Genomic DNA, 72,089 nt, shown 5'->3' with positions numbered 1-72,089 from the left:
GTAACCAAAAATGCAAGGCAAGTAAGTAAAACTAACAAAAATTATAGGAAACAAATTTTCGAGTCCTCACAACTACTCCATTGTCTCCTTTTCAATGACAGTCCATACTTTTGGCCACTAGCCATTGTTGGAATCAGCTTCAATTACTGTCAACAGCTGACCCAAATAATCATTTTTCTGTGGCATCTATCCAATGCTATAATGGGCTGCAACCATTAGTGAAGCCCTTTTTCAAAGGACTCGGATAGCAATAAAATCTTTGAATGATGGGTCTACCCTCAGGACCACTTTTTGGCATGTATTGAATGTTAATAATTGTATTTGGACGGGTCTTCTGTAATTCAACAATATATTCCTAAATAGTAGCATATTGTTCTGTAACACTACCCTTAACATTCTTCCTAGCCAGGTTCCTAGCCTTGTATGTCTTATTCCTTGAAATCTCACACATATATTGCTCATATACAACTTACCTTGTCAGTTTTACTGGCATGTTCATATTGGACTTGATAGTGTCTTCGTACCTTTCGACTAATCAAGATATGGTCATATGCTTGTTCTTCTAAGCATGATTGTACAAGGAATGCACATTATACAATCTATTCACAACAAAATTAGCATTATTCAAGGTTGGGATCTTTGAAGCATAGATACCATAGGCAAGGACTCTCAAATTTAGCTCTCTATCTAGATTTGTCTTTTATATACATAAAAAAAAGGTCTCCAAGTTTGTCAGGATCAAGTGCTGACCATTGCACCAAAAGCTATAACTGTTAGCGAAAGCGCAGCTTTGTTTCCTTAACCACAATGGCAACTCAAAGCACCGTACCACGCTTGACCAGCATGAGAGGCTACACCCCTAGGTTCCACGGGTTGGACGGTTAGTCCCTTCGAGTCGGGATCTGAGGGAAGTTGCTGATTAGGCCAACAATCCCCCTCCCAGCAACAGTCAGGGAGACTCGAACCTGCGACCTCGCTCTGATACCAAATGTAAGGATCGAAAACAACCTAAAAGGGGGGTGAATTAGGTTGATTAAGAAATTAATCAAGTTATGGGCACTTTATGCTCAATATGAAATTTATCCTCTTTTCTAGATGATCACACAATGAATCAGTCAATGAATGCACAATATCATTAGAGAAAAGTAGAAGAGATAAGCAATTTAAGCATCACAACATAACAATAAGTAAATGAGAAGAAAGAAATTGCAAACCAATTGACTACCAAGCTCATCTTGAACTTGTAGGTCAATTCAAACAAGTTTCTTCAAATTGATGAAATACAACCAATCTTGTGTACAAAGGAAGGCTCACTTCCTCCTTGCCCCAAGTCTTACTCGATCAAGTTAGGAAGTTTTACTATCCCTCAGGACAACTCTCTCAGAGTTACACTATTGAAGTATTCATTCATAAATGAAAATCTTACAATGAACTTCACACCACCAAGACTACAAATCTTTTTTGGTGAGTGTTTTCTCACTAAAACTACTCTAAATCTTTTGTATCTTCAGTGTGCAAAAGTTATTTGCATCTAGATCTTTTGTTTCTCAAAATAACAATAAGTAAATGAGAAGAAAAGAATTGCAAACCAATTGACTACCAAGCTCCTCTTAAGCTTGTAGGTCAATTCAAACATGCTTCTTCAAATTGATGAAATACAACCAATCTTGTGTACAAAGGAAGGCTCACTTCCTCCTTACCCCAAGTCTCACTCGGTCAAGTTAGGAAGTTTTACTATCCCTCAGGACAATCCTCTTAGAGCTACACTATTGAAGTATTTACTCACAAATGAAAAGCTTACAACGAATTTCACACCACCAAGACTACAAATCTTCTTTGGTGAGTGTTTTCTTACTAAAACTACTCTAGATCTTTTGTATCTTCAATGTACAAAAGTTATTTGAAGTTTTTGACCATGCTCTATTTATAGGAGATCAAGAAAGTGCTTCATTAATGCTTCCAACGGATAGAAAGTAGCTGAAAAGTTAACTATTCGTTGAGAGTATCGGACGTCCGGTACATCCAAAGCATGCATCTGATAGCAGGCAGTGAGTTTGAAAAATCTTCTTCAATTCTATCGGACGTCCGGTATTATCTTTGTGAGCGTCCGACAGCTTTCGTCGAGTTTGAAGGATCCTATCGGACGTCCGATACTGCTGTCCGATAGCAAACAAAGAGTTTGAAGGATTCAATTGGACGTCCGATGCTTGCGTCCGATCGAGGTCAGTGAGTTAGGAGGAATGTCTTATTTCCTTCGGACGTCCGGTGATGGAGTTCTTCATGCGTCCGAAGTTGCGCAATAATTATCGGACGTCCGATCCTGTCTTCACAAGCGTCCGACAGCTTTCAACAACTTTTGTTTCTTTCAATTGTACTTGATTTTTGAATCTGATTTGCTTCATAACTGAAAGTATATCTTGAAAAGATATTAGTATCATCCATTTGTTTTGTAAACATCAAAACCTAGGGACTAAGATCAATATTCTCCCCTTTTTTGATGATGACAAAATAATGGATGGAAGAAAGAAAAAAGATTGAGCATAAACTCCCCCTTACTCATTGCATCCAAAATTTTTAAGCGCCAAATTTATAATCTCAGAATAACTCCCCCTTACACATAGTATTCATTTCTCCCCCTTTTTGTCATCATAAGATAAGAGTAAAAAACAGCAACTATAATCCAGCAACAATAACAGAAAATTCAATATTCCAAACAAAAACGAAAAAATGATACCAGAATTCATCAATTATCAACATACGAACATTCAGCAATCATCAGCTAAAAAATAGAAAATTGATACCAAACAGAGAAATAACAATCAAAATAATTATCAAAATAAATTATCATTAGATCAGCATCATTAGATCAGTATTATTCTTTTCTTCCCCTTTTTGTCATCGTAAAAATTCAGTAATGTCCAAAAAATCAAGGAAAACTCAGTTCAAAATATCAGAAACATCAAAAGAAAATTACAAAAGAACATTATGAACAAGAATCTCACCAATCTTACCAATATTTCCTATTCCAATTGTTTTAGTTTTTATGTCATTTCCAAATGTCACTTGCCACAAGACTTTGGTTTGAGTTTTGATGAATTATGATGGATCACTGGTCATGTGTATTGAACATTCACTGTCTATGAACCACTTTCATTCCTTAATAATGTTCACTAAATTCACCTACTCAAGAGTTCAAGAACTAATATATGGTACCCAAAAATTTTTGGGTGCTTGAGAGTTAGCATCATGTCTAACTATCCACATGCATTTATGTCTCTTCTCATGTTCTTGCTCACATAGCAATTATTTTTCATGTGATCTTTTTGACAATAAAAATTACACATAATCAACGAGTTATTTGCATAAACAGATTTAATAAATCTCACTTATCTTCTCTTATAAACAGCAAAATCATTTGAAGCAGAATTTAACTTCTTCTCATGAGTGCCAAGATGAGTCTTTGAATCATTCCTTTGAAAACAATCATGTTTTTTATGTTGGAGTAATTCATTTAAGTTATCAATTCTTCTTTTCAAATCACTTTATTCCTTTTTGAATATTTCACAAAATCTTATTTTTCTATCAAGCTTATTTTGTAAATCAATCTTATTTTTTTTAAGAAATAATTTTCAGTTCTTAACTTCTTGTTTTCTTGAATAAGGCGTGTATTATAATGAAGAAGAAAACTAATTTTGTATTTTAATTCCTTGTTTTTAGCATAAGATTCTTTTAAACTATTATGCAACTTTTTAATGAAAGATTCAAGATCATCATCACTTTCATCATCACTTTCAAATTGAGGGTTAGAAATCGTTACCTCATTATCTTCAATGGCCATAACAATCAATTGAGCAGATTCTTCTTCCTCTTTAATTTCATCATTGAAGTTGCATTCATTCCATGTGAATTGGAAGTTGTTGAATCTTGATTTTCTTCCTTCTTTCTTCTTCATCATTGGACACTCACTCATATAGTGTTCAAGTTGGCCGCATTCAAAACATTTGTCAGTTTGCTTTTTATTGGTCTATTACTTTCCTTTGAATCTTGCATTGTTGAACTGATTGGAATTTGAATTGCTAGATCCTCCTTTTCTGAATTTCCTTTTGTTGAGGATTCTCTTGAAACTTTTTGTGATGAGAGTTAGATCATCATCATCCATATCTTCACCATCCAATGAAATTGAGTCATCTTCATCTTGAGATGCTTTTAGAGTGATGTTTCTTTTCACTTTTGCATCTTTTTCTTCTTGTCACTTGGTCTTTAGTTTCAACTCATAAGATGTTAGAGAGTTTATAAGAGATTCAATAGGCATTGAATTCAAATCTTTTGCCTCTTCAATAGCAGTCACCTTACTTTCCCCATCTTTAGACAAAACATTCAAGATTTTTCTATTTTTCTCTCCTAAGGTATATTTTTTTTCCAAAACCTCTAAATTCTTTATAAAATCATTGAATCTACAATACATTTGATCAATATTTTCATGAGGTTCCATTTTAAACGACTCATATTTAGTAACTAAGATAGATTTCTTTTGGTCTCTAACATTCTCACTATTTTCATGAATTTCTTTCAGTTTGTCCCAAATTTCTTTAGCTGACTTGCAACCCTTGACTCTAATAGATTCATTTGAGTCTAAAGCACTATATAACACATTCATAGTTTTTGCATTTAAAGTGAGATGAGCTCTATCCTCATCAGTCAGTTCATTTCTTATTTTTTGTCTAGATCTATGAGTATTTTCATCTATAACAGAGGCATCATATGGACCTTCACTAACAATAAATCACAATTCAATATCAATCGATTGCAAGAAAATAATCATTCTTTCTTTACAACTCACATAATTTGACCCATTAAACATTGAAGGTCTAATTACAGATTGTTTTTCAAAAAATATGACATTGTTGGTTGTCATCTTTAATCCTAAACAACTTGAGCTTAATCTCTAGGAGACCAAGTTCTGATACCAATTGTCAGGATCAAGTGCTTACCATTGTACCAAAAGCTATAGCTGTTAGCAAAGGCACAACTTTATTTCCTTAATCACAATGGCAGCGCAAAGCACCGTACCACGCTCGGCCAGCATGAGGTGCTGCACCCCTGGGTGCCACGGATTGGGCGGCTAGTCCTTTCTAGTCGGGATCTGAGGGATGTTGCTGATTAGGCCAACAAAGTTAAAATAGAATGGTTTTTAATAAAATTTATAAATAAAGCCTTGCTTCCAAACTTGTGAATGATTTCAAATTCTAATTTTTTCATAGACTTCTCTATACCAAAATTATGATACCTTGGGGCTGCTTTCTTATTCTTCTCATCGGATAAACTAGCACTACTATTTAGTTTTGTACCCAAATGATCAACCAATAGTGGATTCTCATTCTCTTCCTGGATGCTCCTCTTTGCTATATAATCTTATTGATAGTGGGTTTGTTTGGATAGGGTATTATTTAAAATATTATTTAGAATAATTACTGTAACATTTTTTGTGATAGGATGTATGTGAGATAAAAAGGTGGTTGGAAATATAAAAAAATGGGTTGGAAAATATATTTATGATGCAAGCGAAATATTATTTGGGATAAGTTCACTATCCAAACAAACCCAGTGTCCTCATTGGTGCATGATCTTCTCAATCTATTACTCCTCCTTTGCTGTTTAGAAGAGTTGGCCGAATTTCTTGATGCTTGAGTCAATGATTTTGAGTTTGATCACCTTGTAGCTGTTGGTTGGCTACTTCTCTATCTTTAACCTCACCCACCAAAATCTATTGCGTTTGTGTGACAGCCCCACCTCCCCCTAAGGCGAACCAAAGGGTTCGGCGGACCGCCTGCCCAGCTTTCGCCGGGACTACGGGGTTAAATCACTCCCAACTCTATAGCACGCGTGATAGAAACCAAAGAAAACGAACGATTGGGAAACCTCCAAGTTAAATGTAACTTACCAACCCATAGTATTATCGAAATTCCTGCCAGACTCTTTTTTTTTCTTTTCACACTTGGATACTATACTCGTCCGAAATCTCAGAAATTCATTAAACTCCATGTAGCCATAAAGAATGAACACGTTCGAGCGGGGTAACCCATGTACAGGATTAAACACTCTTATATATATATAAATACATGATTGCCAATTTACAAATCAAAAGGGAGTTGTTTGATCGAAATATATTCAAGGTTTCTATCTATTGAGGAGCTATACAAAAGAATATATATCTAGCTCAACTCATGCTTCCAAACATCATTGTTCCCAAAAGATTTTCCAGTAAGGAAAATAAGGATAACAAAACGGGGTGAGCTATAAGCTCAATGATGTACCAAAAATAATAATAACAATCAAGGACCAAGGAACTTCATGCTCAATAATCACATTGGTGTACCAAATAAGGAGATATGTAAACAACTTTAGATAGAAAGGATACAGATGGCCCTCAGGAGCCAATTTCCCGTTGCAGTACTTGATCCGACTACGTTGACCCTCCGTCAACTTCCAACTAAAGAAAACCAGTCCAGTAGAACACCGCTTTAACGCCGAATCCCGTTCACCATTCATACCCCTTACCGGGCCCGAACGCCAAATAGAAACAGGAATGGTAATACTCGAGTATACCGGAATCAAGAGTCTCAATACTCAAAAATTCCATAAAAACAGGCATCCACGGATTGTCAATTTTCTCGACCAAGTCCTTGCATGGCTCGATTTAATTAACTCCCCATGAGATTGAGCTCAGGGTCAACAGGACGATCAAGTTTAACAGAACGATCGTGGACACACTTCCAAACGATCGCATAACAAGTGCAAGTAACAAGTTCAAGAACATAACAAGTACAGGCAAGAGAACGAGTGTGATAAAATACACCCTCGTCTCATACAAGATAAACAGTCGGGAAAGATATTCAAGTAGCAAGTTGCAAGTACAGAAAACCAGTTTAACAATAACTCAGGGAAGTACACTCACCGGATCAAACAAGGATAATTTCGAAAGTTTCCTTCCCAAGTGTGACTTAACTCGTCGTTACCTCCTAGAACAATCAAGGCAAACACTTAAAACTTGACTCCAAGACCGAGTATGGAATTCGCAAGTGAGACTCGGTTACGAGTCATATGCCTAGTCAGAAGAACCATTAATGCAAAGCAAAGAGTTGACCTCGGAGTGAAAAGGTAACAATTAGTCTTAAAGCATGAACAACCTCAAAGCCCTTCCTACAATGACTGACCAAATCCAAATTTGAAGTAGATAATGAAAGCAAGATCAATACTAGGAAAACAGAATTTTTCCAGTTCCGCGCGACCTTATATGAAAAATCATATCTCAAGTTTTGTAAGTCCAAAATTAATAAAAGTTATGCCGTTGAAAAATAGATTCAAAGGGCTATAACTTTCCAGAAAACACTATTGTAAGATTCAGAACGTAAGTCAGTCGAATTCAAGTCGTAAGTTGCTGCCTCGTCCAATGGAGGACAGAACAGGTACAAGATTTCAGTCATCTTTGAAAAATCACCATAAATTGGAAAAATAGAAACAGGATCTGAAATTCACACGGTTTATAGCCCTATGAATCTAGTTTAGAACGCAACAAACGGAACTCAATTCCGACATTTCTACATCAAGATATAGCAAATCTCCCGAGACTGCACCGAAGCTCCTACAAACATTTGGACAGCACTTCCCCTTGTCTTTCTTTACTTTTCCAGCCATCAAGGCTTCGTTTGTTTTCCTCAATCACTCCCAAAGGCACACACATAATAAGTTCATTCAATAGCCATTCAATAAGCCCCAAGTACAAGTACAATTCAAGCTAGGGAAAAGTCCGGAAATGAAAGTCAAGCCCTAAAATATTCAAATAAGCACAATAAGACTCAATTACAAGTCATAAACCAATGCCAAATACTACCAAAATAGGGTTCCATAAGCATACATAAGCATTAGAGGAAACCAGAAAAATCCGGAAATGGAACTAGCTTTAACCCTGAAAAAAACAGTTTTTGACGTCATTTTGCGGTAATAGCACCAAAGGTACTACGATTATCAGATGAAGGTACAAGACCCACCATTTCAAAGCTAAGAGATAGGGCTAAAATATTGCAGAAGGTCACTTAACCCAGTTTCGAGTGTAACCAGGTCAAAAATGCAAGATACTACACCAGAACCGCAAAAACAGATTCACAGAACGCATTCTAGTGCAAACATCATAAATCAGGCTACCTAAGTCCAAATCCAGAAATTCCAAAACCATCTGAAAGCTAAGAAACAGGGATACATTTCATCAGAAGACCACAACAACCAATTCGGAAGCATTCCTAGCCAAAATAACCAATTACAGAAGCAATTCCCAAATTCGGGTAAAACCAGAACAGCAAGGGTAATTTCGACTTTTCTCAAGCTACGCTACTCCGATTAACCTGAAATTTTTCAGGCACCTCAAAAATCTCATTCCCTACAATTTTAATGTTTTAAGCCAAAGCGAATTAGGCCTCTAACTAGGAGCTATAAAACCGGGCAGAATGTTATTCATAAAAACCCTAACTTGTCAATTTTTCTTCCAAACAGAAATTGGTTGTAATTACCCACTTTTTCCACCTCCTAGAGTCATTATATACCATTTCCAATCATCATAGATAGCCACACAATCATGTTCATATTAAAACAGAAAAATCACCAATAAATAGAAAACTTCACTAATTCAACCATAAATCAAGATGTAATCCATAATATTGCACCTTATACTACCACTAATCACAAATTAAGCATCATCAGAGGGAGGAGAATGGTTCTTCTCAACTCACCTTAGAAACAAGAGAGAGGGAGCAATAGGTCCTCTTAGCTTTCCAAATAACTCCACAAATCAACTCACTAACACTAATTGAAGAGGTTTTATGGAGAAATTTCAAGTTTCAATGGTTGGTTGGATGATTTTGAGCTAAATGGAAGCAAAACTTAAAGAGTTTCTTTCTTTCTTTTGGAGAGAGAGGGCCGGCCACTAGAGGAGAGAAAATGGAGAAATTTTGGTTAATTTTGTGCTTTATTTGGTCAAATAAAAAAGGTGAATAGTGGTCTTATTGTAAGAAGCAATCCCATGGTGACACTTGTCACCTTTTATTAAATGCTTACCTAACTTGTCTCTCTTATACCAATCCACTTAGCATCCTCTACTTATCTCTTAACACCCGGTAAATTAATTCCAGTATCCAAAACTTAACCTAGTTGGCCGAATTTTTCCGAACTTTTCGCACTAGTGGGTCCCACGTCCGGTATACGCTCTTAATTTCTCAAAACCTATTTGATACTAGAAAAATCATCTAAAAACGATATTTACTCAATAAAATTATCTGGGAAATTTTCTAATAAAGAAAATGTCGAAAAGGCGGGCGAACAATAAAATAACCCTAGAAACTTAGAAAATTTCGGGCTCTCACACTCTCTCCCCCTTAAAAGAATTTCGTCCTCGAAATTCCTTATCATTGCCTTCTTCGGGATACAAAAACTTTACTACTTCCTTCTCGTAGTCAAATTGAGTATCATACTTAGCTACCCAATCAGTATCCCTTCACTAGCCAAGCTCATTGAATTCTTCTTTCCCCAAATTGCAAACAGTGAGCAAACGGTGGAATACCAGAATCTTACCTTCCACGTCCTCAAATGGGTTAGAGACTTGATGTTGTTCTAAGGAGTACACTCTAGCTGACACTTTCGATCCGTTCTTTTCCCCCTTCGACTGGTCAGGGTTGGTCGTGGTTGGCTGTTGCCTCCTACTCCCTTCTCGAGCTCGGCCTGGGCAATTTGCAATTTGATGATCTACGCTCCCACAACGCAGACATTTTCTTCCTTTCTTCCAGCAGACCTCCTCCGTGTGATTTGGCTTCCCACAGTACCCGCAGGGACCACGAGAAGTGGAGACTGAGCCTTTTTGTAAGGCACCACTTGACATCCCAGGTAGTTGTACTCCTCCGTTTCCCCTTCCAATCTTAGGAGGTGTACTTTTATCTCCTTGCTCCGAACGGCTTCCAGGAAATCCCCTTTTCTTGACTTGAAAATTCTTAACTTGTAACCTCGCACTTTCAACTCGTTGAGCTTTCTCCACCGCATCACTAAAAGTATTAAGTTGGGCCACGGCCAAGTCCTTCTGAATCTCAACGTTTAATCCTTGGACGAAACGCCTTATCCTCCTTTGCTCAGTCACGATAAGCTCGGGAGCGAACTTGGACAACCTGGTGAACTGGCTCTCATATTCGACGACGGTTTGAGTTCCCTGGCGGAGCCTAATGAACTCATCTTCCTTCTTTTCCTGGATCAGAGGTGGGAAATACTTCGTGTTGAACTCTCTCATGAAATTCACCCACGTCCTTGGGGTTTGTTCTCTTTCCCATTTCATCCTTATGATGTTCCACCAAGATCGGGCTGCTCCCTCCAGTTGGAAGACGGCAAATGTCACATGTCGCTCCTCAGTGTAGTGTAGCGCGGCAAAGATATCAATCATCTTCTCTAACCATCTCTCGGCCACATCGGGGTCTGGTCCTCCCAGGAATTTCGGTGGCAAAAACTTCTGAAATCGTTCAAGAGCTTTATCCTCACCCTCGGTATGATTACCAGGATTTCCCGGCTGATGATTAGGATTTTGACCTTGATGTTCTACTACATGAGCCAACAGGTCAGTCATTCGTTGAATGGCTGCGGCCACTTGTACGTTCGGATCAACCCTAGGTTCAGGGTTTGGTTCAGACGTAGTTCCCCTAGTATCCCCTTCAGTCGTGGGTTGCCTAATTTCGCGACCACGACCACGTCCACTACGGGTGCCTTCCATATGGCTTGACCAGTCTAGGGTTGGACCACGAATACGGTATTAAAACCAAAGTATGCAGGTGCAAGTGATATAAGTAGGCAATATACATATAACACATCTAACACAAACAGATCACACATTAGCAGTCAAATGGATACAAGCAAAAGGACACATCCTTCGTGATACTAACTAAGCCACTGGTACAAGAGCAACCAACTAAAAACTGTCCCTCTCTAAGGTTTCGGGCACACTCTACGAAAATAATACAATTTATATCTTAGGCATGGTTAATCATTCGTAATGAAACCCTAACACATCACATGACGTTCCATAGAATCGAATTTCTAGTCCGCCCAAGTCATTTCTAACCTAGGCTCTCGGCTATTTAGTAGTCGGGCACAAGAATCCCAAAATAAGATAATTCATAACTCGGGCTGGCCAGTCCCAAGAGTAATCCATCTACAATCGAGATTCTTACCAGACCTACAGATCTATTGTCTCCAAGTACCATGATAAAGGTTTAAAACCTATAACATTTCATGATCCAAAGCTTATGCTCAAAAGAGCACTTAAACATTCGTACACATTCACGGAATAGGGACCATAACACCACTTGGCCCAAGCTCACTCCGCGCAGAGACCACGCGAAGCAGCTCTGATACCACCTGTGACAGCCCCACCTCCCCCTACGGCGAACCAAAGGGTTCGGCGGACCGCCTGCCCAGCTCTCGCCGGGACTACGGGGTCAAATCACTCCCAACTCTATAGCACGTGTGATAGAAACCAAAGAAAACGAACGATTGGGAAACCTCCAAGTTAAATGTAACTTACCAACCCATAGTATTGTCGAAATTCCTGCCAGACTCTTTTTTTTTTCTTTTCACACTTGGATACTATACTCGTCCGAAATCTCAGAAATTCATTAAACTCCATGTAGCCATAAAGAATGAACACGTTCGAGCGGGGTAACCCATGTACAGGATTAAACACTCTTATATATATATAAATACATGATTGCCAATTTACAAATCAAAAGGGAGTTGTTTGATCGAAATATATTCAAGGTTTCTATCTATTGAGGAGCTATACAAAAGAATATATATCTAGCTCAACTCATGCTTCCAAACATCGTTGTTTCCAAAAGATTTTCCTGTAAGGAAAACAAGGATAACAAAACGGGGTGAGCTATAAGCTCAATGAGGTACCAAAAATAATAATAACAATCAAGGACCAAGGAACTTCATGCTCAATAATCACATAGGTGTACCAAATAAGGAGATATGTAAACAACTTTAGATAGAAAGGATACAGATGGCCCTCAGGAGCCAATTTCCCGTTGCAGTACTTGATCCGACTACGTTGACCCTCCGTCAACTTCCAACTAAAGAAAACCAGTCCAGTAGAACACCGCTTTAACGCTGAATCCCGTTCACCATTCATACCCCTTACCGGGCCCGAACGCCAAATAGAAATAGGAATGGTAATACTCGAGTATACCGGAATCAAGAGTCTCAATACTCAAAAATTCCATAAAAACAGGCACCCACGGATTGTCAATTTTCTCGACCAAGTCCTTGCATGGCTCGATTTAATTAACTCCCCATGAGATTGAGCTCAGGGTCAACAGGACGATCAAGTTTAACAGAACGATCGTGGACACACTTCCAAACGATCGCATAACAAGTGCAAGTAACAAGTTCAAGAACATAACAAGTACAGGCAAGAGAACGAGTGTGATAAAGTACACCCTCGTCTCATACAAGATAAACAGTCGGGAAAGATATTCAAGTAGCAAGTTGCAAGTACAGAAAACCAGTTTAACAATAACTCAGGGAAGTACACTCACCGGATCAAACAAGGATAATTTCGAAAGTTTCCTTCCCAAGTGTGACTTAACTCGTCGTTACCTCCTAGAACAATCAAGGCAAACACTTAAAACTTGACTCCAAGACCGAGTATGGAATTCGCAAGTGAGACTCGGTTACGAGCCATATGCCTAGTCAGAAGAACCATTAATGCAAAGCAAAGAGTTGACCTCGGAGTGAAAAGGTAACAATTAGTCTTAAAGCATGAACAACCTCAAAGCCCTTCCTACAATGACTGACCAAATCCAAATTTGAAGTAGATGATGAAAGCAAGATCAATACTAGGAAAACAGAATTTTACCAGTTCCGCGCGACCTTATATGAAAAATCATATCTCAAGTTTTGTAAGTCCAAAATTAATAAAAGTTATGCCGTTGAAAAATACATTCAAAGGGCTATAACTTTCCAGAAAACACTATTGTAAGATTCAGAACGTAAGTCAGTCGAATTCAAGTCGCAAGTTGCTGCCTCGTCCAATGGAGGACAGAACAGGTACAAGATTTCAGTCATCTTTGAAAAATCACCATAAATTGGACAAATAGAAACTGGATCTGAAATTCACACGGTTTATAGCCCTATGAATCTAGTTTAGAACGCAACAAACGGAACTCAATTCCGACATTTCTACATCAAGATATAGCAAATCTCCCGAGACTGCACCGAAGCTCCTACAAACATTTGGACAGCACTTCCCCTTGTCTTTCTTTACTTTTCCAGCCATCAAGGCTTCGTTTGTTTTCCTCAATCACTCCCAAAGGCACACACATAATAAGTTCATTCAATAGCCATTCAATAAGCCCCAAGTAGTACAAGTACAATTCAAGCTAGGGAAAAGTCCGGAAATGAAAGTCAAGCCCTAAAATATTCAAATAAGCACAATAAGACTCAATTACAAGTCATAAACCAATACCAAATACTACCGAAATAGGGTTCCATAAGCATACATAAGCATTAGAGGAAACCAGAAAAATCCGGAAATGGAACTAGCTTTAACCCTGAAAAAAATAGTTTTTGACGTCATTTTGCGGTAATAGCACCAAAGGCACTACGATTATCAGATGAAAGTACAAGACCCACCGTTTTGAAGCTAAGAGATAGGGCTACAATATTACAGAAGGTCACCTAACCCAGTTTCGAGTGGAACCCGGTCAAAAATGCAAGACACTACACCAGAACCGCAAAAACAGATTCACAGAACGCATTCTAGTGCAAACATCATAAATCAGGCTACCTAAGTCCAAATCCAGAAATTCCAAAACCAGCTGAAAGCTAAGAAACAGGGATACATTTCATCAGAAGACCTCAACAACCAATTCGGAAGCATTCCTAGCCAAAATAACCAATTACAGAAGCAATTCCCAAATTCGGGTAAAACCAAAATAGTAAGGGTAATTTCGACTTTTCTCAAGTAACGCTACTCCTATTGACCTGAAATTTTGTAGGAACCTCAAAAATCTCATTCCCTACAACTTTCATGTTTTAAGCCAAGGCCAATTCGGCCTCTAACTAGGAGCTATAAAACCGGGCAGAATGTTATTCATAAAAACCCTAACTTGTCAATTTTTCTTCCAAACAGAAATTGGTTGTAATTACCCACTTTTTCCACCTCCTAGAGTCATTATATACCATTTCCAATCATCATAGATAGCCACACAATCATGTTCATATTAAAACAGAAAAATCACCAATAAATAGAAAACTTCACTAATTCAACCATAAATCAAGATGTAATCCATAATATTGCACCTTATACTACCACTAATCACAAATTAAGCATCATCAGAGGGAGGAGAATGGTTCTTCTCAACTCACCTTAGAAACAAGAGAGAGGGAGCAATAGGTCCTCTTAGCTTTCCAAATAACTCCACAAATCAACTCACTAACACTAATTGAAGAGGTTTTATGGAGAAATTTCAAGTTTCAATGGTTGGTTGGATGATTTTGAGCTAAATGGAAGCAAAACTTAAAGAGTTTCTTTCTTTCTTTTGGAGAGAGAGGGCCGGCCACTAGAGGAGAGAAAATGGAGAAATTTTGGTTAATTTTGTGCTTTATTTGGTCAAATAAAAAAGGTGAATAGTGGTCTTATTGTAAGAAGCAATCCCATGGTGACACTTGTCACCTTTTATTAAATGCTTACCTAACTTGTCTCTCTTATACCAATCCACTTAGCATCCTTTACTTATCTCTTAACACCCGGTAAATTAATTCCAGTATCCAAAACTTAACCTAGTTGGCCGAATTTTTCCGAACTTTTCGCACTAGTGGGTCCCACGTCCGGTATACGCTCTTAATTTCTCAAAACCTATTTGATACTAGAAAAATCATCTAAAAACTATATTTACTCAATAAAATTATCTGGAAAATTTTCTAATAAAGAAAATGTCGAAAAGGCGGGCGAACAATAAAATAACCCTAGAAACTTAGAAAATTTCGGGCTCTCACAGTTTGAGCCTGCTCCTTTGTGGTACACTAAGTGGCTATTTCAATTCCTTTAATTGGCTTATCTTGATGCATTTGATCAGAATCTTGTTCAAGTTGTTCCTCATATATGTCATCATCTCTACAATATTCTTTATAGGGTTCAAAGTCCCTCTCATCACCCATTGAATCATCCTTATTATTCTTAGCTTCTTCCTCGTCTATTACTTGCCCATAAGAGTCGTGATAAGTTTCATGATGTTGGCTATTATTTACGTCATCTTGGCCAAGAGTTTTGTCCATAGGAGCTTCATTTCCACCTTCGAAATTAGATTGATGAGGTGCTTCTGTATATCTATTTGCACTATATGAGACACCCCGAATATTGGGAGGTTGTTTGTAAAGAAGATACTAAAGTGTATTTCTTTGGATTTGATTTAAAACCTTATTTTGTTTTAAAAGACTAGAAACCCTAATTTTAATCACTGAAATTGTAAAACCCTCACGTTTTTCTTAAAAATTTCCTTTTATTTGGAAATTCATTATTTATTAAAGTCCTACTACCCAATCGTTTCACAATAAGTGCAAATAAACCTAGAAAGTAGGGTTTCACTTTTGGTTTCAAGATTGGAGCAAAATTAGGGTTTTCGCGATTTTTCGCCGGATGAATTTTCGGTACTGAGCAAGGATCAAATTTGGTGATTAAAAGTGACTTTTAAGTGAGAAATAATATGTGATTAGGGGCAATGATATAAGGTTAGTGAATAGGAAGTAAAAATCCTAGTACGTGTGTTTTTAAGAAAAACGGTGCGAACCGACGGGTACCGTGCACTACCGATTGAACGCACCACTTGACCATCATTTTTTTTATATACTTAATCTCTTTAATATTAGAGCCAAACATCAGCTATAAAGCTGAACAAGCTGGCCGAATTTTTTGACCAAAAACAACAAGGAAAAGGAAAAAAAATCAAGAACCAATCTTGAAGCAACAAGTGGTAGTCTTTCCTTGGTTGGTTGACTAATGAATTTACATCATATTTATCCCTAAAATCAACTCCAAAGCTCTTCATTTCTGCACCATCACAGCCGAGAGAGAGAGAGAGAAAAGGGAGAGCAAGAAAAACAAGAAAAACAACCATTTCATCTTGAGTTTGATCAACCAAGTGAGAAAGAAAGGAAACTAGACCGATTAAAGTGTTAGTTGGTGAGTGGGGAAGCTAGAGGAACTAAGAAATTTCAAAGGAAGTGGAGTATCACTCTTCCAAGCCTTGTTCTTGAGGTAAAAATCTGATCATGATCCTTGCTCCTTTAAATTTTGGTTTAAGATGTTATTTAGATCATGTTTTAGCTTGATTACAAGATAAGCAAGTTGTTGTGATGATTCTTGGATGAGATATGCAAGCTAGGGTTTGATTAATTTCTGCCTAACCTTGTTTTATATTTAGTATATGTTGTATATAAGAGTAGATAAGGGGCTTTGGTAGAATTGGAAGCAAGAAAATGGAAGGATTGACTTGAGAATTCAAAAATTCCAGATTTCTGGAATTTCAGGATTACATTCTGTCCGATTTTAATACTCATAGTTAGAGGAAAAATTAGGCTTGGCCTAAAACATTAAAGTTGTATATAATGGTATTTTATAGGTGCCTACAAAATTTCAACTCAATCGGAGCAACGTATCCCGTGAAAAGACCAAAATACCCTCACTGTTTTAAGGTTTTTCCCAGTAGTTCGTTTGGTCAGTTTATCCAGTTTATCACGTTTATTCACTAGGATCCGTACTGATTTAGCTTTTTTCCAAAACATAAAAGTTTTAGTATTCTGACTTATCTTTTAAACGCCTCCAAGAACACCTTAATCGGACCTTGGTAACCTGAGATATGACCATTCCAGTGCAGATCGGTTAAATAGCCGACTAGTTTGATTTTCGTTCTGTAAATTGAGGATTTGACTAGGTTACATTGGAAACTGGACTAAGTGATCTTCATGAACATTGTAGCCCTATGTCTTAGCTTCGAAACGATATAAGTTTTGCCTCAATCCGATAAGCGTAGCCTCGGATGTGTTATTTCCGCAACCACACGTCAAATCTGTCTTTTGCTAGGTTACATTTCCGCACTTGTTATCACTTTGATTTTGTTCTTATGATTGTTATGAGCCTATGGAACGGCTATATACTTGAATCTATGATATGTATGACTTTGGGATTGGCTGAGGAAAAATAATGAAGCCATAAATGGCTGGAAAATTAGGTAAACACAAAGGGCGTGCTGCCCAAATTTACGCTCGAGGACTATAGAAATACACTTGCGACTTGGGTAGAGTTGATATGAATATCACTTGAACCATCTAGGGTACTTGAGTCTTCTTGTTCCGAGGTATATAAGTAAGGAGTTGGCCGAATTTGTACCCTTGAGAAATGAAATAATGATTGCTCGGAGTATGTTTTCCTTGTACTTTCGACTCGCATGGCATTTTCAAGTATAAATGTTACAAAGTTTTATCGTTTAAAAAGCGAGCAAGTGTTTCACGACTGCTCTCCAAGTGAATTCCAATTTCTTGATTTTTATTGAACGAAACGTCTAAGTTTCGAATCTTAGTCATGTTTCAAAGTTCTCAAACTGAGTTTTATCGCAGATTTGGACTCCGAACCCGGAGTATAACCTGAAAGTGACCAGTAAAGGCACTATATCTTGTGGTGAGTGCTTTCAAATACCGAATTGCACTAGATACTTGAACTTGATACGTGACCAATATGAGTACATGTTATATACGTGAATTGATAGGGCAAGAGTGTACTTTATCGCACTTGCCCTTACGTGATATACTTGTTTATTGATTGCAATTGACTTGATATACTTGGTTATGATGTGCGCACTTCCTGGAATTCCAGAAACCCTGTGGCGAGTTACTCTAGTCGAGCCGGCAAGGGTTTGGTCGATTGGGTAACGAACCCTGGGTCTCTTGTTTTGTCGAGTGGAGTGATATCTCCTCGACTAATCGGTATACTCGAGTATTACCACCCGTGTTTATTGAGGATTTTGGACCCAGTAGGGGGTGTGAATGGTGGACGGAGAGTAGTGTAAGTGGTGCTCTACTGGATTGGTTCCTTTACTTGAAAGTTGACGGAGTGTCAACTATTACGTGATCAAGCTCCTGATGATGAAATGGGAAGTTGGCTCCTGAGAGCCATCCGTATCCTTATGCTTTGGAATGAATATTGTTTATTGGATTATTATTTCTTCTGAAAACTTTTACACTCGCTCATTTTGAGATTGCTACTTGAAGTGTTATTGCTCACTTTTATGAACTCTTCATGCTCGTTACTTTGCTATATCGAAAACTTGTACTTATAAATAATGGTCAATTTGCTATTTGGAACCTCACTGGGCTTTTAGCTCATACCACGCTATTTATTTTCCTTACAGGGGGTACGAGCGAGGCGTGAGAGGTGTAAAAACTAGCGTAGTCTAGTTGTTTTTGACTTTTGACTTTTGACTTGTACTCGCGCTATTCCTCGAATAGAATGTTTTATATATTGAGGCTTTGTACCTTGATTTTCATCAATGTAAATTCTAAACTTGAATTGCGATGTTATTTATGGTCCATGAATGAATGCACGTGATACGAGTGAGTGAGTCCTGGCGAGAGTTGGGCAGGAGGTCCGCCAAACCCTTTGGTACGCCTCAGGGGGAGGTTCACACTATAGTCCCTCCATTCTAAAGCAGCCACTTTTTAAGGGATATAAGAACGCTTTCTACCAGATTGACTACTCATTCATTTATTGATTTTGGGATCACAATCATCATCAATCTCTGTTATGATAAATGAAGGCTTTCTCAAATATGGTTTGACCACCAAGGTCTTCTAAATTTTGCACATCTCTTTGTTTGGCACGTGATCACAATACACTTCCATCAACTTATACTCCTCAATCCAGCTACAGAACTCCCTAATATGGTCATCAGTTTGAAGCTCCCTCAATTCTTGGCTTATATCACTTCTGGTCTCAATATAGTAGTATCAAATGACTCCACTCCTCTGGCCACATTTCTTCACTATTCGGTTAATCTTATGAATTGACATCCTTTCCCTATCACAAATGTTAAAATAATCTATCTCTCCACCCATATAGCTCTTGTACCTTTCTGTTGACCTTAGTCCCTAACTTTTGATGTTTACAAAACAAATGAATGATACTAATATCTCTTCAAGATATACTTTCAGTTATGAAGCAAATTAGATTCAAAGATCAAGTGCAATTGAAAGAAACAAAAGTTGCTGAAAGCTGTCGGATGCTTGTGAAGACAGGATCGGACGTCCGATAATCATTGTGCAACTTCGGACGCTTGAAGAACTCCATCACCGGACGTCCGAAGGAAATAAAACATTCCCTCTAACTCACTGACCTCGATCGGATGCAAGTATCGGAAGTCCAATTGAATCCTTCAAACTCTTTGTCTGCTATCGGACAGAAGTACCGGACGTCCGATAGGATCCTTCAAACTCGACGAAAGCTGTCGGACGCTCACAAAGACAATACTGAACGTCCGATAGAATTGAAGAAGATTTTTCAAACTCACTGCCTGCTGTCGGACGTATGCTTCGGATGTACCGGACGTCCGATATTCCCAACGGCTAGTTGACTCTTTAGCTACTTTCTATCCGTTGAAAGCATTAATGAAGCACTTTCTTGGTCTCCTATAAATAGAGCATGATCAGAAACTTCAAATAACTTTTGCACACTGAAAATACAAAAGATCTAGAGTAGTTTTAGTGAGAAAACACTCACCAAAGAAGATTTGTAGTCTTGGTGGTGATGAGAACATGAAGATTTGGATTCCCTTCAAATTCAAGGAAATTCAATTGATGGTTGATGGTGCAATCGGGTTCAAGAATCATTGAAGATTTGTCATGCTTATTTCCTGTTATTTATTTAAGTAAGTTTCCAGCAATACTTGTTAGTTAGTCTTGAGTTATTAAGGGAAATAAAGGCTAAGGTCATGTTGACCATAGTTAAGCCAATTGAGTCAGTTAGTTTCTTATTGTAATTGAATTATAGTTTTAGAAAAGTAGTTAATTGTTTCCAAATTTATTTAGGAAGTTGTGTCAAGTCAAATAAGGAAGTTTGTATTATTTCCAATTTAGATTAGGGTTTTGAGTTTTGTAAGGCTATAAATAGCCAACTTTATTTAACTATTCAGGGACATGATATTGAAGATGAATTAATAAAAAGAGAGTTGTCTCCTTTTATGGAGTTCCTCGATGGAACTTGAGTTTCTTCTTGAACAGTATCAAGTATTTAGCTTGGATACTTGTGGTGTTCAAGGCAAGATGATCACATCATCTTGTTCTTTCAAGCCAATAACCAATCCACTAGGTTTTTAGAAACGGGTTCTCTTTAGGTCTAGCAAGGTAGTTATTGTTCCCTAACCAATAACCAATCCACTAGGTTTTGAGAGACGGGTTCTCTTTAGGTCTAGCAAGGTAGTTATTGTTCCATAGCCTGATCAAGATAGATCCTTCCGCTGCCTGATCAACTTGGTTCTTCAAGATAAATTCTTGTTGGGTCGAGTTCGTATCACCAAGACACCATGGCTTAGGCAGCGGAAATTTGACCCAACTAATCCCTAGAAGTCACGAACAATTTTGATATTATCTCAACCCGTAACTACTCGAATTAACGAACCAAATTGGAGGTAGTAGAACGCCACAATCAAGGAGATACTCGATTGATAAGTTTGGGTGAATAACTTGAGAAGATTCTCAAGTATTCAAAGGAAACTCTCTTGCCAAAGAGAAAGTGAAAACTCACTAATTGTATTTAATAGCCAAAAACTAATCCACTAGGTTTTTAGAAACGGGTTCTCTTTAGGTCTAGCAAGGTAGTTATTGTTCCCTAACCAATAACTAATCCACTAGGTTTTGAGAGACGGGTTCTCTTTAGGTCTAGCAAGGTAGTTATTGTTCCATAGCCTGATCAAGATAGATCCTTCCGCTGCCTGATCAACTTGGTTCTTCAAGATAGATTCTTGTTGGGTCGAGTTCGTATCATCTGGTATCAGAGCTTCGGCTCTTGTTTCAGGTTAATATCCTTTTCTTTTCTTTTTTTTCTGTTTATTTTTCTACCAAAACCCTAGCCGCCTTTTGATTTAAAAGAAACAAAAAAATAAATTTTGATTCTTGTTTTCTTGATTTTATCACTTGAGTCTAACCTATCCTGTGATTGATCGAGATTGAAATTTTTTGGTGTGATTACGTTCTTGAAAACAGGTTTTTCAAGGGTTTAACTCCCATTAAATTTCTTCCAAGTGAAGTCGTAACCTTGTGCTGAGTCGTCAAAAGCAACAAAAAAAAAAAAAAAATCGGACTGTTCACGACTGTACTATTCATCGGCACTGTTCATGAATGTAGCAGTACTGTTCATCCGACGCTACTGTAGTAGTACTGTTCATCCGAATTTTTGGTTTTTTTTTTTTTTTTTTACCTTTTGTTTGTTTCTTGATACTTTGAAAACCCTAAAAATCATCCTCTTGACTCTTGAAGTGCAGCTACCTTATTTTCTTGAATTGGCAAGTTAGAAAAACAAAAAAAGGGAAGAAAGAAGGAAAAAAAAAAAAAAAAGGCAGCCTTGCCTTTGAATGGTTTCCAAATCTTGATTAATATCTTGATTGATTGCCAAATCTTGATTGATTTCCAAATATTGGTTGACTTCCAAATTCTGGCCAAGTACAATTGGGTAAAGATATTCTTGACAAATGGAGCATGTGCAATGGTTCGTGTTCATAATCAAGTTGAGTTGGCGACATGGTTCTTGGATTGCATTTATCAAGACATTCTCCTAGTTACTCCTTTGTAAGCAAGCACTCGATTTGAGGACAAATCGTCTTTCAAGATGAGGGGAATGATGAGAACATGAAGATTTGGATTCCCTTCAAATTCAAGGAAATTCAATTGATGGTTGATGGTGCAATCGGGTTCAAGAATCATTGAAGATTTGTCATGCTTATTTCCTGTTATTTATTTAAGTAAGTTTCCAGCAATACTTGTTAGTTAGTCTTGAGTTATTAAGGGAAATAAAAGCTAAGGTCATGTTGACCATAGTTAAGCCAATTGAATCAGTTAGTTTCTTATTCTAATTGAATTATAGTTTTAGAAAAGTAGTTAATTGTTTTCAAATTTATTTAGGAAGTTGTGTCAAGTCAAATAAGGAAGTTTGTATTATTTCCAATTTAGATTAGGGTTTTGAGTTTTGAAAGGCTATAAATAGCCAACTTTATTTAACTATTCAGGGACATGATATTGAAGATGAATTAATAAAAAGAGAGTTGTCTCCTTTTATGGAGTTCCTCGATGGAACTTGAGTTTCTTCTTGAACAGTATCAAGTATTTAGCTTGGATACTTGTGGTGTTCAAGGCAAGATGATCACATCATCTTGTTCTTTCAAGCCAATAACCAATCCACTAGGTTTTTAGAAACGGGTCCTCTTTAGGTCTAGCAAGGTAGTTATTGTTCCCTAACCAATAACCAATCCACTAGGTTTGGAGAGACGGGTTCTCTTTAGGTCTAGCAAGGTAGTTATTGTTCCATAGCCTGATCAAGATAGATCCTTCCGCTGCCTGATCAACTTGGTTCTTCAAGATAGATTCTTGTTGGGTCGAGTTCGTATCACCAAGACACCATGGCTTAGGCAGCGGAAATTTGACCCAACTAATCCCTAGAAGTCACGAACAATTTTGATATTATCTCAACCCGTAACTACTCGAATTAACGAACCAAATTGGAGGTAGTAGAACGCCACAATCAAGGAGATACTCGATTGATAAGTTTGGGTGAATAACTTGAGAAGATTCTCAAGTATTCAAAGGAAACTCTCTTGCCAAAGAGAAAGTGAAAACTCACTAATTGTATTTAATAGCCAAAAACTAATCCACTAGGTTTTTAGAAACGGGTTCTCTTTAGGTCTAGCAAGGTAGTTATTGTTCCCTAACCAATAACCAATCCACTAGGTTTTGAGAGACGGGTTCTCTTTAGGTCTAACAAGGTAGTTATTGTTCCATAGCCTGATCAAGATAGATCCTTCCGCTGCCTGATCAACTTGGTTCTTCAAGATAGATTCTTGTTGGGTCGAGTTCGTATCATCTGGTATCAGAGCTTCGGCTCTTGTTTCAGGTTAATATCCTTTTCTTTTCTTTTTTTCTGTTTATTTTTCTACCAAAACCCTAGCCGCCTTTTGATTTAAAAGAAACAAAAAAATAAATTTTGATTCTTGTTTTCTTGATTTTATCACTTGAGTCTAACCTATCCTGTGATTGATCGAGATTGAAATTTTTTGGTGTGATTACGTTCTTGAAAACAGGTTTTTCAAGGGTTTAACTCCCATTAAATTTCTTCCAAGTGAAGTCGTAACCTTGTGCTGAGTCGTCAAAAGCAACAAAAAAAAAAAAAATCGGACTGTTCACGACTGTACTATTCATCGGCACTGTTCATGACTGTAGCAGCACTGTTCATCCGACGCTACTGTAGTAGTACTGTTCATCCGAATTTTTGGTTTTTTTTTTTTTTTTTTACCTTTTGTTTGTTTCTTGATACTTTGAAAACCCTAAAAATCATCCTCTTGACTCTTGAAGTGCAGCTACCTTATTTTCTTGAATTGGCAAGTTAGAAAAACAAAAAAAGGGAAGAAAAAAGGAAAAAAAAAAAAGGCAGCCTTGCCTTTGAATGGTTTCCAAATCTTGATTAATATCTTGATTGATTGCCAAATCTTGATTGATTTCCAAATATTGGTTGACTTCCAAATTCTGGCCAAGTACAATTGGGTAAAGATATTCTTGACAAATGGAGCATGTGCAATGGTTCGTGTTCATAATCAAGTTGAGTTGGCGACATGGTTCTTGGATTGCATTTATCAAGACATTCTCCTAGTTACTCCTTTGTAAGCAAGCACTCGATTTGAGGACAAATCGTCTTTCAAGATGAGGGGAATGATGAGAACATGAAGATTTGGATTCCCTTCAAATTCAAGGAAATTCAATTGATGGTTGATGGTGCAATCGGGTTCAAGAATCATTGAAGATTTGTCATGCTTATTTCCTGTTATTTATTTAAGTAAGTTTCCAGCAATACTTGTTAGTTAGTCTTGAGTTATTAAGGGAAATAAAAGCTAAGGTCATGTTGACCATAGTTAAGCCAATTGAGTCAGTTAGTTTCTTATTCTAATTGAATTATAGTTTTAGAAAAGTAGTTAATTGTTTTCAAATTTATTTAGGAAGTTGTGTCAAGTCAAATAAGGAAGTTTGTATTATTTCCAATTTAGATTAGGGTTTTGAGTTTTGTAAGGCTATAAATAGCCAACTTTATTTAACTATTCAGGGACATGATATTGAAGATGAATTAATAAAAAGAGAGTTGTCTCCTTTTATGGAGTTCCTCGATGGAACTTGAGTTTCTTCTTGAACAGTATCAAGTATTTAGCTTGGATACTTGTGGTGTTCAAGGCAAGATGATCACATCATCTTGTTCTTTCAAGCCAATAACCAATCCACTAGGTTTTTAGAAACGGGTCCTCTTTAGGTCTAGCAAGGTAGTTATTGTTCCCTAACCAATAACCAATCCACTAGGTTTTGAGAGACGGGTTCTCTTTAGGTCTAGCAAGGTAGTTATTGTTCCATAGCCTGATCAAGATAGATCCTTCCGCTGCCTGATCAACTTGGTTCTTCAAGATAGATTCTTGTTGGGTCGAGTTCGTATCACCAAGACACCATGGCTTAGGCAGCGGAAATTTGACCCAACTAATCCCTAGAAGTCACGAACAATTTTGATATTATCTCAACCCGTAACTACTCGAATTAACGAACCAAATTGGAGGTAGTAGAACGCCACAATCAAGGAGATACTCGATTGATAAGTTTGGGTGAATAACTTGAGAAGATTCTCAAGTATTCAAAGGAAACTCTCTTGCCAAAGAGAAAGTGAAAACTCACTAATTGTATTTAATAGCCAAAAACTAATCCACTAGGTTTTTAGAAACGGGTTCTCTTTAGGTCTAGCAAGGTAGTTATTGTTCCCTAACCAATAACCAATCCACTAGGTTTTGAGAGACGGGTTCTCTTTAGGTCTAACAAGGTAGTTATTGTTCCATATCCTGATCAAGATAGATCCTTCCGCTGCCTGATCAACTTGGTTCTTCAAGATAGATTCTTGTTGGGTCGAGTTCGTATCATCTGGTATCAGAGCTTCGGCTCTTGTTTCAGGTTAATATCCTTTTCTTTTCTTTTTTTTCTGTTTATTTTTCTACCAAAACCCTAGCCGCCTTTTGATTTAAAAGAAACAAAAAAATAAATTTTGATTCTTGTTTTCTTGATTTTATCACTTGAGTCTAACCTATCCTGTGATTGATCGAGATTGAAATTTTTTGGTGTGATTACGTTCTTGAAAACAGGTTTTTCAAGGGTTTAACTCCCATTAAATTTCTTCCAAGTGAAGTCGTAACCTTGTGCTGAGTCGTCAAAAGCAACAAAAAAAAAAAAAAAAAATCGGACTGTTCACGACTGTACTATTCATCGGCACTGTTCATGAATGTAGCAGTACTGTTCATCCGACGCTACTGTAGTAGTACTGTTCATCCGAATTTTTGGTTTTTTTTTTTTTTTTTTACCTTTTGTTTGTTTCTTGATACTTTGAAAACCCTAAAAATCATCCTCTTGACTCTTGAAGTGCAGCTACCTTATTTTCTTGAATTGGCAAGTTAGAAAAACAAAAAAAGGGAAGAAAAAAGGAAAAAAAAAAAAAGGCAGCCTTGCCTTTGAATGGTTTCCAAATCTTGATTAATATCTTGATTGATTTCCAAATATTGGTTGACTTCCAAATTCTGGCCAAGTACAATTGGGTAAAGATATTCTTGACAAATGGAGCATGTGCAATGGTTCGTGTTCATAATTAAGTTGAGTTGGCGACATGGTTCTTGGATTGCATTTATCAAGACATTCTCCGAGTTACTCCTTTGTAAGCAAGCACTCGATTTGAGGACAAATCGTCTTTCAAGATGAGGGGAATGATGAGAACATGAAGATTTGGATTCCCTTCAAATTCAAGGAAATTCAATTGATGGTTGATGGTGCAATCGGGTTCAAGAATCATTGAAGATTTGTCATGCTTATTTCCTGTTATTTATTTAAGTAAGTTTCCAGCAATACTTGTTAGTTAGTCTTGAGTTATTAAGGGAAATAAAGGCTAAGGTCATGTTGACCATAGTTAAGCCAATTGAGTCAGTTAGTTTCTTATTCTAATTGAATTATAGTTTTAGAAAAGTAGTTAATTGTTTCCAAATTTATTTAGGAAGTTGTGTCAAGTCAAATAAGGAAGTTTGTATTATTTCCAATTTAGATTAGGGTTTTGAGTTTTGTAAGGCTATAAATAGCCAACTTTATTTAACTATTCAGGGACATGATATTGAAGATGAATTAATAAAAAGAGAGTTGTCTCCTTTTATGGAGTTCCTCGATGGAACTTGAGTTTCTTCTTGAACAGTATCAAGTATTTAGCTTGGATACTTGTGGTGTTCAAGGCAAGATGATCACATCATCTTGTTCTTTCAAGCCAATAACCAATCCACTAGGTTTTTAGAAACGGGTCCTCTTTAGGTCTAGCAAGGTAGTTATTGTTCCCTAACCAATAACCAATCCACTAGGTTTTGAGAGACGGGTTCTCTTTAGGTCTAGCAAGGTAGTTATTGTTCCATAGCCTGATCAAGATAGATCCTTCCGCTGCCTGATCAACTTGGTTCTTCAAGATAGATTCTTGTTGGGTCGAGTTCGTATCACCAAGACACCATGGCTTAGGCAGCGGAAATTTGACCCAACTAATCCCTAGAAGTCACGAACAATTTTGATATTATCTCAACCCGTAACTACTCGAATTAACGAACCAAATTGGAGGTAGTAGAACGCCACAATCAAGGAGATACTCGATTGATAAGTTTGGGTGAATAACTTGAGAAGATTCTCAAGTATTCAAAGGAAACTCTCTTGCCAAAGAGAAAGTGAAAACTCACTAATTGTATTTAATAGCCAAAAACTAATCCACTAGGTTTTTAGAAACGGGTTCTCTTTAGGTCTAGCAAGGTAGTTATTGTTCCCTAACCAATAACCAATCCACTAGGTTTTGAGAGACGGGTTCTCTTTAGGTCTAACAAGGTAGTTATTGTTCCATAGCCTGATCAAGATAGATCCTTCCGCTGCCTGATCAACTTGGTTCTTCAAGATAGATTCTTGTTGGGTCGAGTTCGTATCATCTGGTATCAGAGCTTCGGCTCTTGTTTCAGGTTAATATCCTTTTCTTTTCTTTTTTTTCTGTTTATTTTTCTACCAAAACCCTAGCCGCCTTTTGATTTAAAAGAAACAAAAAAATAAATTTTGATTCTTGTTTTCTTGATTTTATCACTTGAGTCTAACCTATCCTGTGATTGATCGAGATTGAAATTTTTTGGTGTGATTACGTTCTTGAAAACAGGTTTTTCAAGGGTTTAACTCCCATTAAATTTCTTCCAAGTGAAGTCGTAACCTTGTGCTGAGTCGTCAAAAGCAACAAAAAAAAAAAAAAAAATCGGACTGTTCACGACTGTACTATTCATCGGCACTGTTCATGACTGTAGCAGTACTGTTCATCCGACGCTACTGTAGTAGTACTGTTCATCCGAATTTTTGGTTTTTTTTTTTTTTTTTTACCTTTTGTTTGTTTCTTGATACTTTGAAAACCCTAAAAATCATCCTCTTGACTCTTGAAGTGCAGCTACCTTATTTTCTTGAATTGGCAAGTTAGAAAAACAAAAAAAGGGAAGAAAAAAGGAAAAAAAAAAAAGGCAGCCTTGCCTTTGAATGGTTTCCAAATCTTGATTAATATCTTGATTGATTTCCAAATATTGGTTGACTTCCAAATTCTGGCCAAGTACAATTGGGTAAAGATATTCTTGACAAATGGAGCATGTGCAATGGTTCGTGTTCATAATTAAGTTGAGTTGGCGACATGGTTCTTGGATTGCATTTATCAAGACATTCTCCGAGTTACTCCTTTGTAAGCAAGCACTCGATTTGAGGACAAATCGTCTTTCAAGATGAGGGGAATGATGAGAACATGAAGATTTGGATTCCCTTCAAATTCAAGGAAATTCAATTGATGGTTGATGGTGCAATCGGGTTCAAGAATCATTGAAGATTTGTCATGCTTATTTCCTGTTATTTATTTAAGTAAGTTTCCAGCAATACTTGTTAGTTAGTCTTGAGTTATTAAGGGAAATAAAGGCTAAGGTCATGTTGACCATAGTTAAGCCAATTGAGTCAGTTAGTTTCTTATTCTAATTGAATTATAGTTTTAGAAAAGTAGTTAATTGTTTCCAAATTTATTTAGGAAGTTGTGTCAAGTCAAATAAGGAAGTTTGTATTATTTCCAATTTAGATTAGGGTTTTGAGTTTTGTAAGGCTATAAATAGCCAACTTTATTTAACTATTCAGGGACATGATATTGAAGATGAATTAATAAAAAGAGAGTTGTCTCCTTTTATGGAGTTCCTCGATGGAACTTGAGTTTCTTCTTGAACAGTATCAAGTATTTAGCTTGGATACTTGTGGTGTTCAAGGCAAGATGATCACATCATCTTGTTCTTTCAAGCCAATAACCAATCCACTAGGTTTTTAGAAACGGGTCCTCTTTAGGTCTAGCAAGGTAGTTATTGTTCCCTAACCAATAACCAATCCACTAGGTTTTGAGAGACGGGTTCTCTTTAGGTCTAGCAAGGTAGTTATTGTTCCATAGCCTGATCAAGATAGATCCTTCCGCTGCCTGATCAACTTGGTTCTTCAAGATAGATTCTTGTTGGGTCGAGTTCGTATCACCAAGACACCATGGCTTAGGCAGCGGAAATTTGACCCAACTAATCCCTAGAAGTCACGAACAATTTTGATATTATCTCAACCCGTAACTACTCGAATTAACGAACCAAATTGGAGGTAGTAGAACGCCACAATCAAGGAGATACTCGATTGATAAGTTTGGGTGAATAACTTGAGAAGATTCTCAAGTATTCAAAGGAAACTCTCTTGCCAAAGAGAAAGTGAAAACTCACTAATTGTATTTAATAGCCAAAAACTAATCCACTAGGTTTTTAGAAACGGGTTCTCTTTAGGTCTAGCAAGGTAGTTATTGTTCCCTAACCAATAACCAATCCACTAGGTTTTGAGAGACGGGTTCTCTTTAGGTCTAGCAAGGTAGTTATTGTTCCATAACCTGATCAAGATAGATCCTTCCGCTGCCTGATCAACTTGGTTCTTCAAGATAGATTCTTGTTGGGTCGAGTTCGTATCATCTGGTATCAGAGCTTCGGCTCTTGTTTCAGGTTAATATCCTTTTCTTTTCTTTTTTTTCTGTTTATTTTTCTACCAAAACCCTAGCCGCCTTTTGATTTAAAAGAAACAAAAAAATAAATTTTGATTCTTGTTTTCTTGATTTTATCACTTGAGTCTAACCTATCCTGTGATTGATCGAGATTGAAATTTTTTGGTGTGATTACGTTCTTGAAAACAGGTTTTTCAAGGGTTTAACTCCCATTAAATTTCTTCCAAGTGAAGTCGTAACCTTGTGCTGAGTCGTCAAAAGCAACAAAAAAAAAAAAAAAAAATCGGACTGTTCACGACTGTACTATTCATCGGCACTGTTCATGACTGTAGCAGCACTGTTCATCCGACGCTACTGTAGTAGTACTGTTCATCCGAATTTTTGGTTTTTTTTTTTTTTTTTACCTTTTGTTTGTTTCTTGATACTTTGAAAACCCTAAAAATCATCCTCTTGACTCTTGAAGTGCAGCTACCTTATTTTCTTGAATTGGCAAGTTAGAAAAACAAAAAAAGGGAAGAAAAAAGGAAAAAAAAAAAAGGCAGCCTTGCCTTTGAATGGTTTCCAAATCTTGATTAATATCTTGATTGATTGCCAAATCTTGATTGATTTCCAAATATTGGTTGACTTCCAAATTCTGGCCAAGTACAATTGGGTAAAGATATTCTTGACAAATGGAGCATGTGCAATGGTTCGTGTTCATAATTAAGTTGAGTTGGCGACATGGTTCTTGGATTGCATTTATCAAGACATTCTCCGAGTTACTCCTTTGTAAGCAAGCACTCGATTTGAGGACAAATCGTCTTTCAAGATGAGGGGAATGATGAGAACATGAAGATTTGGATTCCCTTCAAATTCAAGGAAATTCAATTGATGGTTGATGGTGCAATCGGGTTCAAGAATCATTGAAGATTTGTCATGCTTATTTCCTGTTATTTATTTAAGTAAGTTTCCAGCAATACTTGTTAGTTAGTCTTGAGTTATTAAGGGAAATAAAGGCTAAGGTCATGTTGACCATAGTTAAGCCAATTGAGTCAGTTAGTTTCTTATTCTAATTGAATTATAGTTTTAGAAAAGTAGTTAATTGTTTTCAAATTTATTTAGGAAGTTGTGTCAAGTCAAATAAGGAAGTTTGTATTATTTCCAATTTAGATTAGGGTTTTGAGTTTTGTAAGGCTATAAATAGCCAACTTTATTTAACTATTCAGGGACATGATATTGAAGATGAATTAATAAAAAGAGAGTTGTCTCCTTTTATGGAGTTCCTCGATGGAACTTGAGTTTCTTCTTGAACAGTATCAAGTATTTAGCTTGGATACTTGTGGTGTTCAAGGCAAGATGATCACATCATCTTGTTCTTTCAAGCCAATAACCAATCCACTAGGTTTTTAGAAACGGGTTCTCTTTAGGTCTAGCAAGATAGTTATTGTTCCCTAACCAATAACCAATCCACTAGGTTTTGAGAGACGGGTTCTCTTTAGGTCTAGCAAGGTAGTTATTGTTCCATAGCCTGATCAAGATAGATCCTTCCGCTGCCTGATCAACTTGGTTCTTCAAGATAGATTCTTGTTGGGTCGAGTTCGTATCACCAAGACACCATGGCTTAGGCAGCGGAAATTTGACCCAACTAATCCCTAGAAGTCACGAACAATTTTGATATTATCTCAACCCGTAACTACTCGAATTAACGAACCAAATTGGAGGTAGTAGAACGCCACAATCAAGGAGATACTCGATTGATAAGTTTGGGTGAATAACTTGAGAAGATTCTCAAGTATTCAAAGGAAACTCTCTTGCCAAAGAGAAAGTGAAAACTCACTAATTGTATTTAATAGCCAAAAACTAATCCACTAGGTTTTTAGAAACGGGTTCTCTTTAGGTCTAGCAAGGTAGTTATTGTTCCCTAACCAATAACCAATCCACTAGGTTTTGAGAGACGGGTTCTCTTTAGGTCTAACAAGGTAGTTATTGTTCCATAGCCTGATCAAGATAGATCCTTCCGCTGCCTGATCAACTTGGTTCTTCAAGATAGATTCTTGTTGGGTCGAGTTCGTATCATCTGGTATCAGAGCTTCGGCTCTTGTTTCAGGTTAATATCCTTTTCTTTTCTTTTTTTTCTGTTTATTTTTCTACCAAAACCCTAGCCGCCTTTTGATTTAAAAGAAACAAAAAAATAAATTTTGATTCTTGTTTTCTTGATTTTATCACTTGAGTCTAACCTATCCTGTGATTGATCGAGATTGAAATTTTTTGGTGTGATTACGTTCTTGAAAACAGGTTTTTCAAGGGTTTAACTCCCATTAAATTTCTTCCAAGTGAAGTCGTAACCTTGTGCTGAGTCGTCAAAAGCAACAAAAAAAAAAAAAAAAATCGGACTGTTCACGACTGTACTATTCATCGGCACTGTTCATGAATGTAGCAGTACTGTTCATCCGACGCTACTGTAGTAGTACTGTTCATCCGAATTTTTGGTTTTTTTTTTTTTTTTTACCTTTTGTTTGTTTCTTGATACTTTGAAAACCCTAAAAATCATCCTCTTGACTCTTGAAGTGCAGCTACCTTATTTTCTTGAATTGGCAAGTTAGAAAAACAAAAAAAGGGAAGAAAAAAGGAAAAAAAAAAAAGGCAGCCTTGCCTTTGAATGGTTTCCAAATCTTGATTAATATCTTGATTGATTGCCAAATCTTGATTGATTTCCAAATATTGGTTGACTTCCAAATTCTGGCCAAGTACAATTGGGTAAAGATATTCTTGACAAATGGAGCATGTGCAATGGTTCGTGTTCATAATTAAGTTGAGTTGGCGACATGGTTCTTGGATTGCATTTATCAAGACATTCTCCGAGTTACTCCTTTGTAAGCAAGCACTCGATTTGAGGACAAATCGTCCTTCAAGATGAGGGGAATGATGAGAACATGAAGATTTGGATTCCCTTCAAATTCAAGGAAATTCAATTGATGGTTGATGGTGCAATCGGGTTCAAGAATCATTGAAGATTTGTCATGCTTATTTCCTGTTATTTATTTAAGTAAGTTTCCAGCAATACTTGTTAGTTAGTCTTGAGTTATTAAGGGAAATAAAGGCTAAGGTCATGTTGACCATAGTTAAGCCAATTGAGTCAGTTAGTTTCTTATTCTAATTGAATTATAGTTTTAGAAAAGTAGTTAATTGTTTTCAAATTTATTTAGGAAGTTGTGTCAAGTCAAATAAGGAAGTTTGTATTATTTCCAATTTAGATTAGGGTTTTGAGTTTTGTAAGGCTATAAATAGCCAACTTTATTTAACTATTCAGGGACATGATATTGAAGATGAATTAATAAAAAGTGAGTTGTCTCCTTTTATGGAGTTCCTCGATGGAACTTGAGTTTCTTCTTGAACAGTATCAAGTATTTAGCTTGGATACTTGTGGTGTTCAAGGCAAGATGATCACATCATCTTGTTCTTTCAAGCCAATAACCAATCCACTAGGTTTTTAGAAACGGGTTCTCTTTAGGTCTAGCAAGGTAGTTATTGTTCCCTAACCAATAACCAATCCACTAGGTTTTGAGAGACGGGTTCTCTTTAGGTCTAGCAAGGTAGTTATTGTTCCATAGCCTGATCAAGATAGATCCTTCCGCTGCCTGATCAACTTGGTTCTTCAAGATAGATTCTTGTTGGGTCGAGTTCGTATCACAATTCCTTTCTTCTCCTTTATTTATTGTTATGTTGTGATCCTTAAATTGCTTTTCTCTTCTACTTCTCTCAAGTGATATTGTTCATTCATTGATTGATTCATTGTGTGATCACCTAGAAAAGAGGGTAAATTTCATATGGAGCACAAAGTGCCCATAACTTGATTAGTTTCTTAATCAACCTAATTCACCCCCCTCTCAGGTTGTTTTCGATCCTTACATTTTCTCCTTTGATTCTACCACCATGATGCAATTTAATCGAATATAATTGGCATCCCGACTCTAAAATAAGAAATAAGAAATCAAACGTATTATATATTGTACATGTGATTGTTCTTTGATGCTAGCTCTAATAAATTGTCTAAAATGTTCAACTTTTAATAATATACCAATTATCTCCTATTAATTGTTCAATCTAAAGTGCATGTTGACATAATGAACTGACATATTTCAATATAATATTGCCATCAGTCAACACATGCAACCAAACTTCAATCACTCTACCTAATTAATTTTAGCATAGACACATGTTTGTATGGGAACCCATGTAACCTACTACATAGACAAAAAAGGAGGCCCATGTTCTCATGCCCATTTCAACCTAAAATGCAGCTTATTACCCATCACTTTCCTACCAAGGTTCACTTAATTAAGTTTTTCCTCCTTTGTTTACAGAATTTGAGAGAGAGGGTTCTATTGAACATACCATACAATGTGTATAGACCGAGATACTCCCTTCTTCACTTGACCTAGTCCATCTTTAACCACTATATTGACGATTTCAGTCGCTGCTGAAGCTGGTGAGACAAATGCGCTGAAAAATTCCTCGCCTGGTGGTTCAATTTGGTAGATCTGAATGGAGAAGGGTTTTCCCCTCTTTCGAATGAGAAGATTCAAAGAGAACTTTTTCTAACTTTTCATGTCCTTTTTTGCTGAGGGCTTCCTTATGTCCGATTACTTTGTTGGACAATTTTGCCCATAAGACAATATTTGTCCAAACAAAAGTTCTTAACAACTAGTTATTTTATTGATAGAATTTGACAAAATGACCTCGGTGGCCCCTTTTTGTCAGCTTAGTGAATAGTGACCTTTGTGTCCACAAAAAAAGTTTGATGACTGACCTATGCCATACTTAATAGCTTAGTCATCGTTTTGGTCATCCACTCTGGATATTATGGTATATTTAGTTTTATTTTAGCTCAAATGTTGTTGTGTGTGAAATAGTGGATTAATTTATAATTTTATTTATGCGAATATATGAAAATGTATTATTTAAATCTTTGTCATTCTTTTGTATAACTCATAAAATAAGTATTTACTAGTATTCTAACACCATGCTATGCACGGGTTTATATCTAAGATAATAATAATAATAAATGAATTATTTATAATAGTTACATGAAAAAAGCTAAAAACTTAAAAGAGTACTATTTTAGTATCTAATTTTATCTAATTTATATCTAATTTTATCCTTACTATCTCCCTTCCTTTCATAAAAGTCTAATAAATTTCTTGAGCGCTAATTGATTATTTGCATTAATACCTAAATTATGTTTAGATGTTTGTAAATTGATAAAATTTGAAACTCACAATGATCACCATTTTAGGTTCCTCTGTGTAATTTTTTTTAAATGTTTTTTCTCTTTATTTGGGTAAAAATTTATTTACTAACTTGACATGTTGTTATTTTTTCATTACAATGATATACTATTTTGTTGCTAAACAAAATATGGAAAAAAAAGGTAATTAAAATTTAATAACAGGCCATGAATAGGTAATTGGATAACTGAGACCTATCTAAAACTATATTCATTTATGACTCATCCATTTTGAACCATTAACTAAATAGTTGTATATAGGTTAACCGAATTATAAATTGTTCAAACCCACATGAATTATCCAATTTGATAGCTCTCCCCCAAGTTTTTTCATCTCCAACCGTACGATCCTATATTTTTTTTATCCCTTTTCATTATTTCAGATTCATTACCTCACTTTTTAAAGTATTTTCAGTCATATAAAAAGTTAGAATTATCTTTTCACTACTTTCACTATCTAGGATTCATTGCCTCATTTTGCAAGTATTTTTAGTCAAATAAATATCAAGAATTGAAGTAGTTGAGAAAAAGTAAGCTTTTGGGTGTAAGTTTGGTGAAATGTTACACTTCATCAAAGTTTTGGTAAATACCGCAAAAAAAAACCATCTAAATGTACCTTTCTTGATTTAGAATTCAAAAATAAATTTTCTTTTAGATGCACTTTTTGATGTACATGTACTATATGAAAAATCATCTAAATGCATGCACAATATTAATATTGAGTTTATTCTAAGTGCAAATAAAATGCCATAACCATTATTTACATAGTCCAAACTTAATGTTAAAATATAAGTTTTGATGTTAAAAATTTAAAACTTTAGAAAAAATAAACCTACTAAATAAAGTCCAACATAAAAAAATATAAAACTAAGAAAAAACAAACCTACTAACGTGCCCTAAGCTCACTAAATAACAAATAAAATAATATGATAAGTTTAAACCCACAAGAAAATTGATTTAGTAATTATAGGATGAATCATTAAAGAACAGAAGTAATCGGATATATCCTTAGACTTGGCAAATGATTACTGTACCAAAAGGAAAGTGACAAATATACAATTAGGTGAATAACTTAAAAACAGGACTTATCACATTATTCCTAAAAATCTTACTTGACAGATCAATCTTCTTTAACGAAGGAGTAATAACGGGTAAAGTGATAAAGGCAAAATGGGTTGAATGATTTTAAAATGAGACTAATCAATTATCTCTCAAAATTTGATTTGACAAATGTATTTTTCAGTTATGGAATTAAAAGGGTTTAAAGTTTGAATAATAAACTATAAGTGGTTTACGAAACAATCAATTGAATCATCTAACAAAGAGATATTGAGAAAGTTTTAAATTCTAAATTTGATTGGTGATACAATTAGTTATAATCCACTATTTCAAATTTTTTTAATTAGATTTTATGTATTAAAATAAATAAAAAATCCAGAAAAAAGAATGGAAAGTTTGGAAGTTATTGAGGGGTCTCCACTAAAAATTCCTTCTACAATATATAAATAAAAATATATATAAATGTTAATATAAATTTTAATATTTCATTATATACTAAAGGGATAATTTCAGAAACCTACCCTGAGGATTTTGACAATTGCAGGCAGTAACCCTCTAATTTGAGATATTATAAAGACCTCCCTTGGCTTATTGAATTACCTAAAATAACCTTGTTTTAAATGTTAATTTACATGGAAAAAAAAGAACTATTAAGAAAGAGGTTAAACAAAGGCTTATTGAATTACCTAAAATAACCTTGTTTTAAATGTTAATTTACATGGAAAAAAAAGAACTATTAAGAAAGAGGTTAAACAAAAAAAAATTTCCCAAGCAACGGAGCTTCTCTCTCTACTCTTTCCCCCGACTTCCCATTTTATGCTCTTTCCATCCCCTTTTCGGAATCTCTCTGACTTTCTGCCACTCGTTACTGTAAACTGGTCGAAGAAGGAAAGGATTTTCTCTTGAAAAATATCTACCCAACCAAAACTTAGTCCAACTCCTGGCAATGCCTGCAGCGATTTCCATCAATGGGTCTCTCTTGCCTAGACGAAGGAAGAGCATCGGTAAGGTTGCCAAACCACCCTCACTTCGGAGCCAAACACTCCTCTTGTCCTGCCACAATGGAAATCTATGCCAATTTTTCTTGTTCTTTTGTTTAGACCCAAATCGTCCGCCTTTCAAATATTCTTTTTTTTTTCTCTGTTCTACTTCATACACCCACAACCAGTGGCTCTCGTCATTTTACCCTTTCTCTAATCCCCGAAATACCTATTTTATCTGGAATTAATTGCTATAACCTGTAATGTATTGTCCATGGACATGGATATTTTGGGGATAATGGCAGCGGAGTTGTGGCTACTGGTCTTTGCATTTTACTTGTGGCCTTTATGCTATTGTTACGAAATTAATGAGAATTTTTGTGGACAGTTAACGGCCATGGTTAACACATATAACTATTGCTTAGAACAAGAATCGGAGATATAATTGTGGAGTAGGGAATAGGTGCACCATGCTTGGCCAATGAAATTTGTAGCTCACTGATTTCTCTCTTTTTATTTTTCCCCCCTTCAACAATCACGTTCACAATTTTAATGTGTCTGTTTGTGGAGTCTTTAATACACTATCATTGTATGTTTAGTTATATATATATATACACATGTACATATATGCATGTATGTATATATTGAAGTAATTTGTTGGTGATGGTTTTTGTCTTGTGTTTGTGAGAGGTTCTGGAGGCTGAGCTTTTCTGCTATAAATGGATAATGCAGGAAAAAAATGGCAAATGAATTAATGCCTCTTTATTGGGCCAAAACATCAGATGCATGAATAATGTGCTTATATTATTTGGTCACCAAGATTTGTAGGTCGATGTTGTATTTTTTGTGGTCAAGATAATTTAGATAACTAACCAAGCCTTGTGCATCAGAGCTTGGACAAATTATGACAAAGATAATTGACAAAAAAATAATGAAAACTAAGAGGTCATCTTCCCACCAAATGTTCCTTTTTTTGCACATAAAAAGAATCATATAAAAAGAATGCAAAATGTGGATGAATATCAGAAATGAGTGATCTTGTGATGCTGCTCACCCAATAATGTAGAAAATTTGCTGTTGTTCATTACGCTTCAAGTTATTCAGATGGAACCAAGAATTTTTCTTTTTTTGCTCAATGAATTAATTGAGTAGGATTAGTAGTGGAGCTCTAGTTGATTTCTTTCACATATTACATTTAGTGCTGTTAACAAGTTGTTTGTTTGGATAGATTATTGTTTGAAATAATTACAGTAACATTTTTTGTGATGTGATGTATATGAGATATAAGGGTGATTGGAAATATAAAAAGGTGGATTGGAAAATGTGTTTATGATGCAAGCGAAATATTATTTGGAATAATTTCATTACCCAAACAAATCCTTATAATCCTTGAGAAAACGCTGCATTACTTTTAAAATTTTCCCTGATAGCCTAATTGTCACATTTAAATTTCAATCTCTCATTTAAAGTCTTCCGTCCGGTGTCATGCTTTATAGGTTCCCTAAAATGTTTCTTGAATCATGACTCGCACATAATGGATTAATGTGCCTGAAAATTTTGATTCTAATGGTTCCGCCAATTCAAATTATAACAACACCTCAATATCTCTGCCTCTCTATCCAAACCTCACCCCTACCACCTCTTCCTCCTCCAGAGCAAATTACTTTCTCAAACTCCTGATTAAAAGTCTAGAAGCTGCAAAGACCCTATCCCTTCCGTGATCACCATGTTATCTTACTATGGTTCTCAATCTCCTGCTGTTGTTGGGAAAATCTGTATGTTTTCTCCGTCTCAATCTCCCTTTCTCTTATACAGCTTAACAATCACACCAATTAAATAAACTTTTGAAAGGAACAGATATCTTTTCCTCGTGCCTCCTCCTTCATGAACTTGGTACACAGTTAAGGAAAAATTCAAGTTGTTTCCTTTCAAAGATTTAGTTGGTGGAGGTTATAGTGGTAAATTTATTGCCATTGATCTGGCCTTCTCTAAATTTGGGACGCTGATTTTCTTTTGCTATTTCTTTATATGGTATTTAATAAACAGAATCAGGTCATGGTGCTTCATATTTGACACATTTGTTTGTTCAGGGGTTATAATACTACTTGTACTATTGTCTTTTGTTTTTTCTCTTTTATCTTTTACAAATTAGTTTGACTGTCGGCCACATTTTGTTCATCTGGTGATTCAGATTTTCTTTCCTGTGGGTCATTTTGCTTCTGCTATTATTCATTCTATTGCATGTCTTATTGGAATCATGCATGTTAAGATTGCTCCTATGTAAATAATAGCATGATCCATGTTATCATTATTTCTACTAGATAAAGTGCTCATAATCAGCTCTGTTTTATGCTGCTAAAATAGAAAAATACTCACGACACCTGCTGTATTTTCGCTTAATACATACGGACTGTTGATTCTCTTTCATTGGCGGATATGGGATTGTAGCAACGATGGCATCTAAGTAAGAGTGGCTTTGCTTTTGGAGAAGAGGTGCTCTGTTTTGATTTGTTTTAAATGCTCTGTAAATGAGGTGACGGCAACGCTGAATGAGGGATGAGGAATATAGGGTTTGACTATGATATTTATTTTGCAATTAAATCCCTGTATTTTGATTAATCATTATTTTCAACAAGTAACTTAATCTCTTTACAATTTTGCACTTTTTAATATAATTTCAGCCTCTTATACTTGAAAAATTTACCTTTCTAACCAAGCTTATGGTTCTCTTCAACCTAATTGCACATTTAATTAAAATTTTTTATTAAAATACACTTTATATATCATTGTGCATAAATTTTAGAATAATTTATTTCTAAAAATCTTATCCATCTATGAGTTTAAGGAGCGCACCCTTGCACCTGTGCCCAAAATTGGACACGTATCTCTGAATCCTACAATTTTCAGATATGCGAATCTAACACTTCGACACGCACCCATATCTGACCCCTGCCCCCAAGTTCATGTAACATAGGTATTTGAGGTTCAGTTTGTACTGATACTTCAGTGGTTGTTCTATCAATAAAGGTTGAGCACTCACATTGAGTAGATAGTTTTTCTGTTTAGGCTTTTCTTAGTGCTCAATGTGTGATTATTTTTCCATATGTCGTTATGTTTTGTTATATGTGCTATTTCTTCTGCTTCACTTCCATTACTTAATCTATGCATCTGTTTTCTTTCAATACTGCCCCAAATAGAGAAGAAGCACATATCTCCTAAGGAAAGAGTAGGATAAGGTTAAATAGATGATTAGGTTTTTCAGCACTTGACATCCTCTTAGTGCTTGTGTGCCTTTTGAAAGGATGTTCATTTTATAAGAAGGTATTTTGATATTTGAAGTTAGTCACTGCCACTATAAAACCCTGCAGATCCCATGGGCTAACACAACTAAAGTGGTTTCTCTTGAATAACGTATCTGGTATCTATCATTGATGTCAAACTCTTTCACACTTGGTCTGACGAGGTAGTTTCCCATATAGGTTATGCTGCTCTTCTAACTTCAATTCTTAGTTCTATGTGCTATTATAGCGATTCTAACTTATCTAGAGTTCAACCTTAGGTTTGAACAGATCATGTCACTCTAGGTTGAGACCTCTATGTTTTAAAATTTCTTTGCCAACGCAGATCATCCAAATATCTGGCTTTGCAAATTTTCAGTGCCTCCTGGGGACCCACAAGCATAGGCTTGATGCACAAGACTAGCTTGGCGTGAACTATCTGGATGTCCCTCTAGCTCGACCTATCTTTCATAATTTGACATTTGCTGGAAAGTTTTTTATTTTAATAAGAATTCTGAATTTAAGGACCCGGGTACTAGTATTATTAATGGGATTTTTTTAAGGAGTCTGGTATTTTCTTGGTTTGTTTGTTTTAATGTTCTTCTCTTGGATTCTTGTATATCACTCTGTTTATTCTTGGAAATCACTATATTTATTTCTGTTTCTACTTCTTCCAAGTGCAGGATAACCCCAAGGGGTTGTGGGTGTTTTTCTACCAATTGGAGTTCTCCCATGTTTCAAACCAAAAGAATTAGAAAAGACAAATTCAAGCCCTAATGAAAGTCATGAACTACTTGGGCGAGCACCGGAGGAAATTTCATTTAAAAAAAAGGCATTCTTGGGTGTTCATTAATGCCTTTTAAATAGTATTACTAGCAAACTTCCCGACAGCCATCAAGCACTACAACTTGCATCACCATCAAGAAAATCTCATTTTCTGGCCCACACAAACAACTCTATGTGAAGATAATGATGAGGAAATCATCTTCAATTGATCCTCGTGACCATACCTGCCTCGTGCTCAAGTACGCCATATCATCGCGGCTTTTGTTAATAACCTTGATATCTCTCTGGCGATCTTTTCTCAGCCCATACGACACCTCCGCTTTTATTAACCCTGGCTGCCTCTCATCCGCAGACGCCAACGCCATTGCTGATACGGATCCTCAACTGCTGTTTCCACATGTTGCGTCTGCATTGGAGGGCAGCATTGTTTGGGACAGTGTTTACTATGTTCGTATCGCACAATGTGGCTATGAATATGAACAGTCCTACGCCTTTTTCCCTTTGCTCCCCATGTGCATCTCTCTCTTATCTCGAACTGGTCAGTTTTTCTAATTTTAATTTTACTGAATAAGTCCTTTAAATGGGACATCCAAAGTCAAAATTGTACCAGGAATTTGAAGGGTGGGGGAGGGGAGAAAATTGTTTTTATTTTTGTATTAGTGATATTGTGCAAAATTTCTTATATTAAAGTTTTCTTATGTCTCTTTTCCCGCAGTTTTAGCACCATTGCTACCAATTATTGGACATAAAGCTGTACTGGGATTATCGGGATATGTCCTTAACAACATTGCATTTGTTTTCACTGCTTTATATATTTACAGGTTCGCAAGCATATTTTTGGCATGATGCATTTAAATAGTTATATTTCATGTTGAGATAATGTGAAAGGCTTTTTGTGATTTAATGGTATATTTTCCATTTTAAACTTGGTCGAGGAATGCGATGTCTTGTGGATATGCTCTTAATAGGATTAACATACAAATAAAGTGAATTTCAGAATAATGAAATGGAAACTCTGTTATCAGAGTAATTAAAAGATGGATATATATATATATATATATATATATATATATATATATATTGCTTACTTGATGTTTTCAGGCGTGTCAAATATGTCTGTTTTGTGCTTATTGCTTTGTCCTTAACCATGTGTATTGTCACTTTCAAACATAAAGTTTATCAGATGGAAGTTAATATAACAGGATATGATCGCGTTATTCTTCTAAATGTTGCAATAGTTCAAACATACTGCATCTATTGCTATTAAAACATATATTCATCTGTATGACAACAATTTAGCCCCTAAAGAAGAAAATCTTGTTAACAATTGATGGAAGTCTAGCTGCAATAAAATCAGATTAGATTGCTGTTTGTTTTTGTGGTTCTGTGATTTAGCAGTATTCCTTCGTAGCTTCCAACATACTGGCAAATGCATTTGTTTATATAAATAAATATGTGTGTTTGTGTGCGCGTCCTTTTTTTTAATGGTGATACAGACCTATTTGGTTTCTGACTTCTGCTTTTGTTTTTTTCTTTCAAACAGGCTTTCAATTCTTATATTGAATGACTCAGAAGTAGCATTGCGAGCATCAATTTTGTTCTGCTTTAATCCAGCCTCCGTATTCTACTCATCAATGTAATTTCATGTGCCAAACCTTTTTTAAGCATGAATAAGAAATATTTAGGCTGAACATAGCTTGATCTTCTGATCTGCAGATATTCTGAGAGTTTGTATGCTGTCTTCTCGATTGTGGGATTGTACAATTTATTGGGTCATGCAAATAATGTTGCAACACTTTGCTTTGCTCTCTCTGGGGCTGCTAGGTCAAATGGGATGCTCAATGCTGGCTATTTTTGCTTTCAAGCAATGCATCAGGCTTATGATGCCATCATTCTCAAAAAGCATGCTTCTGTAAGTGCCCTATTTCCCCTTCTAAATAATCCTTTTCTGCTGGTCCTTAGCCAGTAATAAGGTTAAATTTAGGCTACAAATATATTTTCAACTATTTATTCTTGGTTCTTTCTGTTTGGATGTGCAATATCTCTATATGCCAAATAGAGATATTAAAATTTCATAAAATCTGCAAAATCTCTACGGGTAGTCAGACTGTGCATTTCCATCCACAGCACAAAAAGCTTGATTTTTTCTTGTCACCTTTATCCTTTCTTCTTTGACATACTAGGATTGGCATTAGTAGTGACTTGAGAAACATGTTAATTTCTTTGGTAGAACTTCTGTGTGTGTTATGGTCATACTTTTTTGTGAAGCAGCATGGTACGGATCAGCGTGTTTGTACGTAGATAGCTACTGGTGGTGTAGGTAGTCCCTAATTGAGTTGAATCTTTCACCAGCTTTGAGTGTGTGCATGCAGACTGTATTTGATCGTTGGAACCCCTGATCTATTCTTATGTATGTTTGAAACTGTTCTACCATTTTTTTTCTCATGAATGTATATGATCTTTGGGATGCCTGTGATCTTTTCTTGACATTTGCTTGAACTTTATCTTCCTGAGCAATGACCTACTAACAAATGGCTTTGTGTATCAATTTGATTGACGGTCTTGTTAGTTACTCTTGTCATCTTTACCTATTGTCTGGTTTTTATGCATTGATAAGATGATTACTAGACTAACGGTCCCAAAAGCCTGTAGCTTATTGATTGGATTTGTTTACTTTTTAATCCCTTTCAAGATTAATAATTCAAGAGTGTAGATTTGCACGAACTGTGGAGAAGAAGTATCTTCACCAATAGTTTTTAACTTTTACATTTGATTTGGTTCTTAAGAGAAAATGATAACTTTAATGTTAATTTTTCATTCCCTTTGATGTGTAGAATTCCTGGTTATGGCTATTATCAAACTCAGGTTATGTCCTAATTATTCCTTTTATTAATGCCAGCTTGCTCTGCCGGTGGTTGTTTCTGGTGCTTTCCGTTGCTTCTGTATCTTTATTCCTTTTGTCTCTTTTCAAGCATACGGATATTTAAATATCTGTAGAAGACATGCAGAGGATGAAATGATCCCTTGGTGCAGGGCAAGAATACCTTTGCTGTACGATCATATTCAGAGTCATTATTGGTATGTTGATGCATTTTCTTTCCTCTCAAAGTTTATGCCTGTTATACATGCATAGTCAAATGTACTTTGGTGTCCAGTTGAAACACAAACTGGGTTGTTGGTTCATCTATTAACTTAAATAAATTGGAAGCATGCTGTGACATATCAATCATTCTCCATAATACATCTGCATTGGATTAGCATTAGTAATTTAGTATGCTTACTCCTAGACTTAATGCACTCGATACATGAGCGCTTTTCAGTGATTATCCAATTTGTAAGTTCATAGCTGATAAACATGCATATCTATGTTTCGTCCTTTTTCTTCTGCCACTATTGAGGTTAGTATCATTGTTAAGGTGAAATTTTTTTCTGTTTTCAATAAGTTCTAATGTTCAATAACGCTTGTCAACAAGCAACAACTCTCAGGCATTCTTGCAGTCAAGCTGTCATCCCTAACTATTCATTGTTGAATTCTTTCTTGTGCATGTATATATAGATAGTTGGGTATCTCACATGTCTAGGTGACTATTATGTAAGATGCTGCATCAGTCCAATGTTTGTGGTCGATCCAAGTGTTTTGGTGGTAACATTTTTTTTGTGATTCCTGCCCTTGTGCCATTCTCTATATTTTTTGGTCTTCCTGCAGAAGAACAGATAGATGTGGAGACAGGAATTTTTACTTTACGTGTTGCAATTGCTTCTGTCCTGCTGCTATACTTCCAATTTACTTTTCACCTTTACATTATTCATGTGTTTTTGGAATAATTTTTCAATTTATTTTTTAAATTCGAGCTGATTTTATTTTATTTTTTAAATTCTAGGGGAGTGGGTTTCTTGAAGTATTTCCAAGTGAAACAGTTGCCCAACTTCCTCCTTGCGACTCCGGTGTTGTCTCTTGCTATCTGTTCAATTGTATATTACGTGAAGCTGTCTCCTAAAGTTTTCTTTTCTCTTGGTTTGGGAGCTTTTCCTGTTAACAAAGAGTTGTTTGCATACATTATACCCCCGGGAACAAATGGAGAGCCCGAAACTCCTGGCTCTCTGGAAGATGAAACATCAAGCACACTGCAAGGTATTGCTTTCCAATAGTTTGTGTTAAAGACTATTCAGCACCTCTTTATCTGGTAAAGTAGTAAGCAGTAGGTTAAAGAACCAAGAAAGATAAGGTTTGTGATGCTGCAGTTTTCCGTCTACCTCAGAGTTTGCCCATCTATGTTGCTAGTTATCTACCTCAGAGTTTGCCCATCTATGCGGCGAGTTAGTTATCTACAAGTATTATTTGAGGTGCTGTTACCATGTAATTTGGGAAGGCATATGATAGGATGGGGATTGAAAGATTTGTTCCCTTGGTTAATTTTACAGGAGTATTATGTACGTGCAGTTGGCTTGACTAGCCTAAGATCTGTGTATTCCCTAATGTCTTTATCTCATAAATTTAATATTTGCCATGCAGATAAACCATTGGTTAAGGTTTAATCATGAGACCAACTTTCACTAGTATTAGATATCTGCAATTGTTTACTAGTTAATTCATGAAATGTGTGGCATGCTTTTATTGAAGATGTTGCTTACCCATAGTTCGACATAATATGTTGTTCTTTCAATGAAGTTTGCAATTCTGTTTCTTTGGCTACAACTTGCAAATTTTATTGCAATTTAAAAGTTTTGTTATTTGCAGATGCTCAATCTCTTAGACAGAGGAAAAGGTTTACCAAAGGATGGAGCCCTGTTAGGAATGTTTCATTACAATCAGGCAATGTGTCATCAGAAGGACGTGCATGTTTACCCGTTCTCGTTATTCCTTTCATTCTACATACTGGTTTCATGGCTGCCACAGCTTTTCTAGTCATGCATGTGCAGGTTGGATTTCCCTCTGTTTCTTTACCTCTCAAATGTCTTGTATTTGTTCTATTACCATATGTGAAGAAGATGTTAGATTATTATATTGCTGATGTGTGAGATGCTTTACTAGTCATGTTTAGTTGACTTGGCTGGTATTTTCTGAGTTTAATGCTACATTCTTTTCCTTTTTCTGTTTCTTTACCAATGACATATTGTGCCTGTAGTCTTTTTTGTTTGTGGCCTTGATTTTTCTTCTTCTGGTGATATGTCATGCCTGTAGTTTTGGTTTGTCTTTTTTCTTCCAGATGTTGCAAATTGAGATGACTTTGTGTGTGCCTTAAACAATTAACTAACTACTGATTTTTGGTCCCTGAAATTGTTTTTGATTTAGTAAGCCATAGTGAACCAAAATATCTTTAGATTGGATCTGATTTAGACACTTCTGCTGGTGACGGTGGATTGTTAGTTCTCATGAAATTTGGCAGTTTCTTTTCTCCCTTGTAGCCTGTTTTCCTATTTGGGTAGAGGGCAGCAAGCATGCACTTGTAGAAAAGTTTTTGGTTGATATTAGGTCATCAATCCTGCCTTCTGATAGAAGAGGTAAAAATTTAAAAGGGCGGATGACTGAAGGATCAATATGGCTTAAGACACTCTTGGAAACCAATTATGGGCTTGAACCAATTGGAAATTTTTTTTCCCCTCATGGATACACAGCTGCTTCCTAACTAGAATTTCATTTAGTGTCTTGTTTTTGTAAAGTTTTATGATGCAAAGGACGAACAAATATTTGCTCTTCGCTTCACATATTCGTGTGAGCACATGTAGTTCTTACAATTGAACTTGTGTAATTACTCATAATCATCAACTAAAACCTTGTTGTTTGATAGGGCTGTAGTTATAAAGTTTTAACATGGAGAGTAAGGAACCAAACCGGTTTTATTTTTTACCATACTAGTTATGTATGGCAATAAATGTACTGGATACAGATGACCAATTGTGCAATTAAAAAGTACACAGATGACAGCTTAGATTATGATAGAATGTCCCTTGTGATATACATGTCAAACTACGTGGATCTTGGGATTGAGTTCTACTTCCTACTCCTACAAGTTTAGTGCAAGTCATGATTGTCCGTGGACATTTTAATGTATCATTCCATTTCCAGATAATACTTTTAGGAAATTGTGAGCATCGAGTATATGCATCTGTCTCTTTCAAGTATACACTTCAAATTCATTTGTGAAAGATAAGAAGCCGTTCATTCAATTTTTTAGACTTTTGATTAGCATATATTTCGTATTTTAATAACATCAATTATAATATGACCATCACCATGTTTTAACAGGTTGCTACTCGATTCTTATCTGCCAGCCCTTTGCTTTATTGGTTTACCTCCCATGTCATGATGACACCCAGTATTGCCAAGAGATGGGGGTATTTTATTTGGGTATACTGTGCATCTTACATACTTATTGGCAGTTTGCTTTTCTCAAACTTTTATCCCTTCACTTGAGAATTGAGATGCTTGAATTCTCCGAAAAGTTATGGATAGTCAAATCTGGGTCATTATATTATGTTCTGCAGGAGATGAACATGCCGTATGTTTTGATGCAACACTTTTGGAAAATCATCTTTGCCTGGCAGGCAGGGAAATTCTGTAGAGTGTAGGGTAGCTGGATCTTGCTAATTGATCAAACATATGAACTAATTTAAAACTTGTCTCTATATGAATCTGAGTCCAGTTTTGGAATGTCAAGATAAATAGCCTGTTTGTGATTTCATAGTTGATTTAATTGCATGAATTGAGTTTCTTCTTGCAATGTGCATTTAATAGCAATATTTGAATTGTTCACGCTCCAGCTTCTTCCATGGAAGGGGAAGCTTGAGTCTTTGCTAATATCTAACTGTTATGCTTCAACCTGAGAAGCCAAAGAACATGATTCACCAACAGTCTAGTCTTGTAATTAACTATCTACATGAGGACATCAAATAGTGTCCCTTTCCAAAGGATGGGATGGTGATGTACCGAGCTTCTGATCATTTGGACATCAGGGAAATGCATGAAATGCTGTAGTAGAAGAAAAATAATCACAAGGTCAGTAAGCTGCACTTGCTGCTATATGGTAATAACACGAGAAGTTATCTTGTTCTTAAGTTTTTCCTCTTCCACCTTGTTAAAAAATAACTGTTACATTCCAGCCGTAACTATAAACTTGTGCTCTCCATTGAGAGAGAGAGAGAGAGAGAAGAGAGATTATGCACGTTTCTCCATCAAACTAAAGCCCGAGGTTGGCTGCAATCGGCCATTTCAGTTTTCTCCTAGGAGCAAATACTGCATCTGCGCATGGAACACTTTAATGATCAAAATTTGGCACCTGAATATAAACATTTGGCTACACCAAATTCCACTGGTAATAAAACAAATCTGTGCTACCGAAAGCAGTGCCATATGATCAACTATTTTAAAACTGTGTTTCCAACACATTCAAGGCTTGAGACACTGCACTTGAAGATAGCATGCTAACGCCAGATCATCCAATTGTTGTAGGTTCACTTTTTTTTTTTTAATTTTTGGTCTTTTTACACCAAAAACAGAACCAATTCGATTCATCAATTACACTAACATAGGATCAAAGCAGTTTTTATTATAATCTCGTAATTCGACCCATCAATGGTTACATATGTTGATATAATTGAATAACATGAATAATAAATGATGAGAATATGAAGATTTAGATTCCTTTCAAGTTCAAGGAAATTCGTTTGATGATTGATAGTGCAATCGGACTCAAGAATCATTGAAGATTTGTCATGCTTATTTCTTGTTATTTATTTAAGTAAGTTTTCAGCAATAATTGTTAGTTAATTAGAGTTAGTCTTGAGTTATTTTTGAGTCCTTAATAAGAGGAATAAAGGCTAAGGTCATGTTGACCGTAGTTAGGCCAATTTGAGTTAGTTTCCTATTTTAGCTGAATTAGAGTTTTAGAAAAGTAGTTAATTGCTTCTAAATTTATTTAGAAAGTTGTGTCAAGTTTAGAAGTCAAGTAAAATAAGGAAACTTGTATTGTTTCCAATTTAGATTAGATTTTTGAGTCTCGTAAGGCTATAAATAGCCAAGTTTATGATATTATCAGTAGTGAGACAATTATGAATTGAATAAAAATTAAGAGTTTTTCTCTCTCAGGTTCCTTTGGAAGCGGTCCCTTGATATAAAGTGAATTGTATCTCCTTTGTTCAAATTTTAGCTTATCAATTCAAAACCACATTGAATTGTGGCGCCATTCTACCAATACATCTTGGTTCCCTAATCCGTTAGCTTGTGAGTTGAGATAATATCAAGATTGTTCGCAATCTCAGAGATTAGAGGGATCGAGATTGTTTCATCTCTGTATTTATAACTTGATCAAGATAGATCATTCTAAAACCTCAAGCCTAGAACGTCCTCAGTCAACAGGGGAGGACGCTAATCCAAGTATCAGAGAACAGCAACTGACAATTTGAACAATAAAAAGGCGAGGAATTAAAGAATTACTGATGATATATGGTCCAAATATTTATCATCAATGAGATAAAATGCATATTTGATTATTATTGATACAAATACCTGTCAGCTAACATATCAAGCCTACAAAAATGGTATTCATCACTGCCAAGATGTACACTACCCAAAAAGAAATTCGACTTTAGGGTGGATGGTTTAGGAATCCAAGGAATGCAAATTCCTTGGAGGGAACAGGTAAAAGGCTAGGGCAACAACCAAAAAAAGGAAGGTGAAAAAGAACAAGGACTCCATGCTGCCCGTGCTATGCTGCAACTCCCTCCTCTCTAAGCAGAAACTGCTGTCTTTTCCACCTTCTTGGTAGCTCTCTTTTCAGTCTTCATAGATGGTATAGGTTCAGGCTTCGCAATTCCTTGTATATCAGTTATCCTCAACTTTGTTAGTTCCTAAGCGAGAAAAATATGCAAAGGTCAAAACCTTCCAATCACTCCCTCTCCAAAATACAGAAGAGAAGTCACATCAATAGCTTAGGGTAGACATAAACAAAACGCATGGGAAAATGACAAGGTACAGGAAATTCAGAAATTATACTTAACCTCTAATTGTTAACTTACCTGCCGATGCCCTTTGGTTCTTCTATAGTTCTTCCTCCTCTTTTTCTTGAATATGATGACTTTTGCATCTAATGCCTGACAGGAAGCATTTAAGTAAAAGAATTACAATGGGCAACTGAGAAAGAGAGCTAATGAAGAATAATTCATATAATGAATTGTTTTAACTTCAGCTAAACAACAAAATGCAGGCACAGGCATAACACCTGACTAACAGTATAATGAAAAGTGCGGCCCCATAAACGAAAAGCAAAGCCAGGGCGACGTGCAAAATTAAACTGGTGAAGTAACCAAGTTTTAGATAGCGTGAACACGTTTACTGCAGCTTATTGGTGACAACGAAAGATGTAAACTGATGTCATTTTAACAGAATGCACAAATGTCCTGAAAATCCGGAAAACAGGTGATGATCTACTAAAAGGAAACAGGTGCTGATCTACTAAAAGAGATGTAGATGATTAGCCAGCAGGAGAAAGAAAATAACTTTGCCCTTGACTACCAAAATGCATTATTTTCTAATTGGAACTTTAATTTGGAGATAAGACTTAAGAGTCTATTACAAGCTCTCTCTCTCTCTCTTCCCCCCAAGATAAGAATGCCACTATCTCAGTTTAATTGGTAAAGTTTCCAAACATGTAAATCCTTCCTCAAAGAAGAAAGTGATCCATCCTCCATTTAACCTCTCACCAAGTACTCAATAAGTCCATGCTAACCTAGCACGACTCTTCTCATGTCAGCTCAAATCTTCAAGCTTGAATTGGATGTTAATATTGTGTAAACAGAGAAAATTGTTGACATTATTGATCATCACTCCATTGCAAGAAACTCGAGTTAGCTCAGTAATACACCATTAGAAACGATGATGCATTTCAACTTTGAGGAGAAAAACTAGTTTTTCTCTCATCAATAATATACCCATAAATCATAGACAAAATTATTACAATAGAATAAAACTTTATGCCACACACACATTCATCCTATTCGCCCACAACTGTACAAGATACATGCCAACTAGCCCTTCCATCATTAATAAGCTACCCTGCAGAACTAACTACAATTAGAAAGCCACAAAATGCTACAGTGCCACAGTCTTAGTTAATCTCCAATTTTCTTTCCAACATCCAACATATATAGCACGCCATGTGGTAAAATGGAAAGTGGTAATTGTGAATTGAGTTCAATGTGCCAAGAGAAAAAGGTGTTGCCCTAGATAAAAGTTCATTGGGCTGGTTGCTGCAATTTTATAAATGCAGATGAGGGAAAAGGCAATTTTATAAACGCCCTAGAACTTCAAAATTAATGCAGATGAGGGAAAAGGCAATTGTTCTGTTCAATAGCCACACATGCAAGGTCAAAACACAGATCTGTTTTAGTTGAAATCAAAAGATCAAAGTGATAGATTCTGTATCTTACATGCTCCTCAACAACAGCATGAACAGCTGCATCAGGCAACACTGGACGACCAATAATTGTCTGGGCCGTAGACCCCAGCATGAGAACCCGGTTTAAGATTAACTGCAGGAGCATATGTTTATAAATATTCAAGCCAGAGTTGTTGTTTTGGTAATGTCAGAAAGCAGAATTATCAAAAGTTCAACGGTCACAGAAGAAAACAAAAGGAAACTAAACAAAAGATAATAAGAAAATTTTTAATTCATCACTCCGTTGCATAATAGCATCACTCCACCATTATCTATGTGCATGATAGGTATATTCAAACAAATGGCTCAAGGGAATTCGCATTTAAGTCCTAAGACTAACTAGTCAAACAAAGAACAAAGAGTTCAGTGCCAAAAGCTTGCAAAGCAGCTCTTATGATTGGAAAAAGTTTGATAACCATGGAAAATGGAGTGGAAAGCAGCTTCACCATTATGCCGCTTATATGGTAGGAAAGGATGTAGTAAAAGGAAAGCCATAGAAACTTCATTGCTTAAGACACTTTCATTACCCAGTACAAAAGAATACATGAAGAACAAATTTTTTTATCTCTACAGTCTCTCATATGGCACTTAACAAAACAAACACACAAGGAAATGAGATTTTTCCAAGAAAATGTATGCTACATGTTTTAGGCAGAAAATAAGCCTTCAAGAAAAAAACAAGACCTTCCTTCATAATTACTTCAGTTAATATGCAAAGTCTGAAAACCATTGGTAACATATGCATCGACATTCATCAATGAACAGTAGACAGTGAAGTACACAGCAGCCTGGCACAATGAGTATCAGCGGAAACATCTGTATTCCTACATAAGTGATCCAACACACAACCATGATAACTAAAAGGAAGCAAATCAGTCTTTAACCCTTGGCACACAACAATCAGCAAATTATTTTCTCACACTACTGGGAAAGCTTGAACTTTTAGCATATTAAACATCAACTAAGCCCATCATATGATAAATTCCTCCAACTTATGCCAATCAGCAGCTCGTTTTTTCATTTTGATTTGGTTTATTACCAGGAAAGAAAAGAAACAACTGTTAAACAATGAAAAGTAGGGCCGAATACTTCCAAAATCAATACTCCACACAAAGCACAGCCTTCTCTTGAAAGCTTCGCTTTTAGGATACACACTAAAACTTAATGACAAGGCATTGAAATGCATAACAAGATGCACCGTCAAGGTGTCAACCACTTTATAAAGATAACAAAAAATAATTTTTACTAGAACGTTAATAATACAAAGCAGTTTGGTGCAATCTGCATTATACAAATTTAGCACTCAGTCAGGTCATTCAGTACAGAAAACTATTGAAAAGTTAACACAGTATATTTATCCAATTTGTATAAGAAACAAAAAAACAAAAACCACTCACCTTGTCATTCACATCACAATACTTCAACTTCTCTACAAATATGCTATCTCCATTGCTCACCTTAAACTGATGTGAACCAACCTACACAGAACCACATGATCGTTATCACATATATTTCTACACTCACATTTAGCATAATAACAATACCTCGAGCAATCCACTTTTCTTTTCCCAGTGAAAATTTACCCATTTGCTACATTCAGAACATTCAAACAGTGAAAATTCCACAGCAAAAATTTGCGGAAAGTGAGCACTCTTAGGAGCCCAATGTTGAGTTATATATTCAAAAGGACAGCTGTATCATGTATGCTATAATATTGTTGTACACCAAAGTACATTTTCCCTGTGTACCAACACAATAACTTTGAAATCAGTACAAATACCCTTTATGGTATTTGAACTCAAAATTGCACTGTCTATATCAATTTATTTATTTATTTATTTTTGGGTAAGCCGTCTATATCATATTTACAATAAAGAAGGAATTTTTCACTAGTTATCCCAATAAAAAAATGCACATTTGAATTACTTCAAATGCACATTCTATGACGAAAATTCATTAGCAGAAACTATAAAACGTACAAGAATCACCTCTTCCTGGCAATCACCATCAAACCAAATACAACCCCAAAAGACGAACATTATAATTGCTCCAAATGCACATTCCACAATGAAAATTCATTAACTAAAAAAACCATTACAATGATCAAGATTTTACCTGAACAACTGCAAAAACCGGCTCATAGGGTTTAAAAACCCGGTCAGACTCCTCAAGCAGGCCAATAACTTTGTACCCAATTTCCGCGGCCTCTTCAGCTTTTTGTTCATCTGATTTCCCACTCAAATGTACTCTCTCTTCATCCTCACTTTCATCATCATCATCATCTTCTTCTTCTTCTTCTTCTTCGTCTCCATCATTATCAATGCTGCCCATACTAGTCCGATTATCGGAGCAGAGATGCCGCGAAAATGACGGAAACGCAGAACAAATTTTGCCGGGATCCGTCGGGGTTAGGGATTGCACGGTGGAATATTCAGTTTGTAGGAGAAAATGAGGGGCTATAGTTAGGGTTTTGAGAATGGGATGGGGAGATGGGTTTGGAGAATGAGATATGCAAAAACAACGGCTAATTAGGGTTTGAATACAACGTCGATTTGCCATTGCCGTTGAATTGGAGAGAAAGTGGAGAGGGGTTTTGGCAGGCCGTTTGAAGGTCAGTAGGGTTTATGGAGTGAAAAGCGTGAAAAGCTGTACGCTTTTCTCGTAAAGACCCGTTACTGATGCCACGCTTTACGTGTCTCCCCTTAATCCCCTTTTTTGGGAGAAAATTTGAGCTTATATTTACAATAGAGACAATTAAAAAAATCGAATGAAGAAAAATCAAACAGAGTACTAATTACTATTGATAAACAAGTTGATCACTCATGCAATGGGAGAAGGTGAGAGTTTATTAATATGATGGAAACTCGTAATTTTGTTTATAAACAATTGTGAGCACGTGCAATAGACGTTATAATGTGAAGTAATTTAACAAAAAGGGTTTGGTGATACTTACATTATTACACATATTGCTAGTCAAGAAAAAATGCTCAAAGTAAAATGCCAAATTAAAAAGAAAAAAGAAAATTCTTTTATACATCGATGGCTTATAATGTGATAAAATTTGTTGAATGATGCATTGTTTAAGAAAATATGAATAGGAATATAGGATTGCTTGAGATGATTATTAAACTTTTACAACGGTTATATATCTAGAACTAAAAACAATTATTGATAAAAAAAAAAGTTTGTATATGCTTTCAATTAAGCACAAAAAATGAAACAACCCCATTTCTAATGTTCTTACATTAGGATCAAACGGCTAATCAATTGAAGAACATTATTTAACTTGTAACAAGGTTGTCGAGGAAATTTTGATTTAATAGTTAAGGTTGAGATTTTAAAAATTAAAAGTATTGAATTCAAATCTCTCTTCCCCTTTTCACTTCTTAAATCCCAATATTCCCTTGTTAAAAAAAATCTACTAAGGTCAATGAATTTTCTTAAATGTATTGAAATTGACCAAAACATACTAGGGGGCGGTTTGGTAAACATTCCTCGATTACAATCACTATGAGCATCATTAGCCCATAATGAAAATGGGTTTTGGTGATTCCCCTAATGTTTTTGGTTTCATAGTGGGATACATGAGTATCACCCTTAGTTGTTTGGTTTTATGTTCAAGGATGGATTTAAAAAAAAAAAAACTTTTTTTTGGAAAAACTTTAATCTTTTCAATAAACAAGTTTTTACCTACCACATCCGTTTCATTCATTTTCTAGAATGCTCACTTTAAGAACAAATTATTGAAACATAACAATTGGAACTCAAAAGACGGTGACTAGGATTGCAAACGAATCGAGCGGCTCGAGTCCGAACTCGAGTCAAGTTCGGTCAACGTCGAACTCGAATCGAATTCGAACTGACTAAGTCGAACTCGAATTCAAAAATACTAAATTCGTTTGCTTGCGAGATAGCTCGAGCTTGATTATATATATATATATATATATATATATTATTTTAATAGTAAAATTACATATATATCCCTAATATTTTTATTATTTATTAAAAAAATTATTATTTTATTTTTTTTTAAAAATAATTATTTTTTATTGTTTAAACTCGAACTCAAGCTCGACTCGAATTTGAGTCGAACTCAATCTCGAGTTTGATATTTTGAGGTCGTTGGGTTTGAATTCGAGTTTTGTAAAATTACGTCAAGACTCGGTTCGATTAAGTCAAAATTCGACTCGACTCGATTCAACTCGTTTGAATCCCTAACGGTGACAATCATATTTGAGCGAGTGTCAAAACAACTACAACCATATTACAATATAAGAGTTTCACAAAATAACTAATTCTATAACCTTTATCAATCATAATACCTGATCCATTCATAACTGTAACAAAACCATCCAATCTCATCCATTCATGACTATCACAAAACTATCCCAATAGCAAAGGATATGACAAAGAAAAATATGGGAAGACAAGTCATCAGATTGAACAAAGAATCACCAAACAAATCACCAGACTTCAAAATCATGATAAAAACTAAAAAACAACCAGCTCGTTAAAGCTAAAAAACAACTAGCTCGTTCTAGTGACTCTAGTACTACGAGTACAGCAGCATGGCTGTCCCAATAATAAAACCATGATAAAAGCTGAAAAACAACTAGCTCATTCTAGTAACTCAAGTACTACGAGTACAGCGGCATGGCTATCCCAACAGCAAATTCCTAAAATAGTGCTTCAATAGAAAGATTGTGCTTCAATAGGAAGATTGCATCAAGGATGGCAGGCACAAGGTTATATATTGCCATCCCATATAAAACAAGTACCTCGTTGCCAATGATTTTGTAAGTAGAACTAGAATAACAACTGGAGTAGGAGCTCGTTGCCAACCATAATAGTAATGAGTATAATCATAATGAATACTAGCAGTTGGATAGGGCAAATCCATATCATACTGCCTCTTCATATGAGCTTCAAGTTTGAAGGACACAAGAATTTGATAAATTCAGCAACTAAGATATCTGCAACTCTCGAGCATTTTGCATCTGAAAAGACAAGATTTTTAAGCTTTGCCACCATAGAATTATTCATATGCACTGCCACCATAGAATTACTCCTATTAAATGCTAGTTGCTTTCTTTTGTCTTCATTGGTCGTGGATATTGCTATGCTAGAAAAAATGTGGAGTAATCCCATCAATTGAATTAACATTTTTATTTGTTACTATTTCGAATTGTAACTCCAAAGGCAACAATGGTGTAGATGTCAATGTCATCAGCTCTTGGCTTCCTTTCTTGCATGAAGAAGTTACTCAGAATTATGTTAAGTGGGAGGGTTCGAACTCGAAATCTCTCACTTGCAATTCCTCCTCCTTATCATCCAATCTATCCCTCCCCCATTCAAATATAGTATCAATGTGTATAAAGTATTTGTTAGAATTTAATTTTGTATTTTTCAAAAATTATGAAAATAACATTTTTTTGGGTCTTTTTTCCTTTCAGTTTTTCTTTTTCTTCCTTACTCTTTTGGATAAAACCACCGGCATCAACAATCACTAAATCATTGTATAGACATTCCCTGTAATTTTTTTCGTATAAGACGTGATGAAGATGCACCCACAAATGTAGTGTGCGGATTAGGTTACATGAATTCTGTTTCTTTTAATTGACCAAATTAACCACTTTTAGGGGTTTGTGGAATTTACTTCAAAAAAATATTGTTTCGGATAATAGGCACTGAAATTCACCTAGTTTCTTTTTTTTTCTTGTTAATAATTACATTGATATAGGGATTTTAAGATTGAAAGTGGAGAATGGAAGCAACACAAAGGCGGTTTTTGAGCTTTGCTTCCACAGCCACACACTTGAAATTTTTTTTGGCTTCCCCAGCCACAGGCTTGGAACTCTATTAAAGTTTCTTGATTATTTTAGTAATCTTAAAGTTAATAGTTTCTATTTATTTTTAGTAATACTTAGTAATTATTATCATATTTGCATTTAGGAAAAATCATTCAAAACGTCCCTTACATTTAGTTAAATGAAATTTTCAATCTTTCACTTTTAAAATACTAATTTTGCGTCTCTTACAAAATTTGATTCTAATCTAAAATTTCAACCATTTTTTACATTGGATCCATCTGACCCACAAATGATTATTTATTTAGAAATAAAAAGGTTAGATTCCATTTATAGTTAAATAAAGGACCCAATAGTCTTGATTTTTTTTCAACACATTTTAAGAAAAATTAGTTAATTTTGTTAGAAGAGTAAATTTAAACTACTGATTTCTTAAAATATCCTTACATTGATATTAGAAGTATGACTAATCACTATATTTTTACATTAATTACAACAATACTGTGGAAAGTTGCACCTTACACCAAGCAATTAATGAATAACGTAGGTTATACTCATTAATAATAAAGTACATTATATAAACATATATTAGAGAAATTACAAATTGATTATATTCTTTAATTAAAAAGTGGACTATAATTTGGAACAGATGAAAAAAAAAACAAGGTTATCAAAGTGACAAAGAGGAGTATTTTTTTTTTTTTTTGATGAAACGAAAGGAGCACAGAGGGAGTATTTGATTTAGCCTCTTTGTCAATTTCATGTCCTACGAAACTTACCCACCTCAAATCAGCACAAATGTCCAACATCAAATATTATATCAGCAAAAAGGGACTTTAATACTCGGTAAATATGCACGTCCAGCGAAAGAAAAGATTCAAGAACCGAACCACAAATTCTAAGAAGTCTTTCAACACTCTTTTAAGTCCGCGCTATACTGGAAGTAGTTATTAAAACCACAATCATCAAACTTTCTTTTAAACATACGCCGGACAATCTTCCTTTCATCTTCTGCAATACCTCTACATTTTGGTCAACGAATAGGTGCATTTACCATCCAGAGAGGACTGATACAAGGGCTGTAACATTTATATCTATGTTTTCAGACTCGGACCGGGCATCGACTCGGTCGAGCTCAGGGGTTAGGAGTCAATGGATTCGACCGGATTCGATAGAGATTGAACCGGATGACGTCATAAAAAAATTATTTAAAAATTAAAATATTATATGTAAAATACTTAAGAACATGTTAATATTAATAAATGTATATTCATATAAATTTGATGTTTCAAATATATTTAACAAGAAAATACAAAGAAATTAGAATGATCAAGTCGCAATTTATATTATTCAATGAACATTAACAAGTTTAGAATTAAAATTATGAATTTAATTGAAAAATAAACACCAAACTTTAGGACAGCATTTATAAAGTATGAAATATTTGAGATATATTAATAATTTTTAATAACCTAGGGGCCAAAACATAATATTAAAAATATTTTGACCTTTCAAAAAAAAATTGGGCTGCAGGACTGAGGCTGAAGTCTCCAACTCTGCTGGGCATGGCATGTCAGGTATCTGCTTCAATTAAGAAGGCCGCCATTATATCTTTCCATCGGGCTCACCAGGATTCCCACCACTGGTGACTTGAAAGTTGGAGACTTCTTTTAGTACAAATCGGAGGAAATGTAAAGCCGAAACTTGACACCTCATCAAGTTTCTTTCCGCGTTACACCGGACCTTTGATATCAAACCTGGTCAAATCCGATTTTTGACCGGATTTGACTGAGTTTTATTACATCCGGTTTTTTAGAGTAACTCGGACTAGACACTTGACCGGTTCCCCGTTCGACCGGCCGGTCCGGTCCGAGTTTAAAAACACAGATCTATATACCATAGAAGAAGCAGTTGGACTATAATTGTGGCAAAATTGGACATGTTCTACCTAGTAGAGGCTCGAGATAGGGAGATTCTTTATCCCCCTACTTATTTATTATCTGTGTTGAAGGACTTTTTGGATTATTCAAGAAAGCTGTGAATGACAAATTCTTGATAGGAATAAAAATCTGCAAAGATAGTCCTGTTATTTCACACCTCTTTTTTGCAAATGACTCTTACTGTGCTGTAAAGCAACTAAATAGGAGGTAAGGACAGTGAAAGAGATCCTCAAACAATATGAGAAAGCTTCAAAGCAAGTGGTGAATTATGAAAAGTCAGCAATGTATTTCAGCAGGAACACACTAAACCAAGATAGAAAGGAGATTAGTGAGGTGCTGGAAAACATGAAAGAAGCCACAAGTGGGAAATACCTTGGATTACCAATGGCAATTGGAAAATCCAAGAACCAAGTTTTTGGGTATGTGAAGAGCAAGATAAGCAATAAGCTGCAAGGATGGAAACAAAAACTGCTAAGCTCGGGAGGGAAGGGAGTGTTGATCAAAGTTGTTATCATGGCAATTCCAAACTATACAATGTCCTGCTTCAAACTTCCTAAAAGCCTGTGTAAGGATATTAGCTCAAGAATAGCAAAGTATTGGTGGGAAAATGGTGAAAAGGAGAACAAAGTGTATTGGCCCACTTGGAAGAAACTGATAGAGGTGAAAGGCAAAGGAGGGATTGGTATCAGAGACTTGGAAGCACTTAATACAGCTCTGCTTGCAAAACAAATTTGGAGGTTCATCACAGCTCCAAATTTGTTAGTAAGCAAAGTTATCAAGGCTAAGTACATGAGAGATCACTGGATGGATAAGAAACCCCCTAACTCAGCCTCTTGGACCTGGAAGAGTATTCATAGTGCCAGACACCAATTATGCAATGGATTATGGAAGAGGATTGGAGATGGAAGCACAGTGGATATTTGGAAAGATAAGTGGATAACAGGAATTTCAAATGGCAAACCCTCATTAACTAGACCTGAGAACTGCCAGCTTCAGAGAGTAAGTGATCTAATAATGGAAGGAAAGTGGGATCAGCTAAAAATACAACAGTTGTTCAATCAAAAAGAAGCAGAGTTAATAGCCAGCATCCTTCTGAGCCTATATAGAAGGAAAGACAAGATATTCTGGAAACACTCCAAATCAGGCTCATATACAGTAAAATCTAGCAATGCAATTGCTAAGCAGGATAAACATAGTGATGGAAGGAGGGAGGAAGTGAGAGAGGAGACAAGTTAGGAGATAAGAAAGCACACAGTCTGGAAGAACCTTTGGAAGCTGAATATGAAGGTGAAACTAAAACACTTCATGTGGAAAGTTCTACAAAACTGCCTGCCAGTAAAAAAGGTCATATATAGGAGAATGGGTAAAGGAGATCAGATGTGTGAGTGCTGTGGGGAGGCAACTGAGATAATAGAGCATTTGTTTTTCCATTGTCCAATGGTAGAAATGACATGGAAAATGGCTCTAGTCAAATGGGAAGGGGTCACAGAGCTAAGAGATAATATATGGAAGTGGTGGGAAACAATAACTGAGGTAGAGGAAAAAGCTTAGGAAAGAGATCGAATTAACCTCACAGTCAATCTTTTGTGGTAGCTAATGAAACTGAAGAGGAAAAGACCAAAACATTAACAACACAGCAGAACCAACAAGAGAGATGGGAACCACTAAAGCCAGGGGTGATTAACACAGATGCAAACATCTCAAATCAATCTGTAAGAACAGGAAAGGGAATCAAAACAAGGAACTGGACTGAAAAGCTAATAAAAGCAAGGGGTATAATGGAATGCAAGAATGGAACAGCTATTGAGGAAGAAGCTCTAGCAGTAAGAGTTGCGCTTATGATCGCCAAAGATGCAGGATGAACTAAGATAGAAGTCTAATCAGATTGCAAATCGGTGGTTGACCAAATCAATGCAAGCAATGTTCAAGACATTCGTATTGCAACAGTCCTAGAGGATATTGAGAAGATGAAAGAAGGTTTTGAACAGTGTAACTTCTCTTTTGTGTATAGAGCAGGAAATATGCGTAGCCATACACTAGCTCAACTTGCAATCAAGCTAATTCATGATATAGAATAGGACAATGAGTTCTCGGTATGGCTAATGGATATAGTAAGGAAAGATGTGAGGGCAGTTGCCTCTTTTTGTAACTAACTCTTGTACTATCAAGTGTTGATATATAAAAGTACTGTTTCCATTTGATGAAGAAAATATATATAAGAAGCAGTTGGAGTTTACTGTTCAGGCCACTTTTTGCCTTGCATTTTCATCTGCTTTGTCGGTGAAAAAAAATGGAAATGCAGAGATTTATGTTTATACACAAAGAAGCACGTTTTGTTCCTTAGCTCAAGAAAATCCATAGAGATAGAGAGGAGGTGTGTATTTACTTTTATATCCTTTTAGATGCTTTTTGTGTGGTAGTGTGGCAACTTAAGTTGGGGTTTTAATTGTCCTTTTATTTTGATTTGATGACCCATTCAAATCATTGTTTTATAGACTACAGGAATTAGGGAGCATAATGACCTCATTGCCCTTAGACATGCTCTATTAGTGGAACCAAGGTATCATAATCTTGGGCATGATTGTACTTTTGAGATTTTTAATTCCTTTTGTACCGTCACTTTTCTTTTGTACATTGCAAGTGGAGCTTCCATTTCTCGAGGTTCTTTTGAAGCAATATACACATTGTTTTTGGTTCCTTTGTTCTTCCTCTTGCATTTTCTTCTTTCCAGGTTATAGACATTGTGCATTTTCTTCTTTTTCTCTTTTTCTAGCTTCGTCTCCTGCTCCTTATCCCTACAAGTTTGCTTGCTGTAAGCACCTCGGCATGTTCGGACCCTACTAGACCTCTTACCCCATTAGACAAAAGACACCTCGTCTCGACCATCCTTAACCGAGGTGATTGGAGTTCACCTGAAATAGACGCTTCACCTCATCTATGCCTCTACCCATAACACCTCGCACTTCAGCTCCCTACATGACTTAGGACTGATGGTGATGTGACCGCCAACCACCCTACTGCTTAGACCTACGCCTGACACTGCAGCCCTAGACTATCTTATGATGGCTGATAGTGGGTAGGCTTTATCATTTTGCCCCTAACTTTCTCTACTATAAATACTCATCTACCATTTACAAATGAGATACGTTGTTCAATCTACCTACCTAACTCCCGCACTACTTCTAACTTCAATATCGAAGTGAGACCGGGGGACAAAGTTTCGACAATTCCATTTTTGGCAGGTGAACTCATGTGTTGCCAACTCGGTTCATTCAACCAGAAATCACCTCATCCTCACCAACTTTAGGTTTGGTTCTATTCTTTCTTTTAATTATCGCAACTCTTTTATTGCGTCTTAAGAGTATCCTTAGATTGTTTTTTGTATATGTTCTTTTCATTGTTCTACTATTCACTGAATATGTGATTACTTTAGAGTTACTATCTATTGCACTTTTGTTTGTTAGTTGTTTGATCCCACCAAAAAACAACGCACCGACACCTACAAAAATTGAACCTAAGAAGCTTTAGTATTTTTGAAACTCCAGACAAATACTATTTTTGAAGCTTTAAGAAGCTTTAGCTGTAATTATGTGTGAATGTTCTTATGAACTAAACATCCCATATATAGACAATGATCCAGATGACTAATCTAGAAAAACTGAATAGAACATGCCCTTTTGAAGACATCTGGAAAATTGTATATATAAAAGATGCAATGCAGTAGCCCTTTAAAAAATATTGCACAAGATAAACCTATGCATATATATACATACATATATATATAACTTAGTTGCTCAACACAACAATTCAAGTCAGTAGTACAAAATTACATTCCAAAACAAATTATAATTACAATTTTTTTTAAAAAAACTAACACTAATACTCAAAAATTTTCAAAAAATAAATCCCTTGGCGCCGGCACATTGCGTGGGAAACACCCCTAGTTTTCAAATATAAGGCACCGCTATCATCTCTATAAACATCATGGATTGGAAAAGAACTCCAATAGTTGAAAGACAACTAGGGCTTTATCATGATTTTCCATAAGGGTTCCTTTCGGCTATGTCCACGAGATTCCAATTGCTCTTACGAACATCCATCTCAACGGCTGCAGCTTACTCCCACTGGAGGGTTCCAATTCCCCACAACTACTCTTCTAACATGCATCTCTAATTGATCGTATATTTATTAGCTTGTGCTTGCTATGCTATTCGTCAATAGCCTCCATGATTACTTATCAAAAAATCAAATTGAGACAAACCCTGGAATTTAAACAAATAGTTGCAACCCTGAGTCATGCTTTTCCCAAAGATATACTATTTTACCAATCTTGTTACAGGTATTTAGCAGTTAAAATAAAAGGATATTTTCATTTCCTCTGTACTAATTTGATGCCAAAAGAAAGGTAGTATATAAATATAAAGATGAGTGAGAAGATAACAAAATAATCTAGCAGAAGAATAAGTTTTACTATTACAGGCAACGCTAAGAGATATGATATTTGATATTTAAGTCATCCAAGTGGATAAACTGCATTTATAGTAACAAAAATACCATTTAAAGAGTTGGAAACCATATTTTCACTATAGATTTTAAAATGACCAAAATAACTATATTGAAATAGCAGGGATTGTGAACCAACTATTAGAACCACAACTAAACACTGCTACAAAACCAAGTCTAGCATGGGATCACCTTAAAGACAATTAATTGGAGAAGATTGAAATCGCTCATGTGTCATATACTGCTTCTTTTCTGAAACAACAAGAGATATATGAGATATATACCACAATTCATCACCATTTAACCCCAGTGCACTTATGTTGATATGTCATAATACATGGGTGTAGAATGCATATCTGATGTCAAAATCAATGGGGTGTGTTGGCGCTCTACTAGAGGCATTGTTGCATCCATCTACACAGACATCGATGTAATAGTAAAGAAGATAACCAGTCTAATGTGATGGGAAAGATGGTTCATGAGATAGGAAGAGAACAGGTGAGAGGGAAGAGGGTCCATGAAAAGGGAGCCAAAAAATCTTCTTCTTCTCAGCAAACTGGAATTGTGATGGCAATAGTTGATTGGGAGTGGACCACTGAGGTAAGATGGAGTAGAGTAAGGCAGACGATGACTTTTATGTTACTGACTATTGAGTCCCCTATATAAAGACTTTCCTGGGAAAACATCAAAAGTTTGACGAGGCAGTTCTTATACACTAATATGTAAGACCAAGAATGATGGTGAGCTTTGTAAACCACATTTTTTTTCTTCTATCCCTTTTTTCAAGGACGGACGTGTTCAATTAACATAATCTGGCATACCTTTAGCTTGCTTGGTGTTCATCATTATCTCTACAGAATCACTTGCTCTACCATATCCAAGCATGTAGGCGTCAGCTTCATAAAATAATCCTCATACAAGAAAAAACAGGTGGCATTTAAACAAAACAAGGTAACCCCAAAATGGAGAACTATGCTGATTATTCTATACTTCCATTAGAAATATCATAAGGTCAATAGTCACAAGTATATTAAAAGAAGTATCCATTAACTTGAAAAGCCAACATGCAACCTAAGATATATTTTGAGTGTCATGATCGTTAGATATAGAGTATTAAATGATCTGAACTTTAGACATTTGCATCAAAACATCCAAGATATACTAACATGTACAGTAAGTGCTAATATCCCTGGCTTTATAATCAAAAGTTAAGAGTCTTTTTATCTCAATTTCTCTTATTTTGGCAAAGCAAAATGGACCAATGAAAATTCGATGAAAATAAAAGACACATATACATAAATGGATGAAAACTTGATGCGGTTGTTTGAACCAATCAAAATTATCATACCAGATAATTGCTAATCATGATGTTTAAGTACAACATTTATCAATAGTCCATAAGGAAAAGGGATTACACGTGAATCGCTTAAGTAGCTCTTAAACTATTTGTAAATTGGTTAAGGTGGTCTTAAGTTAATTTCAAACTATTTTTGCACAAAGTAATATTGGCCTATCTATTCCAAGTATTAAAGACTAAATTAATCTAGCCAGAAGGCTAAACCATTTCTTCACTCAAACTTTGCCTGCAGCAAATATCTTCACCCAAAATGACAATGACCAGATTATCTAGTGAATTGGAAAAAACCTAATGATAGAGCTTTCCTTATTACATGGCCAAGCAAGCTTTGCAATCTCTAAGTGAGTCTTGGACACCATTTCCAAATATCTAATAGGGCAATTGAGACTTGAAAGCAGGGCATGGTCTGACATTATTAATAAAATATGCTTTTTCAATGACCTGATTTAAAAAGAGCTGAATGAAGCATTGGTTGCCACTTCTTGGTTTCCCACATAAGCACACACCAAGTAGATGACTTTTACCTAAGGTTCTGTTACTTGTACATGAAAAGATTTCAGACGTTTGTCTTGGGAATTTTATGGATGAATCTAATCATATAACATTAACAAGGAACCTCTTCCTGATGGTTTTCGCATGTTTGAAATTATAGATTGCAGAAGAAGGAAAAAGAGAAATTAATAGCATCACACTTTTAGCCCCTCCAGAATTAGGTCAACTGTTAAATATTTGATATGTCTGATGCAACAAATTTAGTGTAAGATAAAAATCCTGCATACAGTTGCCTGTGTGTACTCCCTACATTCATGATCTATTCAACTCTCTAGACCTCTAATATATGAGCTCATTATTTTAGGTAGTCCATATTAAGACAACCCATCTTGACTAGTCAATAACTTGATGATCTTGATCCCGATTTTTTGATGTTTACAAAACAATTGGATAATTCAAACTAATATTTTGTCAAGGAGAAAGCTTTTCAACTCTGAAAAAATTTGATTAAAAAAGCAATTGAATGAAGAAAAAGAAAGTCAAAAGCTGTCGGACGCTCACAATGGCAATACCAGACGTCCGATAGATAGAGCAAACACAGAAAGATCATATCAGATGAAGAACATCATCACCAGATGTCCGACAGAATTGAAATGACTTTTCAAACTCTCTGTCCGTTTTCAGACGCAAGCATCGGAAGTACCTGACGACCGAAAGAATTGAACTGATTTTTCAAACTCTCTGTCTGCTTTCAGATGCAAGAATCGGAAGTATCGGACTTCCGATACTCCTAAAGGCTAGTGGACTCTGCAGCTACCTTTAATCCGTTGGAAGCTTTAATGAAACACTTTCTTGGTCTCCCATAAATAGAGTATGGTCAGAAACTTCAAAATTGACTTGCACACTGAGAATACAAAAGATTAAGAGTAGTTTTAGTGAGAAAATACTCTCCATGAAACATTTGTACTCTTTGTGGTGTAAGATCCTTTGTAAGTTTTTTATTTGTGAGTGAATACTTCAATAGTGTAGCTTTGTGAGGGTTATCCTGAGGAATTATAAAACTTCTTAATTTGACCGAGTGAAACTTGGGGCAAGGAGGAAGTGAGCCTTCTTTTGTACATAAGATTGGTTGTATTTCATCAACTTGAAAAAGCTTGTTTTGTGAATTGATCTTCGAGCTCAAGAGGAGCTTGGTAGTCAATTGGTTTGCATTTCTTACCTTTTTATTTATCTATTATCTTTGATCCTTAAATTGCATATCTCTTCTATTTCTCTCAAGTGATATTGCTCCTTTATTGATTGATTCATTGTGTGATCATTTAGAAAATAGGACAAATTTCGTATTGATCAAAAAGTGCCCATAATCTGATTAGTTTTTTAATCAACCTAATTCACCCCCCTCTTAGGTTGTCTTCGGGCCTAACAATTGGTATCAGAGTTTGGTCTCCTAGAGATTAAGCTCAAGCGATTTAGAAATAAAGATAACAACCAACAATGCTATGTTTTTTGAAGGACAATCTGTAACTAGACCTCCAATGTTTAATGGGTCATATTATGTGAGTTGGAAAGAGAGAATGGTTAGTTTCTTGCAATCGATTGACATTGAACTATGGTTTATTGTTAATGAACGTCCATATGATGCCTCTATAGTTGATGAAAATATTCATAGATCTAAACCAAAAGCAAGAAATGAATTGACTGCAGAGGGTAGAACTCATCTCATCTTAAATGCAAAAGTTATGAATGTGTTATATAGTGCTCTAGACTCAAATGAATCTTTTAGGGTCAAAGGCTGTAAGTCTGCTAAAGAGATTTGGGACAAATTGAGAGAAATTCATGAAGGCAGTGGGAATGATAGAGAACAAAAGAAATCTATCTTGGTTACTAAATATGAGTCGTTTAAGATGGAACCTCATGAAAATATTGATAAAATGTATTGTAAATTTAATGATCTTATTAAGGATTTAGAGGTTCTGGAAAAGGAATATTCCTTAGGAGAAAAAAACAGAAAAATCTTGAATATTTTGTCTAAAGATTGGGAGAGTAAAGTAACTGCTATTGAAGAGGCGAAAGATTTAAATTCAATGCCTATTGAATCTCTTATAAACTCTCTAACTTCTTATGAGTTGAAGTTTAAGACCAAGGTACAAGAAGAAGAAGATGCAAAAGTAAAAAGGAACATTACTCTAAAAGCATCCCAAGATGAAGATGATTCGGTTTCATTGGATACTGAAGATATGGATGTTGATGACAATGACCTTGCTCTCATCACAAAAAGTTTCAAGAGAATCCTCAACAAAAGGAGATTCAGAAAAGGAGGACCCAGCAATTCAAATTTCAATCAATTCAACAATGCAAGATGACAAGTATATATTTTACGTGTTTTTAGTATGTTTTATTAATTAGTTTTATTGTGTCTTAACTACTTTTATAGCTAATTAACTAGGATTCTAGTGAAAATATGCATTTTATGGTTTAAGTGGTAAAAATTGCATTTCTATGAATTTTTATGGTAAAACTTCATGTTTTTGTAGGTTTAATGATTCAATCATCAAATGGAGTGATTGGACAAGATAATTGGATGATTGATGATGGATTAAAGTGATAAAATGAGAATACGAAGTGCAAAAGAGTAAATGCAATCAAGAACAAAAGAAGAAAAGTTTCACAGTTTTGACACCTTGTAGTATTTCGCCTATATCTTGAGGTACAAGCATTGAATTGAGGTGATTCTTATATATTTTGAAACTAAGAGATAGATCTACATTTTGTATGAAGACATCAAAGTCCAGTTCAGTCGTTTTCCTAGTCAAAAAGTCGAAATACAGAAGTACAATTTCATGGTCGAAAGCTGAAACAAGGTTCTGACCAGTCAAGGGTATTTTGGTCATTTCTCAGTCTACAGAGCTTTAAATTGGATGATTCTTAATGCATTAGAAAGCTAACTCAGATGGCTACAACTTTCATATTTTACATAAGAGCTAGTTCAGCCTCTAACATCAAGAAAATATTAGTTGAAGTTGGACAAAAAATAGAGCAAGGATGAATTCTGCCCAGAAAAGTGCAAACCTGCAAAGAGTAAAACAGGGGCTAAAATGCGGGCACAGACCTCTACTCGCGTTTTTGTGGATTTCGGTTGCAACTTGTTTTGCAACTTGTGCTCTTTTCACACAATATTTTTGACCACTTTTTCTGCCAAGATTCCGGCTGGAAATGATCAGATGATGCATGGAAACTTTGAGAAGCAAACTTAGAGAGTTTCAAGAGTAAAAAATGACAACTAGAAACAACTCATTTGGCTCTTGAATTCTCTATTTATAGAAGCCTTTGGAGGAAATTTTTGGAAAACTTTGGAAGGCTAGAGAAACACACCAAAAATATAGTCTTCTCTAGAATTTGCTTAGTTCATTAGTTAGACTAGTATAGCATAAGTAGTATAGTTTATCCTTCTTGTATTTATAGTTAGATTTGAATGAAGATTGGAGGAGCAAAGATGGAGAGTTGGAGCTCATGTGACAAGGGTGAGATCTCTCCTATCACTTTCTCTTTTGTATTTGATTTCATGTTTAACTATAATACATATTTGGATCTTATTTTCATGTTTTGCTAAAATTTATGCTTAGAATATAGATGAACTTTCTATATATCTTGTTAATAATTTTTACTTGGTTATTTGATGATATTATTTTGAGTAAGTTATTTATCACTTTTGCTTTTCTAATCATGATTAACCGGCCATTAATTGTGATTATCTAAAGGTGTTAAGTTTGCAATGAGAATTGAAATTTAACACTAGTTCAAGGAAGTGATAAACCTAGGGAATACACTCACGAGAGTAGAGGTGCACCTATGTGGCTTAAGTGACTTGTTTCATGTAATTTTATAGAAGAAATGAGCTTGTAGTTAATTTCATAACCACGAGAGTAGGTATGGTTCAGCTACAAGTATAGGTGATTTACCACGAGAGTAGATTTCACATACATTAGGAAATTATGCCATAACTAATCAAGATAATATCATTCATTTAACCGGTAATTTCATTTGCAAGAGTAGTAAGGAATTTCATATCTCTAGGAGCTTTCTAGTGTTATTTTCATAATTTTATATTTATGGTAGTCTAGATAATCAAGGAGTTCGAAAAACACCATTAATTGCAATCTTTCCTGTGGGATCGACCCTTAATACCTTATACTCGCTCACGATTCGTATATTTTTGATAAATCGCGTGTGGGATATTTAGGAGTTTATAAATGTAAAACTTGATTGGGATGAGGTTAATGTTATATGTGTACCTCGCGCACGTTACAAGAAACAAAGGAAAGCAAGAGGCCAACAAAAAGTAAGGTGACAAATGCTATGAATGTGGCCAACTTGGACACTACATGAGTGAGTATCCAATGAAGAAGAAGAAAGAAGGAAGAAAACCAAGATTCAACAACTTTCAATTCACATGGAATGAGTGCAACTCCAATGATGAAATAGAAGAGGAAGAAAAATCTGCTCAAATGGCTTTTATGGCCATTGAAAAAATGAGGTAACAACTTGTAACCCTCAACTTGAAAGTAATGATGAAACTGATGATGATCTTGAATCTTTCATTGAAAAATTGCATGATAGTTTGAAAGAATCTTATGCTAGAATCAAGGAATTAAAACACAAAATTCGTTTTTTTCTTCAGGATAATGCACGTCTTTTTCAAGAAAATAAAAAGCTGAAAACTGAAAATGATTATTTGAAAAAAAGTGTGATTGATCTACAAAATGAGCTTGATAGAAACGTAAGGCTTTGTGAAATATTCAAAGAGGAACAAGGTGATTTGAAACGAAGAATGGACAATCTAAATGAGTTTCTCCAACAAAAAAAATAAAATTGTTTTCAAGGAAATGGATCAAAGTCTCATTTTGGCACTTATGAAAAGAAATTAAATTCTGGTGCAAATGAATTTACTATTCATAAGAGAAGATAAGTAAGATCTATTAAAACCTTTTCATGTAAATAACTCCTTGGTTATGTGTAGTTTTGTTGTAAAAAAGATCACATGAAAAGTGATTGCTATGTGAGGAAGAATATAAAAAGAGGCATGAAATGCATGTGGATAGTTAGACATGATGCTAACTCTCAAGGACCAAAAAAATTAAAGGGTACCAAATATTATTTCTTGGACTCTTGTTATAAAAGAAACCATATATGTCACATTTGATAAAACTAATGATGATATTTTCAAGAGTTGTTGTGAAAATGATTGTATATGTGTTCAAGAAGAATTTAAGAAACTCACGACTCAAGATGAAGAAAATAATCCATTAGAAGAGAAATCAAAGGAAGATGATTTACAAGAAAATCAAGTTGGAACGCCTATGTGTACATCCACCAAATTTGACAAAGATGAAGAAGGTACAAAAATTGATGAGAAGAAATATAGAGGTATGATTGGTAACTTACTTTATTTAACCGCAAGTAGATCCGATATTATATTTACAGTTTGTTTGTGTGCTCATTTCCAATCTTACCCTAAAAAATCTCATTTAAAGGCTGTTAAAAGAATTTTTAGATATTTAAAGCGAACCTTGAATTATGGTCTTTGGTATCCTAAATGTCATAAATTTGTCTTATGTGATTTTTCGGATGCTGTTTTTGGTATGTGTAAGATAGATAGAAAAAGTACCAGTGGTACATGTCATTTTCTTGATAATTACTTGGTATCATGGTTTAGCAAAAAATAAAATGCCATCTCTTTATCTGCGGCAGAAGTGGAATATGTAGCCGCCTATGCATGTTGTGCTTAATTGTTATGAATGAAACTACCTTGAATGACTTTGGACTAGTGTATGACTGTGTGCCGATGTATTGTGATAACACGAGTGCCATAAATTTTACAAAGAATCCCTTTCAACACTCTAGGACAAATCACATAAACATAAAGTATCATTTCATTCGTGATCTTGTCCAAAATGGTGAAATTTATGTAAAATATGTTTGTTCAAAAGATCAAATTGCTGATATTCTTACAAAAGTTTTACCTTTGGATCAGTTTATATTTTTAAAGACAAAATTGGGCGTTTTGGAAAAGATTATCTAAAAAAAATTTTTTCGGTCAAGCTTTATCGGACGTCCGATAGTTGATGAACGTGCTTCCAACAGTACTCCAGGGTCATTTGTACTTGATATTAAGATGCATTTTCAGTTTTTCTTTTGTAATATTTTTTATTTTTTTATGTTCAGTACTGTGTTTCCTTTGACCTTTTTGAATGTTACCATTAATGGATTTTGGTTGATATGAATATTGGTATCATTGATATCCTTTGATATTATTTTTCTGTTGATATTGGCTGGTGATGGTTGCCATTGATTGATTTTGATGTTAGCTAATGATGTTATTTTTTATGGCAATTACTTTCTGATTTTATGATGACAAAAGGGGGAGAAATTACTGATTTTGAATTAGTTATGGATACTATGTGGAAGGGGGAGTTTTTGATGATATTATGTTAACTATGATAAAAATTACTTTGCCCATGACTTTGCTCATGAAAATTACTTTGCTCATGACTTTGCTCATGTTGGTATTGAATGATTTTGAGTTGGTTATAGATACAATGTGTAAGGGAGAGTTTTTGCTCAAAATTTTCAAAATATCATCCATTGTTTTGTCATCATCAAAAAAAGGGGAGAATGATGATCATGATCTCGATTTTTTGATGTTTATAAAATAATTGGATAATTCAAACTAATATTT

The 72,089-nt window shown here is 35.5% G+C and overlaps 2 protein-coding genes across 10 annotated transcripts; one reads left to right on the top strand and one right to left on the bottom strand.

Annotated features, from left to right (window-relative positions):
- Nucleotides 1–36,551: 36,551 nt before the first annotated feature.
- On the top strand, nt 36,552–47,504 carry LOC113720283 (uncharacterized). Of its 8 annotated transcripts, none has more exons than XM_027245202.2 (9): nt 36,552–36,781; nt 40,719–41,359; nt 41,537–41,642; nt 42,365–42,457; nt 42,538–42,733; nt 43,721–43,899; nt 44,703–44,953; nt 45,560–45,741; nt 47,069–47,504. In XM_027245202.2, the coding sequence occupies exons 2-9, from the start codon at nt 41,005–41,007 to the stop codon at nt 47,234–47,236; spliced, it is 1,530 nt and encodes a 509-aa protein (XP_027101003.1). In that variant the 5' UTR covers nt 36,552–36,781; nt 40,719–41,004; the 3' UTR covers nt 47,237–47,504. The 8 variants fall into 8 exon arrangements, with proteins under 8 accessions (XP_027101003.1, XP_071936726.1, XP_071936727.1 ...); XM_072080625.1 differs by having other exon boundaries at nt 36,556–36,781; nt 40,714–41,359; XM_072080626.1 differs by lacking the exon at nt 36,552–36,781 and adding an exon at nt 38,231–38,532.
- A 1,739-nt stretch (nt 47,505–49,243) lies between these two features.
- Nucleotides 49,244–53,941, bottom strand: LOC113720278 (large ribosomal subunit protein bL21m). 2 transcript variants are annotated; one of them, XM_027245198.2, is made up of 5 exons: nt 53,370–53,936; nt 52,652–52,732; nt 51,247–51,348; nt 49,837–49,911; nt 49,244–49,668 (listed from the first exon to the last, which is right to left on the bottom strand). In XM_027245198.2, the coding sequence occupies exons 1-5, from the start codon at nt 53,811–53,813 to the stop codon at nt 49,549–49,551; spliced, it is 822 nt and encodes a 273-aa protein (XP_027100999.2). In that variant the 5' UTR covers nt 53,814–53,936; the 3' UTR covers nt 49,244–49,548. The 2 variants fall into 2 exon arrangements, with proteins under 2 accessions (XP_027100999.2, XP_071936722.1); XM_072080621.1 differs by lacking the exon at nt 51,247–51,348 and having other exon boundaries at nt 49,412–49,668; nt 53,370–53,941.
- Between the last annotated feature and the right edge of the window lie 18,148 nt (nt 53,942–72,089).

This window comes from Coffea arabica, chromosome 2e (genome assembly GCF_036785885.1).
Source record: "Coffea arabica cultivar ET-39 chromosome 2e, Coffea Arabica ET-39 HiFi, whole genome shotgun sequence".
Taxonomy (NCBI): Eukaryota; Viridiplantae; Streptophyta; class Magnoliopsida; order Gentianales; family Rubiaceae; genus Coffea; species Coffea arabica.
This window is presented reverse-complemented; position numbering and strand designations above follow the sequence as displayed.

Excerpts from the sequence above, each read along its gene's own strand:
- LOC113720283 (XM_027245202.2), top strand. The coding sequence starts at position 41,005 with ATGATGAGGAAATCATCTTCAATTGATCCTCGTGACCATACCTGCCTC. Across the intron at positions 42,734-43,720 it reads TTCTCAAAAAGCATGCTTCT|CTTGCTCTGCCGGTGGTTGT; the intron begins GTAAGTGCCCTA and ends TATTAATGCCAG. Across the intron at positions 45,742-47,068 it reads TTCTAGTCATGCATGTGCAG|GTTGCTACTCGATTCTTATC; the intron begins GTTGGATTTCCC and ends ATGTTTTAACAG.
- LOC113720278 (XM_027245198.2), bottom strand. The coding sequence starts at position 53,813 with ATGGCAAATCGACGTTGTATTCAAACCCTAATTAGCCGTTGTTTTTGC. Across the intron at positions 51,349-52,651 it reads ATTGTGATGTGAATGACAAG|TTAATCTTAAACCGGGTTCT; the intron begins GTGAGTGGTTTT and ends ATGCTCCTGCAG. Across the intron at positions 49,912-51,246 it reads ATGCTGTTGTTGAGGAGCAT|GCATTAGATGCAAAAGTCAT; the intron begins GTAAGATACAGA and ends GCTTCCTGTCAG.